We start from the raw sequence: 72,089 nt of genomic DNA on the forward strand, positions 1-72,089 counted from the left end.
AAGTAAAATATATATTTTTTTCAAAATGTTCGGTCTTTTTTCATTTGTATAATAAAAAATAAAAAACTCAGTGGTGATCAAATACCACCAAAAGCAACTCTATTTGTGTGAAAAAAAATATTTTTATGAATTTCTCTTGGGTAGAGTGTGGCATGACCACACAATTATAAGTTAAAGTAGTGCAGTGCTAACCAGCAAAAATTGGCCTGATCATGAAGAGGGTAAAACCTTCATGAGCTGGTTAAACAAATGATTCCCAGAGCCTAATAGGTTTACTAAATAGAATGCACAGTAGTAGTATGCCCTTTTAGACACCCAGTCTCTCAATATATATCTAAATGTGGCCTTTACAGAAGGAATAAAAATAAGAAAAAAGATGTGTTCTGTGATCTGACTCTTTCCCTTAGCTACAAAATACGAAAAGCTACATGCCTATATACCATGATGTAAGGGAAAAAAACATACTGTACATTGTTTAAAACAAGTGCTAATTCATTTTGTCTGCCTGGGGCACTATTTTTTGCATTGGATTCAATTTTCCTATGAAACCAAGCAACAGTGTATTATTGTTTGCAGGCCCTAAAATGTGTTTCTCAGTAAAATATTTACAGGGATAACACACTGAAAAAAACACACATTGCAAATTTAATCTCTAACAGTTTTCCATAGGAGGAAAAAAATGAATTCCCAAGGCAGGTGTGAAAAATTTTGCCTTAAAGGGGTGAACAGAGTTTATTCCTGACCCCACAAAGACAACAGAATAAATTGAACCCTATTGAATGAATAATATAAGCCTAGTAGTCTCAGGTCATATTACTAAATACTCCATATTCCATCTTTATTTTCATTGAAAAGAAAAAAGCTTAATATATGCTTTTGACATATGATTTTGACTTGATATTTATTGTAATAGCCACAGAAAGTAAACTATAGAGGTGAGACACAAGCATCAATTTAACTGTGTTTTCTTTTTTCTTTTTTTTTTTACTAAGAGAAAGATTTTTTTTTTTTTTTTTTTTGTAGCTAGGACATGCACAAGATTACATAAGCTCTAGTAACACATTCATTAAAACAATTTTCAAAGTCAATGATAAGCACCACTACTTAATTATAAAGTCACTGAATTAACTTACAAGCAAACAACCATATGATTTTGACTTAATATTTAATGTAATAGCCACAGAAAGTAAACTATGGAGGCATCAATTTAACTGTCTTTTCTTTTTTTTTTTTTTTACTAAGAGAAAGAATACATTTTTTTTTTTTTTTAGCTAGGACATGCACAAGATTATATAAGCTCTAGTAAGTAACACATTCATGAAAACAATTTTTCAAAGTCAATGATAAGCACCACTGCTTCATTATAAAGTCACTGAATTAACTTACAAGCAAACAACCATTCCAATACATTAATGATTTTTGGTTTGTTTATACACCAGGTCAGGAGGGTAATTAGGAATGACTCATCTCTATAGGGAAAAAAAAAAACAGCACTGGGGTATCATAAGATAAAGTTATCGGATAAAACAATAGCTAATTTTCCAATAGGTCACCAGGGACTGGGTGAAAAATGTTCACAAAGTCATAAGAGACAGTATTCTGTTTAAAGCTTCTATTTGAATTCAAAGGAGTTGTATATACTGTAAATTTTCCTAAATGGGGCTCAGTTGGAGAACAAAAGCCTGGCAGGGGTTTTTTATGTTTAATAAGTTTTTATTAAAGAATTTTTTTTTTTTTTTTTTTTTAGGAATAAACAAAGAATACATGTTACAATTATGGTCAAACATGACTACAATGAACTAGTAAATATTGAGCATACTAGGTAGGGATGATCGAACCTTTGAAAAGTTTGGTTCGACCAGAACATCCGAACTTCCCGAAAGTTTGGGTCTGGATTTCAGAACCCCATTGAAATCATTGGGACCCGAACTTCGGTAATCAAAAAACACCATTTTGAAGCCCTAAAACCCAATAAATGCCCCTAAAAAGTGCCTAGGGTTCTGGGTCATGCCCCAGGGACTATTAATCACACAAAAAAATTCTTAAAAATTGTCGTTTTTGATAGAGAGCCAATTATTTAAAAAATAATTGGAAAAAAAAAGAGATTTCTTTGGATTTAGTGTCTGGGGGGTCTAAAAAGTGTACCTGTGAAGTTTCAGCTCTGTAGCATGTCCAGAACCAGAAAAAAAGATAATTTTTCTTAGAATTTTTATTAGCACAGGGATGGGGTTCCGCTACTTTCACACCTGGGCGTTTTTGTTTCAGGCGTTTATTGGGCATTTTTTGGGCGTCTTTGGAGGCAGGCATGACATCTGAACTTCTGTATAGGGGTATATACACACACACATATATAAATATATATATATATATACAGTGGGTACGGAAAGTATTCAGACCCTCTTAAATTTTTCACTCTTTGTTATATTGCAGCCATTTGCTAAAATCATTTAAGTTCATTCTTCTTCCTCATGAATGTACACATAGCTCCCCATACTGACAGAAAAACACAGAATTGTTGACATTGTTGCAGATTTATTAAAAAAGAAAAACTGAAATATCACATGGTCCTAAGTATTCAGACCCTTTGCTCAGTATTTAGTAGAAGCCCCCTTTTGATCTAATACAGCCAGGAGTCTTTTTGGGAAAGATGCAACAAGTCTTTCACACCTGGATTTGGGGATCCTCTGCCATTCCTCCTTGCAGATCCTCTCCAGTTCTGTCAGGTTGGATGGTAAACGTTGGTGGACAGCTATTTTTAGGTCTCTCCAGAGATGCTCAATTGGGTTTAAGTCAGGGCTCTGGCTGGGCCATTCAAGAACAGTCACAGAGTTGTTGTGAAGCCACTCCTTCGTTATTTTAGCTGTGTGCTTAGGGTCATTGTCTTGTTGGAAGGTAAACCTTCGGCCCAGTCTGAGGTCCAGAGCACTCTGGAGAAGGTTTTTGTCCAGGATATCCCTGTACTTGGCCGCATTCATCTTTCCCTCGATTGCAACCAGTCGTCCTGTCCCTGCAGCTGAAAAACACCCCCACAGCATGATGCTGCCACCACCATGCTTCACTGTTGGGACTGTATTGGACAGGTGATGAGCAGTGCCTGGTTTTCTCCACACATACCGCTTAGAATTAAGGCCAAAAAGTTCTATTTTGGTCTCATCAGACCAGAGAATCTTATTTCCCACCATCTTGGAGTCCTTCAGGTGTTTTTTAGCAAACTCCATGCGGGCTTTCATGTGTCTTACACTGAGGAGAGGCTTCTGTCGGCCCCTCTGCCATAAAGCCCCGACTGGTGGAGGGCTGCAGTGATGGTTGACTTTCTACAACTTTCTCCCATCTCCTGACTGCATCTCTGGAGCTCAGCCACAGTGATCTTTGGGTTCTTCTTTACCTCTCTCACCAAGGCTCTTCTCCCCCGATAGCTCAGTTTGGCCGGACGGCCAGCTCTAGGAAGGGTTCTGGTCGTCCCAAACATCTTCCATTTGAGGATTATGGAGGCCACTGTGCTCTTAGGAACCTTAAGTGCAGCAGAAATCTTTTTGTAACCTTGGCCAGATCTGTGCCTTGCCACAATTCTGTCTCTGAGCTCTTCAGGCAGTTCCTTTGACCTCATGATTCTCATTTGCTCTGACATGCATTGTGATCTGGAAGGTCTTATATAGACAGGTGTGTGGCTTTCCTAATCAAGTCCAATCAGTATAATCAAACACAGCTGGACTCAAATGAAGGTGTAGAACCATCTCAAGGATGATCAGAAGAAATGGAAAGCACCTGAGTTAAATGTATGAGTGTCACAGCAAAGGGTCTGAATACTTAGGACCATGTGATATTTCAGTTTTTCTTTTTTAATAAATCTGCAACAATGTCAACAATTCTGTGTTTTTCTGTCAGTGTGGGGTGCTATGTGTACATTCATGAGGAAGAAGAATGAACCTAAATGATTTTAGCAAATGGCTGCACTATAACAAAGAGTGAAAAATTTAAGGGGGTCTGAATACTTTCCGTACCCACTGTATATATATATATATATATATACACATACACACATATAGGTGTGAAGGTAGCGGAAACCCCATCCCTGCGCTAATGAAATTATTTGCAGGGATGGGGTTCTGCTCCTATCACACCTATATGTGTGTATGTGTATATATACATATATGTGTGTGTGTATATATACCCCTATACCGAAGTTCAGATGTTATGCCTGCCTCCAAAGACACCCAAAAAATGCCCAATAAACGCCTGCAACAACACACCTGGGCGTTTTTGTTGCAGGCTTTTATTGGGCATTTTTTGGGCGTCTTTGGAGGCAGGCATGACATCTGAACTTCTGTATAGGGGTATATATACACACACACATATATGTATATATACATACACACATATAGGTGTGAAAGTAGCGGAACCCCATCCCTGCGCTAATGAAATTATTTGCAGGGATGGGGTTCCGCTCCTATCACACCTATATGTGTGTATGTGTATATATACATATATGTGTGTGTGTGTATATATACCCCTTTACAGAAGTTCAGATGTTATGCCTGCCTCCAAAGACGCCCAAAAAATGCCCAATAAACGCCTGCAACAACACACCTGGGCGTTTTTGTCATGCCTACCTCCAAAGACGTCCACAAAAAAGCCCAATAAACGCCTGAAACAAAAACGGCCAGGTGTGAAAGCAGCAGAGCCCTATCCCTGCTCTACTGCAATTCTAAGACAAACGATCTTTTTTCTCTGGCGGTCACCCTGACATGGAAGAGTTCTGTCACCCTGGCATAGCAGTCAGAGTCAGTTCACCCTAAACTACACTACGGTCACCCTGACACTTAACACTTTCCCTACAGAAACTAGATTATTGAATCTAACTATAGTGGTATATAGTACCCTAACTACATTAGATATCCCTTTCCTCACACTAATAATTGCTAAATGACACTTTTGAAGCAGGAGTAACAGAATTGCTTCCACTCTCTTCCACAGCCCCCTGTATTACAGTGCTAGAGATTTGGCGGGGCTATGTTATATACTGGGGGGGCGTATTCACTACTGATTGGCCTCTGGACCCCCTAGTCACTCCAATCACATTCCTAGCATCCTCCTGCCCCCTCAATTGGCTTTTACTGATGTTTCTGGCCCAATCACAGGCTTTTAAAGCCCAGTTCCTGTCCCATTGCATTTTGGTTGGTTCTGGTTGCCGAATTCCGAACTTTTTCTGCAAAAAGTTCGGAATTCGGCCGAATTTCGAACAGTCAATGTTCGGGTCGAACCGATGGTCGACCCGAACCGTTCGATCATCCCTAATACTAGGCAGCAATTAAGACACCAGCAACAAGAAGGTTCTAGAGACCTTGGTTTGTATGGCTCAACTGCAGGAGATAGGGGACCACACCCAATGCAATTCTACATGGGCAAGGGCATAGTCTAACACTCATGGGGCATTGCCATATCTTCACATGTATAATGAACGTATTCATATTCAACGCATTTCAAAAGAGGAGGCTAGCTCATAGAATAGGAGAGCTTGATATTCAGAGAAAAGAGCAGTGTAGAGAAGAAGGAAGTGGAAAAAGGAAATTCAAAGAGTAAGTAGATGTGAGGAACATAGAAAGGGGAGGGAGGAAGGAGGGGGGGAGGGAACCGCGGCTGCTGCAAGCATAGGCGTATGGACAACAACAGTTAGATGTAGTCTTCCTGAAATATTGTCATAAGTACAAGTTACATTCTAATGATACAATGTTAGAAATATTGTTAAATAGTACCGAGGTAGAGACCTATGAAGCTTTGATTGCAGAATAATCCGCTGTGAATGGGAAGGAGAGCCAGCAGGCCCACATTTTGTGTGATAAGGAGGAAAGGCCTCTTTGTGAATAAGTTAGATCTTCCATTTGGTATATTCTGTCAATTTGTTTGAACCATTGTTGGATGGTAGGCGTATCTGGCTGGGCCCAGTGGCGGGGAATGAGGGATTTGGCAGTGTTCAAAAGATGAGGAGTGATAGAGCGCTTATAGGAGCCCAGAGGTTCTTTTGCACAATGAAAGAGTATTGCCCACGGGTCATTTGGGACCGGTGAACCTTGAATTATGGGGATCCAGTTCAAGATTTCTGCCCAGAAGATTTGAATTTTAGGACAAAACCACCATAAATGAGCATGTGAAGCAACAGCCCCGCAAACCCCTCCAGCATTTAGGGGAGACGGTGGGATACATGCAATTTAATTTCGTATTTTTGTATTGCATTTCAGCTGTCGCTGTGGAGGTAGAAGTGGAGTGAGTAAGGCTGAATATCTGTGAGCGTTGAGAGTCATTCAGGGGGGATGACAGGTCTTTCTCCCATGATAGAAGGAACGATGGAGTGGAATCCAGTAACATAGATTGAAGGGCTTTGTAGAAGAGCAAAAGAGTACCCAACGTAGGTTTAGGGGATGCAAAAATTTGTTCCAGCGGGTTAAGATCTTATAAGGACCGAATGAGTTTTGGGAGCTGAGATATAAAATGTTGCAGTTGGGCATATCGCCAGCGATCTATGTATGTCGGTGGGTTGGCGGCGCAAATTGAGTGTAGAGGCGCTATGTTGGTTTTTTGAATCACTTGGTGCAAAAGCGAGATCCCTGGGAGGAAGGTGGAAGAAAAGGTCTGGTCCAACTTCCCAGGAAGAAAGAATGGATAGTTGAACAATGGCATGATGGGAGAGTTGTGCTGCCAATCGTGAGGTTTGCGTAGGGAGTCCCAAATCCTTAAGGTGTTTGCTGTGAGAGGGGACATGTTGTCAGCGTTCGTTCTTTGGACCTTGGGGATCCAAAGTAGCGAATATGGGTCTGAATCACATAAGTCTCTTTCAAGTTGGACCCAAAGCTTGGTGGAGTGATACTGTAGGTTGTTGGACGAAGAATAGGATGTGATCCACGTATTTGTGTTTTCTAGAGGGAGTCTGGATGCCGTGAATGTTAGGGTTTTGTCTAATTAGCGCTAGGAAAGGTTCCAGAGTGAGGGCGAAGAGAATAGGGGAGACGGGGCAACCCTGTCGAGTGCCATTGAAGAGAGTAAATTTGTCACTAAGGGTACCGTTAACGCGTATCTGAGCGGAGGGGGAATCGTACAGTGCCATAATCACATTCAGCATATGGGGGCCTATACCTAGGGCAAAGAGAGTTTCATGCAAGTACTCCCAATCCACCCTATCAAACGCTTTTTCAGCATCTGTGGACAGTAGAAGGGTGGGTTGGGAGCGGTTGCGGACGAAGGATATCAGAGAGAGAGTGCGAAGGGAGTTGTCCCTGGCTTCCTGTCCTGGAATAAAACCGGTTTGGTCATTCGTGACCCATTGAGGGACAAGAGGGAGTAACCTATTTACTAGAGCTTTGGCGTATATTTTGGCGTCTATATTCAGTAGGGATATCGGTCGATAGCTACCGCAAACCGTGGATTCCTTACCAGGTTTGGGGAGAATGGTGATGTGGGCATGGAGGGTTTCTGATCTAATGGGATTACCGTTTTGTAAGGAGTTGGCATAGGAGGTCCAGTGGGGAAGGAGTATGTCTTGAAAGGTGCGATAGTATGAGGTTGTGAAACCGTCAGGCCGAGGGGCCTTGCCGAAGGCCATACAGCAAAGGGCAGAGGACAATTCTTGCGTCGAGAGGGGCTGCTCCAGTGCCAGGAGAGCTTCTTGGGGGAGTTGGGGAAGTTTGTCTCTTTTCAGGTATTCTCTAATTGTTACCGTTCTGTTGGGGTCGCTGGCTGAATGGTGGTTCACATTATATAAATCTTGGTAGAAAGAATGGAAAATGCTAGCTATAGCATTTGTGTTGTGGGTTATGGCAGCTTGATCATTTTTGATCTTAGAGATGAAGGAGGTAAACTTCTTTTGCTGAAGGGATCTCGCCAAGAGTCGGCTCGGTTTGTCTCCCCACTCGTACCATTGCTGGGATAGCAAACAGAGCTTATTTTTGTGATCAATGTGGTACAGGTGCTTGAGAGCCTCACGCTTTTGAGACAACTGCAGCAAAAGGGATTCAGAGGAGGATAGTTTATGAGAGCTTTCTAATGTGCGAATATCCCGAAGTAAGGTATGCTGTTCGAGTAGTCTTTCTTTTTTCCGTCTGGACCCCAGCTCAATAAGTTTGCCTCTGATATGGGCCTTGTGGGATTCCCATACAACTCGGGCTGTGTTGTCAGAAATGTTTTCAGAGAAGTGGAGACGTAAGTCCTCCTCTATGTACACTTTATCATGCAAAGCTGTCAGCAAGGAGTCGTTGAATCAATCTCCAGTTTGCCTGCCTAACGGGAATTGAGGGTGATAGAATGGTAGCGCATTATATCGGCGTATGGTCAGATATTATTTTCTGGGCAATAGAGGTAGATTTGAGCAAGTGAAGGTGACGATGATCAATAAACAGGTAATCAATCCTAGCATAAATATGGTGTAGGGAGGATAAGTGGGTGAAATCTTTAACATTGGGGTGTTGAATGCGCCAGGTATCTATGAGTTGGGAGTCATGTAGCTTTCTTCTGATGTGTGCTAGATGTCTGTGGGGGATAGAGGATGACCCTTTTGATGCATCTAGGGAGGGTTATAGACGAATCTTAAAATCACCAGTCAATAAGGTAACACCGTTAGCAAAGAGGGTCAATTTCTCCAATGCGGAGGATATGAAAGTTTTTTGAGCGCTGTTAGGGGCATACAAAGTGGCTAGGGTACACACGTCGTTGCCCAAGGTCCCTTTAAGAAACAGATACCTACCAACCGGGTCTGCCTCCATAGCTTGAAGTTGAAATGGGGTATTTTTGTGGAAACCAATAGCGACCCCTTTGGCTTTGTAAGACATCTGATAAACTGTAATACCAGTTGGGGTATTCAGGGGAAGAAATTCTGGTATTAGTGAAATATGTAAGGTACTGTATGTTTCTTGGAGAAAGATTACATCCCCCTTTAGGCGTTTGAGCTCTCTGTAAAGAGAATGACATTTACTGGGTGTGAGTAAGCCCCTGACATTCAGGGACACCAAGTTAAGGGTCGCCATGGATCACCACACATTGATTCACAGTACCATATATAATTACCAGCAGCAGCCCGGTTCCATATATTGAGGAGGAGGGAAGGGAGGAAAGGAAAGGTGAGTGAAGGCAGAGCAGGAAAGAGAAAAAGCAAATAAAAAACAAAGGAGCAAAAAACCAAAGGCCACCATCCTGGAGTCCCAACCGAGAGATGTGGGAGGGGGGCGATAGTTTTTCAGGTCTGCCCGAATCCCCGGCATCTGCCGCACCATTCCCTAAAGGGGTCAGGAGCCGCCGACCCGCGGGACCAGACGTTTCCTCGGAAGGGAATACACAACCCATTCAGTGCACTTGCAGCAGACAGGAAGTGGGGAGAGGCTGTGAGCCGTGAGCCCCGCCAGAGGCAAGGCAGTAAGGATAGTAATAAACACCCTTCTGTGGGAAGTAAGTAACCAAAGAACTCGTAAACAGCATAAACCAAAAGGCAATGACAGTAATACAATAACAGTACAAGAAAATCATACCCATGATGACTCTGGACCAGATAAGTGTAAATGTAAGGTCAGGCCTAGGTGCTGGCAGTGGGGCCGGAGTATGACAGACCCGATGGTAAGGTGCACAAGCATGTTACCTAAGAGAGACTGAAAAAATAAAAAGTAAAAACTCGCAAACAAAAGTCAGAGAAAAACAGTGTCATTGCGAACTGGAGGCATGGTAATGAGAAACAGTCCCATTGCGGGGACGGAATAGCAGTGAGGAAACACTCAACTTAGCTTGGGGGAGGAACCCCCTGCAGAAGACCTATGCTTGCGGGAGGCAGTTTTCCATTGAGGAGACATGGTGGGTTCCAGGATCGGGACCTCTTCTTGCCATCCAGGTAGCTCAGGTGGGGAGATGTTAACATCCAGGCAAAATTTTTCAAGTTCCTCAGGGAACTGGAGTGTGGCCTTGCGGCCATCCCTGCGAGCAATGAGGCCGACGGGGAATCCCCATCGGTATGGTATGCCATTCTGTCGGAGCTTTTCTGTCAGGAGTTTAAGAGCCCTGCGGCGGTCAAGAGTTTCTCTAGCTAGGTCTGGGAAAAAGGCAAGTGTAACCCCATCAAAATCTAGAGTGGAAGCTTCCCGCGCCCTGCGCATAATCAGCTCCTTCTCCTCATAGTATTGCACGCGGCAGATGACATCTCGCGGCTTGTCTGAGGTTAGATTGTGCAGGCGGAGAGCACGGTGAACCCTGTCCAGGCGTAGGGGATGATCAGCCGAATTTCTTAGTAAGGTGTTGAATATGCCCTTAATGGTGGCAGGGAGGTCTTCATCTTTGGTGGCTTCAGCCAGGCTGCGCACGTGGATATTATTGCGGCGGATGCGGTTTTCCTGGTCCTCTATTTTGTACATGGCCATCCTGTGGGCTATAGCAGATAGTTTTTGATTAATTTCCAATTCTCTGATGGCGGCGGCGTGTACCTCTAGACGATGTTTAGTGTCCTCAACCCTGGTTAGAACTTGGGAGAGGTCTGTGCGCACTGCCGATACCTCTTTCTTAATAGCCCGCTATGGAGCATGGAGGCTAATCCGTGTTTCATCAGTAGGCCACTCACCAGAGCTGCAACCTCCAGCCGTCGGGGAGATGGACTTCTTCTGTCCGATCCGCAGATAGAGGCAGGTGAACTATGGCATGAGGGGAGAAGAAGGGGGGCTGAGCCCCCGCCATGCGAAGAGCGGCCTATGTCCGAGGCATCCATAGAGTCTTCTGGTTCGGCAGGCAGAAATCATTTGATTGAGCCTGCCGCTGAGTTCTTCGTGGGTATAGAGCGTCCCGTTCTCTTTCCTATTACAATGGATTGAAGTTTGGGGGATATAATTGAAGCAATCGTCACTTTACAGGAGCGGAGCTCACCCAAGACACATCCTCACAGATCCATGCAGAAGTCACGCCCCCGCCTGGCAAGAGTTTAACCATTCCCTTCTCCTTCATTAACAAAAACATTTGTAAATATACTTTAAACCCCGGTTCACACCGGAACAGCTTTGAAATCACGCTACTTCAGCGCAATTTCAAAATCACAGATTGGTGCGATTTAGATGTGCAATTTCATTGTGGCTTGCAACTTCATTTAACAGAAGTCAATGCAAAATAGCAATAACATTTGTATAGTTTGTTTCTTGAATATGTACAGTACACACATTGCAACGTCTGTACTGTGAACCTTTTCTAAAAATGTATTAAAAACTTAAAACATTAAAAATAGCATTAAAATTACAGAAAAGTAGTGCAAGAACTTTTTTCAAATTCGCTGCAACTTGAGTCATAACGATTTAAACTATTCCATTGCCTCAAACAGGGTGCCACATGTCATGCAATTCTAAACTATTAAATCACATGACAAATTGCATTGGTGTGAACGAGGGCAAATTTAAAAACTGAATCACATATTTAAAAGTGTATAAACTTAAAAACTTAAAATGATACTAAAGTCTTGTTTTTTTTTTTAGTTAAAAATAACAAACATGTTATACTTACCTCCTCTGTGCAGTTGGTTTTGTACATGGCAGCCCAGATCCTTCTCTTCTTGGGTTCCTCTTTGGCTCTTCTGGCCCCTCTCTCCTGTTGAGTGCCCCCACAGCAAGCAGCTTGCTGTGGGGGCACCCAAGCTGAGCTGCAACTCCCTGTGTCCATTCAGACATGGAGCTGCGGCCCTGCCCCAACCCCTTTCTTCCTCATTGGCTGAATTATTTTGATTGACAGCAGTGGGAGCCAATGGCACCGCTCTGCTGTCTCAGCCAGTGAGGAGGGGAGTTTCAGGCAGCTGAGACACTCCTGCAACATCGCTGGATCTAGATGGACCTCATGTAAGTATTAGGGGGGCTGAGGGGAGCTGCTGCACACGGAAGGCTTTTTATCCTAATGTATAGAATGCATTAAGATAAAAAAACCTTCTGCCTTTACAACTCCTTTAAGATACAATGGACCAAAACTATTGTAAATGTAACGCCTTATACCTTTGTAAGATAACATTTAAAGTACCAGAGATTTTTATCTGTTTTACTTTTTATTGACCACTGTATTGCCTACTTGCCTACCAGACACTGGACAATGCAGTTTTCATTCTTTTTTTTTTTTTTTTCTGGGGAGCAAGGAAAGTGTAAAGTACAAGATTATATCAAGAATTCAGGATATTCCTATGACAAGTAAACAATGACAATAATGAAAAAGTGTACCAACAACTGGGCACATATCATGTGTTGTTATACTTCAGTATTTTATAAGCATATTTATTAGCATATTTATATTTTCTTTATACCAACTAATCTCCATTTATATACACATGTGGTAAGAGGATTTGTTAGAACATAAAGATTATTTTTACAGTTTAGCTATAGCCAAAATGTTATTTTTATAGTTTAGAGTAGAGAAGGATTAGTTCCCCTGTCCCGATATCCTGTGACTATTGTAACCGAAAAAGAAAGTAGTGAAACATTCAAACTACTCTATCCAACAGGATATTTCATATGTATCAGTCAAGAAATGGTAATATTTCTTCTGCAAACAAAAATATGCTTTTGTAAAGAATTCCGAGTTTAAATATGCAATGGTTTAACCTCTTGCTACCCCTACAACAGGGTGGACTTTAATACCCACATGCTGCACATATGCCTCGCTTAGTGGCTGATGTTTCTGCTAAGAGTTCGTTGAGTACTCCCTAGATAGAGAGCAAGCTGATGAAAGACAATTTATGGTCCCCACTAATGATCGATAGCCAGCAGAACCAGCTCCTGATCACGTGACCACTGTGACAGCCATTTACATTGCTCACATGATCATCTGATCTTTTTCAAACCCTGATGTTCAGAACTTTTTAGAGAGATACTTGGCAGGCAGAAAAGGGTTAAATCCATCAATGATTGCATTGCAAATGCCTAATTTATAGCCAGAACAAGAATATCATACCATTATTAGCGAAAATGAAATATGCAAAATGGGGTGGTGGGACATTTAAGGTGCTGAAACCCCCCCCCCCCCCCCCTCAGAATAAATATAATATGAAACTATCTACCAAGAAGACGTCACATGCAGCTATTTTGCTAATAAAGCCTTACCAACTACCTTCTTCAGTATATTTTTATTTATCCCTATTAACAATAATATTGTACATAATAGCTTTTTTGTGTAATAGCTGAGGAGAGGATGCTAGATGTGACTTTTGAAGCATATCCCACTTTAAAGATGTTATTTTGACTAACAAAAAAATGTTAATTTTCCCTTTATTCAGGACTTACAAATAACCCAGGATTAATACATACACAATATATATTTATATACAGTTCACTGTATGATAGATATAGCCTTTAGCTGTGTTGAATATGACTCAGTGTAGTTTGAGGATGACTGCCTCAAAGTCAGAGCTCTGGGATTGCAATGATGCTCCGGTAAAATCTTTTTTTTCCCCTCTATCTTAGGTTTACCGCCGAGTGATTGCGAATACATCAGATGTGTGTGTTTGTCAGCCGTTTTCATATTTCATTTCGGTTATGAGCAAATGTGTTCAAATTACCATTAGCTGCAATCGCATCTCTTGGTTCACTGGGCAGGGAGGCAATAAAAGTAGCTGGCTTTCCAAAGCCCCCAGTCCCACATACTAATGTATATTGAATTTTCAATAAATTGAAAGCGCTCAGGCATGCAACATGGAGGCTAATACTTTTAATGCCTGTTTTGTAGTTTAAAGATATGATTAATAGCTTTCTAAGCAGAGATGGCTTTAGGTATGCAACAATGTCTTAACTAAAAGATACATAAATTGAAATATTGAATAATAATTTTTTTATGCTAAATTATATTGAATTCCAATTACTAAAAATTTACTGATGTGATAAACATTATGTGCACTATGAGTAAAATGCTACTGCAGTCTGTTGACAGTAATGTTTTGGTTTATCTGTCAAATTTATTGTCTCTAGGTAGTTTTGGAGGAGTAACCCATGCCCATTTGTGTATTGTGTACACAACCGTGTGTGTGTATAAAGGGCCCCTCTATAATTCTTCTCTCCATGTACTCTTACACACAGGGCTTGACTTATCAAAGCTTCCAAGGGTCGGTGTTGACTTTAGTAAATAATAATTTCCTTTGCTTTTTCTCTTTGTAGCTTGGGTTAACAAAGAAAGGATTTAATTTACCCAACTAAAGTCCTACACTTTTTAGGTCCTTATAGTTCTCTATCTACAAATGTTATACTTCATGACAGGGCAGTTTACTCCTGTTTTGTGGCCCTTTATTACAGTACCACAGCAGATACCTTTCACTTGTTCTACAGCAGGCCCCCTTCCTGCCATCTTGGGGTCCCCCCTTGGAGGTGGAACACTAGGGCCCGATCACGTTTCGACCTTGAGACCTTGCTAGTTACATCAATGGTGGCAGTAGGACTGTGAATGGTGTCAGTCAGTACATGAGTGGACAATGTCAATTTGGCGGTGGACATTTTCAGTAATGCATTGGATGTGGTCAGTAGGGCAGTGTACGAGGTTAGTAGTTTTTAATTTTTGCTATTTATTATTTTATTTTTTTTAATCATTTTATTAATTAATTAATTTATTTTAATTGTATTTTTTTAATTATTAAACTCAATTTTTTAGGAGCCCCATTGGGGGGCTTTGGTGAGATATCAGGGGTGTGAAAGGAAGGGGGCAGTATGACAGGTAGGGCAGGCAGTGTGACAGATGGGGGGAGCAATGTGACAGGTGGGGGGGCAGTGTGACTGTTGGGGGCAGTGTTACAGGTAAGGGACAGTGTGACAGATTGGGGGGCAATGTGACAGGTGAGGGCAGTGTGACAGGTGGGGGCAGTGTGACAGGTGGGAGGCAATGTGACAGGTGGGCAGCAGTGTGACAGTAGGACACACCATATGCCATAGCAGAGAATATGCTGTTTATACTTTCTTGTGGGAGCAGCCTAAGGAAACTAAAGCTCCTAACTTACGGCAGGAGAAGCCTGCAACCAAAAAGTGGGCACCAGAGTCGGGGGTGGGACTGGATTTCCCAACAACAGATGACTGCCAGAAACACCCAGCACCAGGCTGGACAGAAGGGGTAGCAGGGCTGCATATAGAGCAACCAATGCTCGGCATTCTCCCCCCTGCAGCCACTGAATGCCTGTTTCTCCTCCTCTCCTGCAGGCATTCAGCGGCTGCAGGGGGGAGAATGCAGAGCATCAATTGTTCTATATTATGCCCTGCTGCCCCTCTCATACAGGTGTAGTAAATGTGACAAGAAAGCCGCACAGGCCCCCTACAGCATGGGGCCAGGACGCAATTGCGACCTCTGTGACCCCTATAGTTAGGCCAATGCATGCCACTATAAAGTTTCTGTTGAATGCAAGTTTTCATCCAGCTACATGTCTCTCTAGTTAGAGACATTTGCAGTAAAAAACAGAAGAGCAGCTCTGTTGTCAGCTTTAGATATGTTTCTTTTGTAGGGAGAACAGTTATTTAAACCCACTCTTTTTAGTACCACTGATTTGGCATGTCTCTTTCTTTTCCTATGTGAAAACATTGCTATTTTTAGCAGCACTGGTCAGTTCCCTTTGTGTTTTACATTTCACACTTTAAAAATCCCTGTTCCCACACTAGTGTGTGTGTGTGTGTGTGTGTATATGTGTGTGTGTATGGGTGTGTGTAAATATGTGTGTGTGTTTCTCATATATTACTGTACTTGCTCTCTCTCTTCCTTTTTCTTTCTTTTATTCTCTTTTTTCTCTCTTCTCTTTCTTGCTTTTTCTCTCTCTCTCTCTTTTTCTCTTTTTCTCTCTTTCTGTTTCTCTTTCACTCTCTCCCCATTTCTCTTGATTTCTCTCTCTCTCTCTCCCTCTTATATGATTTTTTTGTGCATAACACTGTACCACCTTGGCATTTTTTTTGCATGCTGCTATAGGCGTGCATGTGTGAAAACTTGCATATGTGTTTCTCGTGTATGTTAACACACAGCTTTAGCTGGATGGTACTGCTTTTACAATGTAATTGCCAATGTATGCAATTAATATGTATTAGCTCTAAATATCTCAGTTGGTGTCTTTAACAGCCTGGTAATAATATCACATACCTATCTGTAAATATTGTATCCAGATGGGCCAAAAAGTAAACAGATGGGGGCAGAGGGCTACAGTGTAGCCCACCGACTGTTCATAAGTTAGAAGCAGCACAGAACTCTAGTGGATTAGCTAAGGTCACCCCTGCAGGGGAGCTCAAATAGTAGGCTCAAATGAGACATAATCCTTTGCCTGTTCATCTTTTCACCCAAGGAGGAGATCAGTGGAATGGAGAGAAGAGTCAAAAAAATAAACAGCATGCAGACATAAAATATATACTTGCTGAAGCCTGAAATTCTCGTTTGCAGCTTTTCCAAGCAAAGCAGATTTCACAGGACAGCTCAAATGAAATATGTTTCCCTCCTTTACAAATGACTTTCTTTTCTTCTCTCTAAAGCCAGACTGTTCTAGCGATTTAAAAAAAAAAAAAAAAAAAAAAAAACATTAGCATGAGCTAATCTTAGGGGACCAAAAATAAGTGGATGCCTTTTTTTGATTGTGGCTTTCTGTTTGCAGATTTAGCCAGGTTTTTAAATATTATTTAAATTAGCAAGGTCATGACCAAAGTCTATTTAATATAAAATGTATTTGATACATAAAACCACAATAGTGCTTTATGGAGACACAAAAAAAGTTTGTATAATGAAAACCCACAACAGACTTAAATATGGTATAGACTATATTGCGTATGGATGGATACACAGTGCCTACACAATATATATAGACATTGCCCAACAGGTGGTCCAAGGGCCACATGTCTGCCTTCTGACTTACATGGCATTCCTCCCAGGCTTGGAAAAAAATTATTTGTAAGTGATTTTTGCATCATAAAAAAAAAATTGTATCATATTGTGGTACAAGGATTTGTTTATGATACAAGAAAAAGCATGTGAACCCTTTGGAATGATATGGAGTTCTGCACAAATTGGTCATAAAATGTGATCTGATCATTATCATCTAAGTCACAACAATAGACAATCACAGTCCGCTTAAACTAATAACACACAAAGAATGAAATGTTGCCATGTTTTTATTGAACACACCATGTAAACATTCACAGTGCAGGTGGAAAAAATAGGTGAACCCCTAGACTAATGACATCTCCAAGAGCCAATTGGAGTGAGATGTCAGCCAACGGAGTCCAATCAATGAGATGAGATTGGAAGTGTTGGTTACAGCTGCCCTGCCCTATAAAAAAACACACACCAGTTCTAGGTTTGCTTTTCACAAGAAGCATTGCCTGATGTGAATGATGCCTCGCAGAAAAGAGCTCTCAGAAGACCTACGATTAAGAATTGTTGACTTGCATAAAGCTGGAAAGGGTTATAAAAGTAACTCCAAAAGCCTTGCTGTTCATCAGTCCACGGTAAGACAAATTGTCTATAAATGGAGAAAGTTCAGCAGTGCTGCTACTCTCCCTAAGAGTGGCCATCCTGTAAAGATGACAGGATGGCCACTCTTAGGGAGAGTAGCAGCACTGCTGAACTTTCTCCATTTATAGACAATTTGTCTTACCGTGGACTGATGAACAGCAAGGCTTTTGGAGTTACTTTTATAACCCTTTCCAGCTTTATGCAAGTCAACAATTCTTAATCGTAGGTCTTCTGAGAGCTCTTTTCTGCGAGGCATCATTCACATCAGGCAATGCTTCTTGTGAAAAGCAAACCTAGAACTGGTGTGTGTTTATTATAGGGCAGGGCAGCTGTAACCAACACTTCCAATCTCATCTCATTGATTGGACTCCGTTGGCTGACATCTCACTCCAATTGGCTCTTGGAGATGTCATTAGTCTAGGGGTTCACCTATTTTTTCCACCTGCACTGTGAATGTTTACATGGTGTGTTCAATAAAAACATGGCAACATTTCATTCTTTGTGTGTTATTAGTTTAAGCGGACTGTGATTGTCTATTGTTGTGACTTAGATGATGATTAGGGATGATCGAACGGTTCGGGTAGATCATCGGTTCGACCCGAACATTGACTGTTCGAGGTTCGGCCGAATTCCGAACTTTTTGCTGAAAAAGTTCGGAATTCGGCAACCAGAACCGACCAAAATGCAATGAGACAGGAAATGGGCTTTAAAAGCCTGTGATTGGACCAGAACCATCAGTAAAAGCCAATTGAGGGGGCAGGAGAATGCTAGGAATGTGATTGGAGTGACTAGGGGGTCCAGAGGCCAATCATTAGTGAATACGCCCCCCAGTATATAAGATAGCCCTGCCAAATTCCTAGCATTGTAATACAGGGACGTGGAAGAGAGTGGAAGCAGTTCTGTTACTTCTGCTTCAAAGTGTCATTTAGCAATTATTAGTGTGAGGAAAGGGATATCTAGTGTAGTTAGGGTACGATTTTCCACTATAGTTAGCTTTAATAATTTAGTTTCTGTAGGGGAAGTGTTAAGTGAAAATGCCTGCTGGGCACACCTGGGCGTTTTTGTAGCTGGCGTTTTTTTGGGCATTTTTTGGGGGTCTTTGGAGGCAGGCAAAACATCTGAACTTCTGTATAGGGGTATATATACACACACACACTTATATGTATTTATACACATACACACATATAGGTGTGATAGGAGCGGAGACATATGCCTGTTAATTATTTCATTAGCGCAAGCATACTGTTCTGCTACTTTCACACCTATATATGTGTATATATACATACATGTGTGTGTGTATATATACCCATACACAGAGGTTCTGATGTTATGCCTGCCTCCAAAGACGCCCAAAAAATGCCCAAAAAAACGCCAGCTACAAAAACGCCCAGGTGTGTTTTTGCAGCAGGCGTTTTTTTGGGCATTTTTTGGGGGTCTTTGGAGGCAGGCAAAACATCTGAACTTCTGTATAGGGGTATATATACACACACAATTATATGTATTTATACATATACACACATATAGGTGTGATAGGAGCGGAGACATATGCCTGTTAATTATTTCATTAGCGCAAGCATACTGTTCTGCTACTTTCACACCTATATATGTGTATATATACATACATGTGTGTGTGTATATATACCCATACACAGAAGTTCTGATGTTATGACTGCCTCCAAAGACGCCCAAAAAATGCCCAAAAAAACGCCAGCTACAAAAACACCCAGGTGTGTTTTTGTAGCAGGCATTTTTTTGGGCATTTTTTGGGGGTCTTTGGAGGCAGGCAAAACATCTGAACTTCTGTATAGGGGTATATATACACACACACACTTATATGTATTTATACACATACACATATAGGTGTGATAGGAGCGGAGACATATGCCTGTTAATTATTTCATTAGCGCAAGCATAGTGTTCTGCTACTTTCACACCTATATATATGTGTATGTGTATATATACAGACATGTGTTTGTGTATATATACCCCTACACAGAAGTTCTGAAGTTATGCCTGCCTCCAAAGATGCCCAAAAAATGCCCAAAAAACCGCCAGCTACAAAAACGCCCAGGTGTGTTTTTGCAGCAGGAGTTTTTTTTTGGGGCATTTTTTGGGGGTCTTTGGAGGCAGGCAAAACATCTGAACTGCTGTATAGGGGTATATATACACACACGCTTATATGTATTTATACACATACACACGTATAGGTGTTATAGCAGAGAAGCCATATGGGTGTTAATTATTTCATTAGCGCAAGCATAGTGTTCTGCTACTTTCACACCTATATGTGTGTATGTGTATATATACATACATGTGTGTGTTTATATAAAAGCAAAACTGTGGCGCTAGAAACCCTTGGTCATGACAGTCCCACTTAAAGATGTGAATAAAGCAATAAGATGACAGTCCATATGTGTCCGTCTTCACATTCAAAAAGTGACTTCTCAAGCAGAAAACCCCCACCAGACAGCACTCCAACACCAATAGTTCTTACTTCTTACCAGAAGTTGTTGATCCCCGTGACAGAGATCAAAAATTGCGCATAACCAGTAGTGGGTGAAGGCTTCTCCAGTATATTCCAATTAGTACCAGCAGGAATGCAGAGGATGCCCCCATGATCTCCAAAACTTTTATGAGTTTCCTGTGTGGTGTAGCAGTCAGCAGGTTCTGTATCAGGTATGGCCGGGTTCAGGAGGTGAATCCTCCTGAACCCAGCCACACCTGATACAGAACCTGCTGACTGCTACACCACACAGAAAACTCATAAAAGTTTTGGAGATCATGGGGCCATCCTCTGCATTCCTGCTGGTACTAATTGGAATATACTGGAGAAGCCTTCACCCACTACTGGTTATGCGCAATTTTTGATCTCTGTCACGGGGATCAACAACTTCTGGTAAGAAGTAAGAACTATTGGTGTTGGAGTGCTGTCTGGTGGCGGTTTTCTGCTTGAGAAGTCACGTTTTGAATGTGAAGACGGACACATATGGACTGTCATCTTATTGCTTTATTCACATCTTTAAGTTGGACTGTCATGACCAAGGGTTTCTAGCACCACAGTTTTGCTTTTATCCATTTTAATCTGCTAGAATTCGGATTAGTGTGGCTGCTGGACCCATATTTGCTGTTTTTACAGTTATTTTACCTTAGCGCAGCAATCTTTGTATAGTGTGTTTATATATACCCCTACACAGAAGTTCTGATGTTATGCCTGCCTCCAAAGACCCCCAAAAAATGCCCAAAAACACGCTTGCTACAAAACCGGCAAGATGTGAAAATAGCGGAGCCATATCCCTGTTCTATATTAATTCTAAGACAAACAATCTTTTTTTTTTTCTGGTTCTGGACATGCTACAGAGCTGAAACTTCACAGGTACACTTTTTAGACCCCCCAGACACTAAATCCAAAGAAATCTCCTTTTTTTCAATAATTGGCTCTCTATCAGAAATGACAATTTTTAAGAACTTTTTTTGTGTGATTAATAGTCCCTGGGGCATGACCCAGAACCCTATGCACTTTTTAGGGGCATTTATTGGGTTTTAGGGCTTCAAAATTGTGTTTTTTGATTCCAGAAGTTCGGGTCCCATTGATTTCAATGGGGTTCTGAAATCCGAACCAAACTTTCAGGAAATTCGGGTGTTCTTGTCGAACCGAACTTTTCAAAAGTTCAATCATCCCTAAAGATGATCAGATCACATTTTTTTATAGGGCAGGGCAGTTGTAACCAACACCTCCAATCTCTTCTTATTGATTGGACTCCAGTTGGCTGACATCTCACTCCAATTGGCTCTTGGAGATGTCATTAGTCTAGGGGTTCACATACTTTTTTCCACCTGCACTGTGAATGTTTACATGGTGTGTTCAATAAAAACATGGCAACATTTCATTCTTTGTGTGTTATTAGTTTAAATATACTGTGATTGTCTATTGTTGTGACTTAGATGATGATCAGATCACATTTTATGTCCAATTTGTGCAGAAATCCATATCATTCTAAAGGGTTCACATACTTGTTCTTGCAGCTGTAAGTATAGAATCTATTTTATAACAGTGTTGGTTGGTTACTATCAAAAAGTGAAGTAAAGCTTGATCTAATGGTAGAGTGCTTCAGAAGCCTCAAAATCTGGAGTGCAACTACTACCAGGCCTTTGACTTCCATCTCCTAGTTTCTCACAAATCTTAAGCCACAGACATCAAAATTCCTTAGCCCCAACATTTTTGGGCAAAGCTAAGTGCTGATATAATCACACATGCCCACTCAGCTAAGGGGCACTGCTTCTACTTTGTAAAAAATATATAGTAGAAAGCACCTGCAAATCCCTGAGGTGGTGAGCAGTTGGTGCAGTGGCTTGTAGTGTCCACCCAGCACTCAAGCAAACATGTAGATAAAGGAAATCCAGCAGCTAGCTCTTCCGCGATGAATACATTTATTAATCCAGATGTGGTACAAAATAATACAGGACTTATGCCTTTTGGCATGTAGCCTTAGTCATAGCCATTAAATTCAAAGAAGAACAAAATATTTATATACATACATATGCAAATACATGTGTTTTGCTTCTTACCTATGATTTTTGCTGGCTGTTTTTTAATGGTTTTGCTTTTGGATTGACATTGTCATAAATAAATAATCGAACATATACTTAACAAATTTTAGTTCATCATGTTTGAACCTGCCTTATTGTACATTAATCTCTATCGTGCATAGAAGCTATATCCTGCTGACAAAGAACCCACTTACGCTTGTAATGCATTGAGTATATAAACTAAATTATCAAAAGTATTTGGACGCCTGCCTTTGCACGCACATGAACTTTAATGGCATCCCAGTCTTAGTCCATAGGGTTCGATATTGAGTTGGCCCACCCTTTGCAGCTATAACAGCTTCAGCTCTTCTGGGAAGTCTGTCCACAAGGTTTAGAAGCATGTCTATGGGAATGTTTGACCATTCTTCCAGAAGCGCATTTGTGAGATCAGGCACTGGTGTTGGACAAGATGACCTTGCTCACAGTCTCCGCTCTAAATTATCCAAAAGGTGCTCTATTGGGTTGAGGTAAGGACTCTGTGCAGGCCAGTCAAGTTCCTCCACTTAAGGCGTCAGCACACCAAGACATTTTGGAAACTTGCATGCTCCCAACTTTGTGGGAACAGTTTTGGGATGGTCCCTGCCTGTTCCAACATGACTGCACACCAGTGCACAAAGCAAGGTCCAAAAGACGTTGATGAGTGAATTTTGGGTAAAGGAAGTTGGCTGGCCTGCACAGAGTCCTGGCCTCAACCCAATAGAACAACTCGCTCATCCATGTCTTTATGAACCTTGCTTTGTGCACTGGTCCAAATCATTTGGTGGAGAGATTATGGTGCGGGGTTGTTTTTCAGGGTTTGGGCTTGGCCCCTTAGTTCCAGTGAAGGGAACTCTTAAGGTGTCAGCATACCAAGACATTTTGGACACTTGCATGCTCCCAACTTTGTGGGATAAGTTTGGAGATGGCCTCTTCCTGTCCGAACATGACTGCACACCAGTGCATAAGGCAAGGTCCATAAAGACATGGATGAGTGAGCTTTGGGTGGAGGAACTTGACTGGCCTGCAGACAGTTGTTTATAAAAGGGCATTACTCAATGGCCTGAGAAAGAAAAGCATTTCTTTACACAAGAAAGGTGAAGGCTACAAGAAAATGAGCAAAGCTTTACTTATCAGTCAGAATTCTGTAGCAAAAGTGCTACAATAATCTAACAAAGATGGAACTGCAACCATCTCACAGAGATGTCTAGCCTTCTACAGATGTTAACACCTTCACAGGGGCATCTTCGGATGAGAAGGGATGAAAAAATCGCCATGCAAGTTCACTGCAGTTAGCTAAGGAAGTAGAAAGCCAAACTGGGGTGATTGTTTCCCGTGGCACAATACAACGTGCACTGCAGAGGAATGGCATGCATGGGTGTAGTCCACAAAGTAAGCCTCTCCTAAAGCCCATGCACAAAAAATCCCACCTAGAATTTGTCAGGGCCCGTGTTGACAAAGAAGACTACTGGGACTTTGTACTCTGGAGTGATGAGACCAAGATAAATGTTTTTGGAACTGATGGTTTCAAAACTGTATGGAGTTGCAAAGGTAGGGTGTACAAAGAAACATGCATGGTGCCTAAAGTGAAACAGTGTGGGGACAGTGTCCTTCTGTGGGGCTGAATGAGTGCTTTTGGTGTCAGGGAGCTGCATTTCTTTGATGGTTGATTAATTGATTCACAGACGTACTGCTCTATATTTAAAGAGAAGATGCTACCATAACTCCATGCTCTTGGTTTGTAGTGCACTTTTCCAACTTGACAATTATCCGAATCACAAACCTAAGGCCACTGTTGCACTTCTGAAGAAGAACAGGGTGAAAGTGATTGACTGTATGTCTTCTGATCTCAACTCAATCGAACACCTATGAGGAATTCTGAAGAGACAAGTTGAGCAATACTTTCCATCCAGCATCCAGGATCAAAAAGAGGTTGTCTTTGAAGAATGGAAAAAGATAGATGTTGCAATAGGTCTCCAACTTGTTCATTCTGTGCCTAGAAGACTTGGTGTTATCCTTACAAATCATGGAGGTCATACAAAATACTGGTTGTAGTAGTTTTGTTGTGGGGCGTATTCATTTTTGCATCAACTAATTTGAGTAAAACTGAACATTTTGCAATCTAAGTTATATTATGAACTTTACTTTCATGTAATAAGTTAAACAAATGTTCTATAAAACTTAGTTTTGTCAAAATTCTGGAAATTGTTCTTGTGTTCACTGAGATATTGATTAAAATCATCTTTTTCAAAAGGGATGTACTCATTTATGCTGAGCACTGTATAAAAATATGTTGTTCTTCTGAGGATTTTAATGGCTATGACTAAGGCTTTGTGCCGAAACGCGTAAGCCCTGTATTCTTATGTACCACAGCTTGATTAATAAATTGATTCATTGCAGAAGATTGAGCTTCTGGCTTACCTTTATCTAATGTTTCAACATGCTTCTCTTTTTATTCTGAAATGTAAGTACCTTTCTTTTTAATAAATGATGTGAACAAAATATGGTGTTTACTATGTTTTCTCATTCATACTGGATGTGATTTGATCCAAATTGGATGAGATTGATTTGGCTTTGAACAGCAGCGATTTATCCTAGCTAACAGTGGAAGTACCCTTGGAACACTGTGAAACCTCCTAAATTGTGAGGTTTAAGCATCTGGAAAGGATTTGATATGGTTGATGGTGGTGGAACACTGAAACAATCACACTGAAGAGAAACATTGCATTTCTGTGTTCATTCATGTTTTCTTGGACTACGTATTTTTTGTTTTGCTATTGAAGATGTTTTCACTTATAATTGTTCACATTATTGTGAATTAACTTGAGGAAGGTTTCTCACTTCACAGGATTTCTCACATGAAATGTTGATTTGTGTTATGCAGTTACTGCACTAAAATTAAATAATTGTATTAAAGGGGACTGTGCAACTTTTTTTTAATTTAACATAGTTTGTGCAATGTTTTGTTTTTAAATATCATGGAGTGTGTCTGTCTACTTTATATTACATTAATGCGTGTTTCCCCTTATGAGTATTATAAGCAGCTTTTTATTTTAACCGCTTGCCGACTGCTCACAGTATATTTACTGCGGCAGTCAGCCCCTCACAGGCAGAGTGACGTAGGTCTACGTCGCTCGCCTGTGAGGCTCTGGGGAGCGAGCGCGCGCCCGCGGAGGCGCGCTCCCGCGCGGTCACAGACCCCCCCGCGCGTGTGACCAGCGGACCCGATGTCCGCCGGTCACTCGGCGATCGGCGGGGGAGAGGGAGAATGTCAGGCAGCTTGTGTAAACAAGCCACCTGTCATTCTCCTCGCTGTAAAGACACTGATCACACGGATCTAGTATGTAGATCCGTTGATCAGTGTCCTTACAGCTCAAGCCACAGCCAATCACAGTAGAAAGCACGCCCCTAGGGATACACACAGCCCCTCCCTCCCAAATAAAGTTAACCCCTTCACTACCAGTGTATTTTTACAGTAACAGTGCATATGTATAGCACTGATTACTGTAGAAATGTCACTGGTAACCCCAAAAGTGTCAAAAATGTCAGTCAAGGGTCCGATCTGTCCGCCGCAATGTCGCAGTACCGCAAAAAAAATCGCAGATCGCCGCCATTACACGTTAAAAAAAAAAACAACAAAAATGACAAAAATCTTTCCCTTTGTTAGTAAACGCGATAACTTTTGCGCAAACCAATCAAAATACGCTTTTTGTGATTTTTTTTACCAAACATAGGTATCATAAAACAAATTGGCTGAAAATGTTAAAAAATTTTGATTTTTACATTTTTTTGGGGGGGAATTTCATATAAAAAAATTTGAAAAATATTGTTATTTTTGCAAAATGTACGCCCTTTTTTTGTTTATAGCGCAAAAAGTAAAAATCGCACGGGTGATCAAATACCACCAAAAGAAAGCTCTGTTTGTGGGAAAAAAAGGACGTCAAATTCGTTTAGGTACAGCGTCGCACGACCGCGCAATTGTCCGTTAAAGTCACGCAGTGCCGAATCGCAAAATACCCCCTGGTCGTTTAGCAGGAAAATCCTCCGGGGCTTAAGTGGTTAATTAAAGATTTATTAGGCATGCAACAGATTCACAAAAAAAAGATTTGCTTAAAAAAACTGTATACAGTGAGAGACAATGCCAACCATACTGCATATTAGATTTTTGGTTTGACCTATATTTAATGTTTTAATATATTTATTAAACTGGTGCCTTTCATATTTTAGTTTGTAGGGCATTTCAGAATTCGTAATTGACCTAAACATCTGACTGGCAAATCCTGTGAATGGGTACCTTAAAAGCTCATGCACACAGACTTGGAAAACACTGCATTCAGATCTGTAATGAATATAGTTTTATACAGATCTGAACGCAAAAATAATGTAGACTGTAAAGCCCATGCACACACCTTCATTTATCAGTATTTCTTTGTAGCATTGAGATGTGTAAATTTAAAGTAGAAAAATCTGTTTCCGCAGTCTGATTTTGACCCTGGTTATTCCGTACGCATGTAAATGTTTGTGATATCGTTTACATGAGTAATGCATAAATGTACATTAGCCTGCATCACTGCCACTTTCTAGTAGATGTTGATTTTTAAATCTCCCTCTGGTCCTGAATGAGTCAATCACTGGGCAGCAGCAACAGCGCAGGTGCAGAATGACCCAGGCCGTAGTCATTTAGTATGAGTGAAGGTTGAGATCATTCTGTGCCTATGCTGCCATCATTGCCTAATAAATGACTCATTCAGGACCAGGGGAAAGATGTAAACATCAACAAAGAGCTAATAGGCAGTGGCATTGGGCAATGTCCAATTAAGTGTTACACACATAAACATTTGCCCAAACGTTTAAATGACCTCAAGTGAATAACCATAGTAGTTACTAAATAACTAAATAACCATTTAATAATTCTAAATACATTATTTTGTTATATGCATCACAGCTCTTTATGGATACAGACATTGTGCATATATACATTTGCACAATAGACCATTTTTTAGGTAGGATCTTTCTGCCTGCAAAATCGTTGTTAAATTTCAGTATCATGTTTATAAGCGCTAAAATACTAAAAAGGACATTGCTGCTGGAAATATAAGGGACCGGAAATTTGGAATGTTCACTTATCCACTAAAGCCTTAAAACTAGTTTATATCAGTGCTTTTCTCAGACAATAATGTCTGATTTCATGCAGGTCACTTTAGAAAAAAAAAAGATATTAGCTATGCTTTCATTTAACTAATTGGCTATTGATTCTTTGAACAATATATCTCTGTCTTTGTGAATTGTAGCAAATCCCTTATGACTCTTTAATAGGAGGAAGCAAACACATTCATATGCAAATGAGAAACAAGTCTGTACTGTAAGGCTCTGACCTCTGATCTGAAAGGAGAGGGCTACTGTAATTGCATAAAGAGCTGGACTGTAATAGGCTAGAATAGATTTGATTGATTAAGTTTAGAAAGAAAAACAGACACTGAATTCTGATTCCCACAGATTTTGTATATCATTCTTTGCCAGTCTCCACTCACAACCAAGACCTCAAAAAAAGGCTGCATTTAGATCACAACTGTTTCATTGACTACTTGGGGATATTTAGCTAAGCAAGCATAAGAGCTTCTGATTTGTTTAAGAATTATCAGCCCCTCTGAAGATCTTGTTTTCATCATGTACCGTTCAGTGTAACACAATTATTTTAATAGCAAAATTATAAGGCTAGTATAATTAGACCTTTAATTGTATCTAAACCCGAAAACAAAAATGTAACCTAATTCAGCATGGCAGTCCTTAGATATAAATTAATTAAATAGTGTCGCGCAATATGAAGTGCTCCAAGCCTATATATAAATGTGCAATATACAGTCGGTATTAAATGTAAATAATAAATGATCAAATTAATATATAAAAAAATGACAGTCAATCATATGATATAAAGCGCAAAACGTGCCACAACACATAAATAAGTGAATGAATAAATAAATATTATAGAATGGTGAATAAATAGATATTGGATGTGTAGATGTATTTCAAATAATAATGTCTTCTTAAAACGTGATAAAAATGCTGGTGATAATCTTCCGTGATAAAAAATGCACTTCCCAAAAATTTATATATAATGTGTATTTTATAGTGACAAAATATTGTATCCAGTGGTAGCCTCCGTAGTGAAACGCGCCTTCACCGCAACACCCTATGTGAGTGGGTCCTCCCCTCCACTCCTGCGACCTAGCAATTAAGCATAGGTCTCACAGCGCAGTTTACCCTTTAACCACTTTAGCCCCGGAAGGATTTGCCCTCTTAATGACCAGGCCCTATTTTGTGATTCGGCACTTTGTTACTTTAACGGACAATTGCGCAGTCGTGCGACACTGTACCCAAACAAAATTTATGTCCTTTTTTCCCACAAATAGAGCTTTCTTTTGGTGGTATTTGATAACATGTGCGATTTTTTTTTGCGCTATAAACAAAAAAAGAGCAACAATTTTGAAAAAAAAAAAAAAACAATATTTTCACATTCTTTTATATGACATTCTCAAAAAAAAAAAAGTCAAAATCCAAATTTTTTAACATTTTAGGCCAATTTGTTTTCTGCTACATATTTTTGGTAAAAAAAATAGCAATAAGCATATTTTGATTGCATATAGCAGGAACACATAGTCTCTGTGATCATCCCAGGGAGAAGGACGGATGGCTGTGTTTACATCAGCCGACCGTCCTTCTCTGTCAGTGGGAAGAGATCGCCGGTGTCAGGCGGCAAATGGAGCTGCCTGACACACGCAATGGCTTCCCAGCTGACGAGCAGGGGCAGGAGCGTGCCGCCGGCAGCGCACGCTCACCCCCTAGCCTCCCCAGAGCGAGCGCCGTACATGTACGGTGATTTGCCTGTGGAAGCCAGCCTGCCGCAGTATATATGCGGCGGCTGGTCGGAAAGAGGTTAAGGGTCGCCTTTCCTGGAGTTACAGATGGTATACCAGCCCTTCAGGATAACGTCTCACTCTGTATAACTTCCCTCATAGTAACCAATCGGTGAAACATGGAAAAAAAGGGGGACACCAATAGTGCTTATATCTTATTTAAAATCATTTTTATTAAGAAAAGTAAAGTACTCACATTTAATGGGTGCTATAGTACACAAGCATAAACAACCTTTAGTAATGGTCTCTGGTGACCGTATGTGATGGCAACCGGGTGGGGATGGAGTATCTGTACATGCTGCTCCTTCACTTCCTGGTCTAAGCAGAACGCCGTCTAGGCCCCTCCCCTATGCGTACAACACAGGGACACGTGTCTTCCAAGGGGGAAATATAATTTGATCATTTATTATTTACATTTAATACCGACTGTATATTGCACATATATATATAAGCTTGGAGCACTTTATATTGCGCAACACTATTTAATTTATTTAGTTATATACACCCATGAGAGAGTGCTGTGTTCACTGCAATCCCCAAAGAAAAGTGCTAGACCTGTTTAGCTCACAGGAACAACATTTACACAGTCCTTAGATATGGTGGGTTTCTGGGTTTCTTTTTTTATTCTTTCTTTTCTTTATATTATTATTTTTTTCCTTTTCTGCCAGTAACACTCTTGCACTCAGAAATTTGCTATCTTTACAGAACTCCTCCAGCCGCCTGCATTCTGATGTCCATAATATAGAGGGACATGGTGTAATTGATAAGAATCAATACAGGCAGAGCACATAGAATGTTATTGTGTCACAAAGTTTCTGGAAAGATCAAACATTCCCTTAGACACACTTTTAATATACAGTATATATATATATATATATATATATATATATATATATATATATATATATATATATTTATTTATTAGACCAAAATGGACCAAACAAAGGAGGTTCAATGGCTTTAATACACTTTAAAGCCAAAAATGCCCATCAAACTTACTATTCACTATCAAAGTATAACTCAGGGAAAAACTTTTAGTTTTGGATATAGTGGAGAGGGATAAGAACATCTGTTCCTTTTTTTTTGTTTTGTTTCCCCTTTCCTGGTGGCTGCCCTTAGATCTCAACTATTGGTGACCAAGCCCTTTGTTGACAGTGATTCCAAGTTAGGAAACTGGGATATATAACCACTTAAGGACCAGAAGGTTTTACCTCCTTAATGACCAGGCCATTTATTTGCGATACGGCACTGTGTTATTTTAACTTAAAATTGCACGGTCATGTGACATTATACCCAAATAAATATGATGTCCTTTTTTCCCATGAATAGAGCTTTCTCTTGGTGGTATATGATCAACTCTGCGGTATTTATTTTTTGCGCTATAAACAAAAAAAGAGCGACAGTTCTGAAAAACAAACAATATTTTTTGCTTTCTGCTATAAAACATTCCCAATAAAAAAAAAATAAAATAAAATAAATTAAAATTAAATTTTTTTCATAATTTTAGGCCAATATATTTTCTGCCACATATTTTTGGTAAAAAAAAATCCCCCAAAAAATATATGCACTGTTACTGTAATAATGACACTGGCAGAGAAGTTAACACCAGGGGAGATTAAATAGTTAAATGTGTGCCAAGGGGATGCTTTCTAACTGTGTGGAGGATTTACTTACTGGATGAACACAGAGACCTGTGTTCCCAAATAGGCAGACCGCTGTTCTGTCTCCATGTGTAGCGATCGCGGGTGCCCCCACCAACTGCTACACAAAACGACATACAGGTATGTCATTTTGCGTAACAGAGCCGATCCGACACAGTATAACTGCGATGGCTGGTGGTTAAAAAGACACCTAAAATGCTGTGCAACACCTGAGTTTCCACTATATTTTATATTGTGTATGCCCAATTAAGCAATATAGAAATAAACTGTTATTTGTGAATGTCTTTCACTGGTAGAAAAATAATTTGCTTTGGAACAAATCTGGATGTAAGACTACATATTTTTCTGAAAAAAAAGTGAAATAGTCATTCATAATGAATTAATTCAAAAGAAAATAAACTACAAGATGTTCTAAAAATTTAATGCACATAGAGTGTAAAATACAATTTTTAAACACTCAGCATTACTCTATTAGCAGAAAAGAAACTTGGATTGTAAATAAATGTCGAGAAACTGGCATTTTTTAAGCAAATTACTTGTTTCTAATTCACTGCATGATCCACCGTACATAATTTTAAATATTTGTCAGAGGAAAATGGACTTACTAGTCAGGCCTGACAATTTATTTACATTTTATGAAATATAATCTAACAACCAACAATTTAAAGTATTTCCATAAATGGATTGTGAAACAATTCATTGTCAAAGCTCATAACAAAGGCACTGTTGTTAGGTTATTTATTTATTTATTATATTTATTACAGGTAGTTACACAGTGCCAAAAAATGCAGACAACACTTTACTTACTGTACATTCACATCTGTCCCCCAAGGAGCTTACAATCTAAGGCACTGGGCAGGTGCTTTGTGTTTTAAATAAACTATGGAAGGACCTGGCTACATTATGGTAGCATTCAAGCTTTATTCAATGTAGGTACAGAGGTGAAGACCTGATTTACTGCTTATTTACAGCTTATTTACTGCTTCTTTAAATTATATTAATGCATGTATTATATAATAATAATAATAAAAAAACTTTATTTTATGTATCACCTTTAAAGGTAGCTTCTCAAAGCGCTTTACAAAGAAACTACAAGAAATACACAGAATAAATCAAGGTAAAAAAGGAGTAATTATGTAAAAGCTTGTCTAAAGAAAAAAGTTTTTATATTTCATTTGAAAGAGTTTAGAAAAGATGAATCTCCTATTTTCTTTGGAAGTGAATTCCAGGGTTCTTGAGCTTAGCAGGAGAAGACTCTGTCTCCCATCGAGTGTAGGTGAGTGGGGGGACACACAGAAGACCAGCATTTGAGGAGCGGAGGTTACAAGGGGGGTACATTTTTTTCAAAGTTCAGGGAGATAATGGGGTGCTAAGCCATGAACAGCCTTAGGCCTCTTTCACGCGGCCGCTCCGGTTTTTTGCTCCGCTGCGGGACTTTTTTTTTTCACGGAGCAGATGACACTTGTGTCATCCGCTCCGTATGTCCGCATATCATCCCATCCGTTTGCAGATGATATACGGACATAATGTAAGTATATGGGCATTGTGGATGTCAGCGGATGACACCGCTGACATCCGATTTTGCTTCCTTTCTGTTTTTTGAACGGAGGAAAAATAGGGTTCTGTTCCGTTTCAAAAAACGGAACAGAACTGAAAGGAAGAAAATCGGATGTCAGCGGATGGTATTCCGCTGACATCCGCAATGCCATTGACTTACATTATGTCCGTAAATCATCCGCAAAAAATAGGATGATTTGCGGACATACAAAGCGCCCGTGTGAAAGGACCCTTAGAGGTAAGCAAGAGGATCTTAAAGTCTATGCGAAACCTGACAGGTAGCCAGTACAGGGACTCCAGAATAGAGGTAATATGATGTCACTTGTACCACACTTATTCAGGATTCTGGCTGCAGAGTTTTTAACATATTGAAGTTGATTGTTAGTGGATTTAGGTACACCAGCAAATAGAGCATTGCGGTAGTCAAGTCGGGAGAGCACAAATGTATGGATCAGCTTTTCAGCTACAGTGTATGATAGCATAGGACGCAGCCATGCAATGTTTCTCAAGTGGAAAAAAAGATGTTCTGACAACATTTTGTACATGTAGATCAAAGGTTAAATTAGCATTAAACAAGTACAGTGCCATCTATAAATACGTTTTTAGGACTGGCCTTACATAATTGTTAGGGGTGCCAATAAGCATGACTTCAGCCTTGCCACAGTTTAATTAAAGGAAATTGTGGGACATCAAATTTTTATTTCAGATACAGTTAGATAAGAAAGAAGCAGCTAAAGTAGTATATGGTTTAATGTGGATGTATATCTGAGTGTCATCAGCATAGAAGAAATAATTGAGCCCATGGGCTCAGCCAATGATCTAAGCAGTTGGCTAAGTGGATACATGTGAATGCTAAAAAGTAAAGAACCCAAGACTGAGCCCTAAGGAACACCGTTCTTGACATGACCATAGGGATGGGCTCTGTGTATGAGTTGAACATTAGCTGTTTGTGTGTTGGCTAATAAGAGCCCCTTAATTCACTGTGCTGTTGCAGTGCATTGATTGCTGATGATTGACAAAAGCATACACCTGACCTGTATGCTTTGGCCAGTCACAGCACAATGTCCTGTCAGAGCCATGATTGGCCAAAGGTAGGGTGCCTTTAGCCAATCATGGCTCAGGGACTAAGTCCATGCCTCACACTATATAAGGCTGATGCTTACACAGCAGCCGTATATAGTGTGTTACAATAGAGATTAGGCAGGTAGTTAGGGGATAGTGTGTTGAGTCAGTTTAGTGCAGTCAGTGTAGTGTACAGGCATACTCTATTTTTAAAATGAATAGATATGTTATAGTCCTGGGTCCCCTCTCAGTGCTCTCCAAGTTGGGTGCCCCTGTCACTTATGGTTCGGGAGCAGTGCCGTGTCAAACTGACCAATATTTCCCATAGAAGCCAATGTTATAGACAGGGAGCAGTGTCATGCCAAGCTGACCAAGATTTCCCATAGGCACCAATGTTAAAGACTGGGAGCTGTGTCATGTCAGCAGTGTTAATTTAGTCGACAAAAATGTTTTCGTCGACTAAATTAACACAATTTTAATCAACTAAAATACGACTAAAATTAAAACAATTCAGATGACAAAAATACGACTAAAACTAAAATGGCATTTTAGTCATAAGACTAAAATACGACTAAAACTAAAATGGCATTTTAGTCATAAGACTATAACTAAAACTAAATTGAAAATTGACAATCAAAATTAACAATACTCTGCTGGCCATTTCTAAATCGGCAACACAATTCCATCCAGAGCCTGTAATAATCGCACATTAAAGTTTAAACATGTATTGGAGTATATAATTAGTTTGGAAATTCTAGAAAAATGTTTAAATAATGCATTACAATTAACCTAAACCTATTCGATATGTAGTGGACTAAAATGCATGACATTTTAGTCGACTAAAATGTACTGGAGATTTTAGTTGACTAAAATATGATTAAAACTAAAACAATTCATATTCATATGACTAAATTATGACTAAAACTAAAATAGCATCTTAGTCAAAAGACTAAAATACGACTAAAACTAAAATGGCATTTTAGTCATAAGACTATAACCAAAACGTAATTGAAATGTGCTGCAAAAATTAACACTGCATGTCAGGCTGACCAATATTTCCCATAGATGCCAATGAGCACTGAAAGCTGGTCTAGGCAGGAAGGAGGTGAAAGTGTCCTGCATTTAAGTGGCTAAGGGGAATCCTATGACATAATTTAAAAAAAATGGCATAGGGTTCCCCCCCCCCCCCCAAATCGATACCAGGCCATTTTGGTCTGGTATCAATTTTAAGGGGAACTCCACCCCAAAATTAAAAAAAAAAAACGGCAGGGGATTCCCCTCCAAAATCCACTGCGGGCCCTTTAGGTCTGATACAGATTTTAAGTGGAGCTCCACGCAAAGCCCCCCAAAGCACCTTGTCCCCATGTTGATGGGGACAAGGGCCTCTACCTGACAACCCCGGGCTGTGGTTGTGGGGGTTGGGGGTCTTATCGGAATCTTGAAGCCCCCTTTAACAAGGGGGCCCCCAGATCCCGGCTTCCCCTATGTGAATGGGTATCGGGTACATAGTACCCCTACCCATTCCCCAAAAAAGTGTAAAAACCACAGAACATAGTTTTTGACAAGTCCTTTATTAAAAAGAAAAAGAAAAAAAAATAGTGCCCCTCAATGTAAATCCATCGTCAATCACGACGCCCGCCGGACCCGAAAAATTGAAAAAAAAAAATGAAAAACTTCTACCATATGCCGTTCTTCAGCTTTGACAGCTTTGACATCATCCTGGGACTTAAAATATGGCTTTAAGGTGAGAAAGAGTAAAGGATTGTGGTTTACAGTATCAAAAGCATAACTAAGATCCAGTCGAATAGGAATAGTTATTAAGCCAGAATCAGAAGCTAACAGAAGGTCGTTTGTGATTTTGACCAAGGTGGTTTCTGCGCTGTGCAGTCACTTAAAATCAGATTTGAGGGGTTCAAATAGGTTATTTAAAGTTAGGTGATGCAACTTTTATCGCAGCAGTTATTTTTATCAACTGTATTGTGTGTAACATAAATCTAATTTGCAGTCTGGGGTTTACTCTGCTATTGGAGGACTTGTTTTGCAACTGGAACTTTAGCAAGCAGAGGTTCTGGCTTTCAATGATCTAAGGATATTGGTGGCTATAGACAAACAGCTGAGGAACTTCCATGAAGCTGGTGAAAGGGTTGGAGTAAAACTAGGTAAAGTGGAAATAATTGCTTGTAAAGCCCGGAGTATGAAGGAAGTGAGCCGCCCATCAGGATTCCATTAGGCTTGGTTTCCTCCAGCTGTGCGGGGAGCTGCTCGCGGTACGCACAGCCATTCTATGTTCTGACCATCTCAAGCTGCTCTTTGCTATGAGGATATGAATCATTCACGGCTCTATCAGTGGGAGGCATTATGAAAAGCTGAAGGAATATATACGGTTTTGTTTTTAACATTGAGACCAGCAGCAGACTAGAAGCTCCTCCTGCCACAGTTTCCCTACAGACAGACTGGAAAGGAACTGGGTCATGTGACAACTCTGTATCAATTATTAAAGAAGCCCTAGAATTTTCTCCTGGTGACACCTGTTCCAAGGATTGGCTTCTGGGGAGAGTGGCTTAACCCATTATATTCTGGGAGAACTTGTCATTATTTGGAGGGACCATTAGAGCTATTGGCTCCGGAGACGGGACGACAGATTGTGTGGCTCTCACTTATTCAAAATCTGGTAAGAGGCAGTGGTGTCGGGAGAGGTCTCTGTGTGTCACTTCCATTTCCAATTATCACCTTTAATTACTTATTATCTGGTAAGGACTTGGGACTTAAGGTTACTGGTGCTTTCTACTATCAGCCATCTGGTGACGGTGTGCACTCCTCTGGGTGATGAAATAGTATTCAACAGTATTACGCTATGGACTGTCTATTTTTTCTTTGCATATGATCACCATCTGTGGATGTGAGGACTATCTGATCACATCGATCGAAGGCTGAGTGTTTAGATCTGATTTGAGTTTTTGGGCGAACTCCATTCTGCTTTCTGGTAAGGAGATTTGAATGTTGGTTTAATCATCTGCCACTGGAATCGTTTATTTTGGACTGTGCCTTTCATTTGGATACGGACTTGTCACCATTGTGGACTATCATTAGTGTGCTTCATCTTACATTTATCTGTGGATTTAGTACCCATTTGCGCAACTTAGCCCTTACATATGTAACTGAGATATCACAGCCCACTCAAAGATCTTGGTAAATTAGATATTGGGGGAAATTTGTTTAAACTGTCCAGAGTTTTTTTGGTACTGGGGTGATAGCAGCATGGGTGGGTGTAGACAAATTGAGTTAGGTCAAGGCATTCCAGTAAAGCCAAAAAGTCTTTAGCTAAACTGGAATACTCTAATTCAGTGTATATATTAAAATCCCCAAGAATAAGGATTCTCTTAAAACGAAGACATAAAAATGAAAGCAAATCAGCAAAGTCACCTAAGAAATCTCTTCAAGACTTAGATGGTTGAAAAACAGTAGCAATAATAGATTAGTGGGGAACATAGACCCTGAGAAGAAGGCATTCAAAGGAAGAGAAAAAGGGTACATTAACAGGAGATAAAGTATACAGCAAGCTGTAAGTAACAATTGTACCTCCACCTTTGCCCGAGAGGTGTGGGCTGAGTTTGGCAGGGGGAGTTGGTTGAAAAGGATGCCATCATTTTGTTTGTCTACAGTATAGCCTGGCCACAAGTTCATTTAAAGTATTGTCTACACTACAGGATCAGACTTGGGAAATGCCCCCTTTTTTACATAATTTTATATTTCAAGCATCAAAGGTTCCTACTACAGTTACTGACACTTGGAGCTACCTTTACCTTATATAATGCTATCACAGGACACCATCATATATACTGATATAAGAGGTTGCCACACTATTTTTCAAACATATAATATATTGTATTTTAGCATTATAAGAAGGGTTTATGCTTTTTAAAGACTCAAAGGCTGTCTTTTCATTTACGATATTTGTATTTATATAATATATTGCCAGACTGCCTTACACTGCATCTGTGCTTTGCCTGTATAGTGCAAAACAACATGTTTTTTTTTTAACCACTTCGTATGTCACAGTACGGCGGCAGGCTGGCGCTCCCAGGCAAAGTGCCGTAAATGTACGATGCTCACCTGGGTGGAACCGGAGGGGATCGTGCGCCGCTCTTCAGCTGGGGAGCCATCGCGCGTGGCCAGTGGCTCCGATGGCCGCCGGCCACTTGCAATCTCCCGCAGCTGTGAGAGAAGGACAGACGGCTGATGTAAACACAACCGCCTGTCATCCTGCTATATAGGATCGCATGTCTCTGTGATCACTTCACAAGCCACACCCCCTGACAGCTAGAATCACTCCCCTAGGGACACATTTAACCCCTTGATCACCAGTACAGTTAACCCATTCCCTGCCAGTGTCATTTTTACAGTAACAGTGCATATTTTTAGCACTGATTACTGTAGTAATGTCACTATCCCCAAAAGTGTCCAAAATATCAGTTAGGGGTCCGATCTGTCCGCCGCAATGTCGCAAACCTGCAAAAAAAATCACAGATCTCCGCCATTACTAGTAAAAAAACAAAACAATAAAAATGACATAAATCTTTCCCGTAGTAAACGCAATAACTTTTGCGCAAACCAATCAAAATATGCTTATTGTGATTTTTTTACCAAAAATATGTAGCAGAAAACAAATTGGCAAAAAAATATTAAAAATTTTTGATTTTTACTTTTTTTTTGAGAATTTCATATAAAAAATGTGAAAAATATTGTTATTTTTTCAAAATTGTTGCTCTTTTTTTGTTTATAGCGCAAACAATAAAAGTCGCACAGGTAATCAAATACCACCAAAAGAAAGCTCTGTTTGTAGGAAAAAAAAAGATGCCAATTTCGTTTGTGTACAGCATCAAACGACCACACAATAGTCAGTTAAAATCATGCAGTGCTGAATCGCAAAATAGGGCCTGGTCATTGAGCAGCCAAATCCTCTGGTCTGAAAGTGGTAATGCCCTTGTTCCAAGGACTACATATTGACCTTTAGTTTAGCCTCCTCAAGCAAGAAAAGAAGCCATGTATAAGTCATCCTTGCTAAAGCTTACACAGGTCAGTAACCTTTCTCCCCATCCCCATATGGCAATACTGTGCCAATTATCAAGCAAGAGCACTGTCACATGAGAGAAGAGGAGTGGGGAAATAGAGTATTTTATTTTTCTTCCAGGCAGCTAAGCAAAGCTGCTGTGAAATTAAAGAAATATCAGTACTCACTGTTGGAAATGAGGGCATTGAGAAAAACCTGTTGTTTTGCATGGGAAAAGGACATAATTACAGTTGTGTTCAAAATTATTCAACCCCCACTGAAATTGATTGTTTTGGCCAGTTTGACATTGATTTTGATCATTCAGTTATCCTGCTTACAATTAAATCAAAGAAGCACGTGTAGGTCAGACAAATGTAACATAACATTTATAATGAAATAACCACAAATGTCTTTTCTGTGCTCACATCATTATCAGTTTTATTCAACCCCCAAGTGACATTCAATCTTAGTACTTAGTACAACATCCTTTTACAGTTATAACAGCTTTTAAACGTGAAGCATAGCTTGACACAAGTGTCTTGCAGCGATCTACGGGTATCTTCGCCCATTCGTCATGGGCAAATGCCTCCAGTTCAGTCACATTCTTAGGCTTGTGCACTGCAACTGCTTTCTTTAAGTCCCACCAGAGGTTCTAAATCGGATTTAAGTCTGGTGACTGTGATGGCCACTCCAAAATGTTCCAGCCTTTAATCTGCAACCATCCTCTAGTGGACTTGGAGGTATGCTTGGGATCATTGTCCTGTTGAAAGGTCCAACGTCTCCCAAGCCTCAGGTTTGTGACGGACTGCATCACATTGTCATCCAATATCTCCTGGTACTGAAGAGAATTCATGGTACCTTGCACACGCTGAAGCTTCCCTGTACCTGCAGAAGCAAAACAGCCCCAAAGCATGATTGACCCCCCGCCATGCTTCACAGTAGGCAAGGTGTTCTTTTCTTCATAGGCCTTGTTCTACCTCCTCCAAACATAGCGTTGATCCATGGGCCCAAACCGTTCTAATTTTTTTTCATCAGTCCAAAGAACACTATCCCAAAACTTCTGTGGTTTGTCCACATGACTTTTGGCATACTGCAGTCGACTCTTCTTATTCTTTGGAGACAGCAAGGGGGTGCGCCTGGGAGTTCTGGCATGGAGGCCTTCATTACGCAGTGTGCGCCGTATTGTCTGAGCAGAAACTTCAGTACCCACATCTGACAAATCTTTTCTCAGTTCCTCAGCAGTCACACGGGGACTTTTCTCCACTCTACGCTTCAGGTAGCACACAGCAGTCGTAGTCAGCATCTTCTTTCTGCCAGGTAGCGTTTAAACAGTGCCCTTTGCCTTGAATTTGCGAATGATGCTTCCTATGGTGTCTCTTGGTATGTTTAACATCTTTGCAATCTTCTTATAGCCATTGCCCTTCCTGTGAAGAGTAATCACCTCTTCTCTTGTCTTCCTGGACCATTCTCTTGACTTCACCATGTTTGTAACCACATCAGTAAATGTCTAGAAGGAGCTGAGTATCACAGTCATTTTAAAGCTGCCTAATTGGTGCTTATTAGGCTTTATTGCTGCTCCCTGACATCCACAGGTGTTTTCAATACCTGATTGAAAACACTTCAATGAACCTCTGTTCTTCAGAGTGGTAGTCTTTAAGGGGTTGAATAATTGTGTCAATGAAGAATTCACAAAAGAAACATTTACTACTGTATTACAAAAACAATTGATGTCATTTTAGTTGCATATGGTTCTTTAAGAAGTCCTTGTAGGATTTCATTCTAAATACAATTACAAATGTACACTAAATTCCCTAAAACCCTTTACAGCATTGGAGGTTGAATAATTTTGAACACAACTATATCTTAGGACATAATTTATAGTTTTGGCAGTTTTATTCTGTATAGAGGAGGTATCTACACCAACTATTTTCCCATTAGGAATATTAAGTCCCTGGAAGATCTGTTTTGTCAGTGTAACTTGGGCAAGATTAACATGGGGTTGTATATGTGACACTAACTTATTTTGGCTTAATCAGAGAGATTTTATACAGTAGATGTTCAGATCTGATTGAGTTTTTCTTGGCATTGGTTTCATTGAGATGGTTGTGTGAAACAATAATAATTTGCAACAGTTCAACATCACATAGGTAGCATGCAAACAAATTGATCACAACAAATATATACAGTATCTCTCAAAAGTGAGTACACCCCTCACATTTTTGTGAATATTTTATTATATCTTTTCATGTGACAACACTGAAGAAATGACACTTTGCTACAATGTAAAGTAGTCAGTGTACAGCTTGCATAACAGTGCACATTTGCTGCCCCTCAAAATAACTTAACACACAGCCATTAATGTCTAAAACACTGGCAACAAAAGTGAGTACACCCCTAAGTGAAAATGTCCAAATTTGGTCCAATTAGCCATTTTTGGTTCAGATGGTGTCAAGCATGTGTGGCGGCAATTAGGTGAGGAGTACAAAGACAAGCGTGTCTTGCCTACAGTCAAGCATGGTGGTGGGAGTGTCATGGTCTGGGGCTGCATGAGTGCTGCCGGAATTAGGGAGCTACAGTTCATTGAGGGAACCATTAATACCAACATGTACTGTGACATACTGAAGTAGAGCATGATTCCCTTCAGAGACTGTACCGCAGGGTAGTATTCCAACATGATTACGACCCCAAACACACCTACAAGATGACCACTACTAAAGAAGCTGAGGCTAAAGGTGATGGACTGGCCAAGCATGTCTCCAGACCTAAACCCTATTGAGCAATGGAAGATGGAGGAGCGCAAGGTCTCTAACATCCACCAGCTCTGTGATGTCATCATGGAGGAGTGGAAGAAGACTCAAGTGGCAATCTGTGAAGCTCTGGTGAACTCAATGCCCAAGAGGATTAAGGCAATGCTGGAAAAAAATGGTGGCCACACAAAATATTGACACTTTGGGCCCAATTAGGACATTTTCACTCAGGGGTGTACTCACTTTTATTAGCAGCGGTTTAGACATTAATGGCTGTGTGTCGAGTTATTTTGAGGGGACAGCAAATTTACACTGTTATACAAGCTGTACACTCACTATTTTACATTGTAGCAAAGTGTAATTTCTTCAGTGTTGTCACATGAAAAGATATAATAAAATATTTCCAAAAAATGTGAGGGGTGTCCTCACTTTGTGAGATACTGTATGAGAGTGTGGTGTAAGTCATGTTGTGGTTCTATGATGTTATTGTGTGAAGCAGAATGAGATAATAATAAGTAAAAGCCAACCATAAGCTGAGGTTATGTTGGTTAGTGAGATTTATTTTGTTTCAAAAACACATGCAAATGATAAAGGTAATTTTTAGAACATAACTTCTAGGTTTATTAAAGAACAAAAGAAAGCTGTTAAGTTAAATTTTGACAGGACTGAAAGCTGTCCTGCTGTTAGGAGCTGAACAGAAAGGCAAGCAGGATCAGCAGATATTAATTTGGTTTGTAGTAGCACAAAGTTGGATTTAATTACAGCTTAGAGCACCAATAAAATATAATCATATGTAACAGAGAGAAAGATTTCCAGCACAGTGAAATTGCAAAGAATTTTAACCTGGGTTGTGTCTATTCTTTGTAAGTTGACTGCCTCCATTAAAGTAGTATCAAAGTACACTGTACTCTGAATGACAATGGTAAATGAACATTCTTGATAACATCATTCTGATCACACATGGTGACTGCAAATTATTTTAGTACAAATGTCCTCAATCTGTGTGTGTATACAGAACAATCATAACAAAGACGTATGTCAAAGAAATGCTGCAGACAAGATTAGATGCTTTCTTTACTTTCCCCATGGGGATGTGAAGAAAGGTTACTGACCTGTGTAAGCTGTAGCTAGGGTGACTTATACAGGGCCACTCTTAAAAACTTGTAAAGTGCATGACTAAGTGCAAAGCAACCATTTCAAAGCCATGCTTCATTGTTTGAAAAATAGTATATTGGCTAAAAAATCTAATTCAGGCATTATATTATGTAATAGTATGTTGACTCAGGATATCTGCTAAGGTTTTACAGTTCCTATCGCCCAACTATGGCAGGGTTGTACATATTAGTTTATCATCAAATGTCTAGCTTTACACATATAACCATCATTAACTTTTTTTTATTTATTTTATTTTTTTATTTATAAGACAGCAATTTCCAACAATGTAAAACATTGCAGTAAAACAGATATAGTATATCCAGAGAACAATGGAAAGTAGTAAACCACCCTGGTGGGTGCACCCAACTACAGGCTTATGTCAAAAATCCCTGAGGACATTAGATATCCCTGATGGCCGGGGGCTTTGGGAAGCAACACCAGACTAAGAGCATCATAGTGATTGTGGACAGTGAAGGACACCGCTGTACAATTTTTCTCTTTTTGTAGACTAAACTAGAAAGAAAAAGAAGGGAGGAAGCAAGAAGAGAAGGAATAGAGGAGATAAAAAAAAAAAACTCATCGGCTTACAAATTCCTAAAGATGTCTACATCCTACATTTTGGGGAATTACGCACATTCACGTCTCAACTGCCAATACCCCAAAAACGAATTCTACTACAGCACAGACCTTGGTTGATGAACTGCCTCATGATTGCCAGGAGAGCCATTCTAAAACATTGGATCGCCAACTCCCCACCCACCCTATCCGATGTTAACTCTGAACTTCAGCTCTTATGCAGTAGAGATTGGATGGACCTACACCAAACCAAACTACCACGTCCTGCTTAACCGAGCCTAGGCTCTTCCTATCCTTCCCCCTTTTTCTGACAGGGCCCTGCTCTACTAACCTACTCCCCTAGCATCCTGGACTTACTCTCCAACCCTCTCTCCTCCTCTCACCACCTTTTGTGTTCCCCCCAATCACCTCTACCCAACCCCTTATATTATAAAGGTAAATCTGTTTGGTTGTTGTATACCATCTTGGAAATGTTACGAAGCTCAGATGTATGCCTCTTGGTTTAACTCAGGAATTCTTCGTATACTGAACTGTGTTTTTCACTACAGTTTCTGTTCCGTACAAAGTTATTGTACCATGTTTTATTGTCTGAACTTCAATAAAAAGTTATATAAAAAAAAAAGAAAGGGAAGGGGAAGAGGGAAAAAGGAGGGGGTTGTGAAAGGTGGGGGGGGGGGGGGATTATGGATTACAAATGCATCCAATACGAAAGGGAACACCTGTGTCTAACAACCAGTGGGACTCACAGCGAGAAGAGATTTTCCTTCCTCAGAATATACAAACATGTTCCATAGAGTCCACACATACACCTCACGTTTATGTTGGTTTGTCAGTATGAGATCCTCCATTAAATTAAATTTCTCAACCTTGTGTAGCCAGAACCCAATTGACGGAGGATGCGTTTCCCTCCACCTAAGGGAGATACATGATTGGCAGCATTCAGAAGGTGTCGCAAAATTTACCTTTTGTAGATTTTGGGTGGTATGTTAGTGACATGAAGAAAAATAAATGCTGGTTCATCCGCAACAGAGTAATCTGTAAATTTTTGAACAATCTGGTAGACCTCCTTCTAGTTGTGATTGACCTTAGAGCAGGACCAAAAGACATGCAGGATTGTCCCATGCACCTCCTGGCAGTGCCAGCCCCTATCTGAAGTAGTCGAGAAGAACTTATGTAGAATTGATGGGGTTTTATACCATCGCATCAAAATCTTGAAACTATTCACCCTAATCTTTGTGCAAAGTGAAGATTTTTGCAAAGTGAAAACTTTGTGGAAATCAAACCATGGTAGTTCTTTGGGACTCTGTAAATGTCCTCCCCAGCTTCCAATTTCTCAAAATAGCGCAGTGTAAAATCCCCTGGAGCTAGAACTTAAAGCGAATAGAGCTTAGATAGGGCATGAGGTAGGGCACTGCTGTCTGAGCAGTATTCTTCTAGTGAGGGAGTGAAGAAAATGAAGAATTTGCAGTGCTCTCCAAAAATCCAACTTGTCAGGGCCCGTCAGATTTAAAAGGGTCTACAATGAAGGCAAAGAGCCTGCCTCCACGAAGTAAAATGCTTGAAAACTACCTGATTGGAGAACCATCATAAACTTTGAGGTAGGGCACTGCTGTCTGAGCAGTATTCTTCTAGTGAGGGAGTGAAGAAAATGAAGAATTTGCAGTGCTCTCCAAAAATCCAACTTGTAGGGGCCCGTCAGATTTAAAAGGGTCTATAATGAAGGCAAAGAGCCTGCCTCCACGAAGTAAAATGCTTGAAAACTACCTGATTGGAGAACCATCATAAACTTTTATATAAAGTTGAAAATTAGACTTACTGTCATTTAACATAATTTGAATTGAAATCTACTATCATTGTGTTCTCTTTTAACTATACCCATGGTAACGTGTTTTCTGGTTTAGTAGCTGATGATTATGAAAAATAAGTTGGAAATCATGTGCTGTTCAACCCTTCAAGGTTTGTACCCTAAGAGCCGGTACACATATTTGCAATGATAGACATCGCATGTGATTCGCAGCGCACTGCACTGTAAATCACATGCAATGTCTGTGCGATGCAAATTCAGCCATTCCGATTATATGGCTGAATTTGCATCGCATTTGGACATAACTCGCACAGGACCCTTTTTTGGGTCCGCACCAGAATCAGATCACATGGTTGTTCACACCTATGTGATCCAATTCATGTCCAAACTGACAGTTCACACTGCGATATGCAAACTGATTTGGGGGTGTCGATAACTTTGTATTGAAACCCTCAGCGATTTGCATATGACAGTGTGAACTGCCTGCAAATTGAATGTGATGCGGAACCCACAGTGGATTTGCAGGGTTCCTGCATCGCATATGTGTGAACTGGGACTAAATGAGGTAATGATGTTGTTGTTTATGTGTACATCTAACAGCTTGTAGAGTCCAATTATACCAAAGGAACATGACAAAGAAGTGTTGCAGACTAAGCCATTAGATTTTTTATTTTTTTTTGCTGTTGCCTTGCCCTCTTGTACAGTGCATGACTACATACAAAGCAGAAACTCCAAAGCTACACTTTATTGGTTGAACAATAGTTTATTACATAAAAATCCAATTCAGCCATTATACGTAATATAATACGAGGTCTGTTGGCTAAGGATATCTGCTAAGGTATGAGAGTTTCCATCATCAAATTGTGGCTAAAATGTCCAGGTTAGTGTAACTATCATCTAATGTTTCCTTCACACATATAACCATCATCACCTTTTCTATAAAATTGAAAATTAGGCTTACCAGTCATTTAACAGAATTGAAATTGAGATCTACTACAATTTTCTCTTTTAACTATATCCATGGGGACATGCTTTCAGGTGTTGAAGCTGATGAATATGAAAAATAAGGGTTGAATCGTGCACTGTTCAGCCCTCCAAGGTTTGCACCCTAAATGAGGTAATTGAAGATGTTGTTGTTTATGTGTACACATTAATAGCCTAATATTTTTTACCTTTGTTGCTAAATAGGTTCACAGCAGGAATTACTCTGCTTGGCTGAAGACTTCATCAAGTTGGCTCATTACCAACACATTGTTGCTTAATCAGAAATAGTGATAAACAGTTTTTGATGTCTCAGTTTATAAAACATTGTAATGACAAAGAAAACAAAACAAAAATGCACATCAAAATAATAATTTCAAGTGCATGAAAACTCAAAATCTGTTTTTAGTATGTATGGAATTATGACTTACTGCAAACAGTTTTCCTAAGGATATCCTTTTCGTGAATCTTTTGCAAAGATTTGTACATGGAGACCCCACCAGTGACATTACTTTCTGTTGTAGGCTGACAGTGCTAAGCCACTTGCTTGCCTCTTCAGGTTGCCATGCCTGATTCTTCAGTTGTATGTAGAGATGACTCTCTGTTAGACCTGATAAGCAGCCGAATATCCAATTGAAGTGAGGCAGTGGCTTACCATTGTGACCATGTGACATGTGCTGGTACTGAATCACCATAAATCACAATAAATAATGAATAATTTTAAAGAGTCCTTAAATCTTGGTGTAATATAAATATAAGGTGCTCAAGTGCAAAAAAACGTCCGATCAAGCAGTGCTCAGGTGAGTGGCCCGTCCCTCCAGGTCCCCTACTCACCACAGATATATATCATATGCGCTTGATAGGATCATGTATGGCTTGGGTGATCAGGCTTCAATATAGATGGTCCCAGAAAACAGGAATGCCTTAGTTAGGATTGCTCCAGAAAGGGTTCCGTTGTTCCCAGATGAAAAGAAAAGAAGGGGGCCGATAGTGTAATACGTTTTTTAAAAATGTTTTATTCCCCCAAAGTATAAATTATACTTACAAAATAAACGAACCGAACTCGCATTGAGTGTATACAGAGAATGAGGAGCGCCGCTATCAGCGTGTTTTCCACTGAATCCAGGAAGTAAAACCGGATGTGACGATGAGTACTCGTATGCCGGAAATTACGTCAACACGTTTCACCCGTAAAGTGGGCGTCTTTGAAAACACTCACTGCACTTTTAATATTTTACTACATTCACCAGCCACTCCTTATGTGTTGCTAGCGCTGTCTTAATTTTATCTTTTACACATTTCTCCAAGAATTACTTGGATGTACAGCAGCTGCATCAATTTTTACACAATTTTGAATATACAATTTTGAATATCTTTGCACCTGGAGTATCCTCTCCAAAAATTATTTGGATGCACAGCAGCTGCATCAAATTTGCACATAAATTTGGACACTTTGCACTTTATTATATAGAAGTTAATTGCCACCTACACCAATTTATTTAGTATGTTAGCGCTGTTTTAATTTGGTTCACACATGTGCTGGTACTGGCAGGATTTACAGGAAAGGTAATCTGCAGCACATTCACAAAATTAATTTTCTTAAAAAAACTTGGCAAAGCGAGTTGCAATGCCAAGCATACTAAAAATAGAATTTGGGCCTACATATACTTTAGAGAAAAAATTTTTTTTTTAAATGAGGAGCCATTGGGTGGCGATGTGGGCACTGGTTTGTCCTAATGTAGGAAACCACCAAAAACACCATTACATTAGGAGCATGAATACAACTCTATCTGTACAAATCTCGATCACGGACTGGGTGGGGGACCCCATGTGAGATTTCTACAGATGGAGTTGTATTTGTGATCCTAATGTAAAGATGTTTTCGGTTTTCCCCTACATTGGTACATTTGTTTATAGTGCTTTAGACCCCTGTGGTGCTGGATGTATTATATCATGGATTGTGATCTGTATTGGACCAAATAGATTTACAATGACGGGTACCTGCAATGCCTATGAATGGATTCAGTAACATACCCATTTGATGCTTGATGTTATGCCAGGTTCCAGTGTTTGTTTACTACTTATTGGGATATATCCTCCAGCCGACAGTGTTTGTAGCTTTTTAACCTTTTGCTCTTGAAGAAGCAGAACTACACAAAACATGTTGATCTTTATATAAATGAATGGCGGCATCCCCTTTTATCCATACTATACATGATTATGACTGTTTGTCTTTAGTAATTTTTTGTCTTTTGTCTTTCTTGTTATTAGTAATTACACTGTGATGTATGATCAAGGTTACCCCCAATCGACATAGGGTGCAAGATGTTACTTTTTCAATTTTAAGTTTTATGATTTTAATTGTGCAATAATGAAGTTTGTATTTTTATACATAAGAATGTGTTGTGGTGGCCATAAAGTCCATAGACTGTGGTTCAATACATTTTGTCTGCATTTATTGACTAGTACTACTACATATTTTTTTTTTTTTCAAGAAAAGTTTATTTAATCTTTGACATAGAAAATCAGGGCATAAACAGGTAAAGTGAACATCTTATACATATAGTGTTGATCTCAGTGCCACTGTTAACATTTGTAACAAGCGTTAGTTATAATAGTATAAGTATAAATACATAAACATTTTAAACAAACATAATACAAATAATGTGGGATTTATGTTAAGCGCCGGTTCACACTACCGCGACGCTACTTCCAGGGGCGACCTTCGAGGTCGCGGTGCGAGCAGCGCGCCGTGACCTCGGAGTGGCCGCCACGGACTTCATAACATTGAAGTCTATGGCGGTTGCCTCCTGGTCGCCCCAAAGAAGCTCCGGACCCTTTTTCTAGGTCGGAGCGACTTGTGTCGCTCCTATTAGAACGGGTCCGCAGCTTCCCTATGGGAGGCGACCTGCGGCGACCTGTGAGGCGACCAGGTCGCCTCACAGGTCGCCCTAGTGTGAACCGAGGCTTACTGTGTTGGTCACCCCTTCCAAACAACCCTTTTGGGAGCAAACTGTGTCCAGAGCAGAGGGGCCTACTACATATACTTTAACCACTTAAGGACCGGAAGGTTTTACCCCCTTAATAACCAGGCCATTTTTTGCAAAACGTGTAACTGTGTTAATTTAACAGACAATTGCGCCGTCGTGCGACGCTGTACTGAAATAAAATTGATGTCCTTTTTTCCCACAAATAGAGCTTTCTTTTGGTGGTATTTTATCACCTCTGCGTTTTTTTTTTTTTTTATAAACAAAAAAAAGAGCGACAATTCTGAAAAAAAAAAAACAATATTTTTTACTTTCTACTATAAAACATTCCCAATGAAAAAAATTTAAAAATCTAATTTTTTCATTAATTTAGGCTAATATGTATTCTGCCACATATTTTTGGAAACAAAAAATCCCAATAAGTGTACAGTATATTGTTTGGTTTGCTCAAAAGTTATCGCGTTTACAAACTAGGGGATATATTTATGTCATTTTTATTTATTTATTTATTTATTACTAATAATGGTGGCAATAAGCGATTTTTAGCGGGACTGCGACATTGCGGCAGACAGATCGGACACCTAACTGACACTTTTGACACTTTTGAGGGGACCAGAAACATGAATACAGTAATCAGTGGTACAAATATACACTCTTTTTTTTTTTTTTTTTTAATCTTTTTATTGGTATATAACAACATAATACAACAACAAAAGTGGTGCATAAGATACAATTGCAAGGCACATGAAGGATGAGCAGAGCGCCGTCACCCACAAGACAGACGTGGAGACTCATGATGTTCACATCAGGCACACACAGAAGAGGTAAAATGGTCACATCTGGCACGGAATAGACAATACAACTCAGGGAGGCAGGGCGACAGGCCTAGACCCCACCAGTCACTCTAAGCATGCAAGCAGTGCAGTCGAGGAGCCCTCTAGCCATCGTAGCCATACACGGTCGTATTTTTTTGGGCAGCCTCTGTGGACGTATGTGTCTCGGTACAGGGGAATGACCCCGTCCACCAGGTCCCTCCACTGCTGAAGCGTGGGGGGAGCCTGCTGGCGCCAGTGCAGAGCTATATTTTTCCAGGGATAGAAAAGCAGAAGGCCCAGGAGAGTGTGGTCCGCCACCCTGGGCACCAAATCATCCAACAAGTCGGGGGGAGAGGTCCAGGTCCATCTGCAAAAGAGCAGAGGACACCGAAAAAATCTGGGACCAGTAGACGGTTAGCTTCGGGCACGTCCAAAAAACATGGAAAAAATCCCCAGGAACATGCCCACAATGCCAGCACTCCGTGGACTGCTAGATTCGGTGCAGACGGTGTGGAGTAAGATAAGCCCTGTGCACAATTTTAAATTGGATCAAGCGGTCACGCATGGAGACCAGAATCTTGAAGGGGGATTCCCATATATGCAACCAGTCCACCGAGTCCATGTCTGGGACATCCCGGGCCCAGCGAGAGTGGAGACCCAGGAGTTCCGGAGAGGATACCCGGAGAAGATGCCGGTGCAGCACCGAGACCGCCCGGTTAGAGCAGTCATATCTCAGGACCTGTTCCAGATCCGGCTGCACCAGCTGGGAAACCTCAGGGGGAAATTGGGCTCTGAAGGCGTGGGACAACTGTAGGTAATGGAAGAAGTGCGAGGGTGGGACATTACGGTCAGCGACCAGGTGCGTGAAGGACGGAAGGGTCAGGTCCGACGTAAGGTCCGAGACCTTTTTAATATTATATTTGGTCCACAACACTGGATCAAGTAGACTATACAGGTGGGGCAGGGAGGGATTCTTCCACAGGGGGGTGCTCGGGGAGGACGCGGTGTTCGGGTAGGCCTCCAGGAGCAGCCCCTGGCGCCACGCCCGGAGTGTCGCCCGCATGGAGGCAGTCAAGTCATAAGGAGCTCGAGGCCCCCGAAACAGGAGGAAGGACAATGCCTCCATCAACCCCAACACCGCGGCCTCCACCACCACAGCGGAATTAGAGGCCTCCGGAGCCAACCACCAGACAGCCGTAACCAACTGAGAGGCCAAGAAATATTTATGGCAGTCAGGGAAAGCCAACCCCCCCTGAGAGAGGGGGCGCATGAGGGTGGCGAGTTTGTATCTAGAAGGGTGGGGAATAAATATAATATACAAATACAAATATACACTTTTACTGTACTAATGACACTGGCAGGGAAGGGGTTAACACCAGGGGCGATCAAAGGTATAAGTGTGTCCCTAGGGGATGCTTTCTAACTGTGTGGGGGATTAGCTCGCTGGATGAACACAGAGACCTGTGTTCCTAAATAGAAGGAACACAGAATCCCTGTGTTCATCTCTGACAGAACAGCGGTCTGCCTTGTTTACATCGACAGACCTCTGTTGTGTCTCCAAGGAGAGCGATCGCAGGTGGTCGGCAGACATAGCATCCGCAGGACCTGCGGATTGGCTCCCCTCTGGCCAATCAGCGCATGTGCGTGCCCCCACTATCTGTTACACAATGCGATGTACAGATACGCCGTTTTACATAATAGAGCCTACCTGCCGCAGTAAAATTGCGGCAGCTGGTCGGCAAGTGGTTAATTGCTTACATATCCCTTAAATCAAATAATACCCATTTTTGTGTTTTTTTGTGGATTCCTTTTCCTGTGTGCTCATTCAATTTCTGCACCCCAGACAATCAGACAATGTTTATTTTTCTCATGAATTTTTAAAATACATACTGTATTCCATATTCACCAGTGCCCCTGTATTAGGTCAGAGATTTGGATATTTTTTACTTATTCTCCCATGTCCTGAGAACTCCAGCAGATCTCCTTCTTACTGATGAAGTGGGCAAAGTAACTTCATGTCTGGCATGAAACAAACATCACAAGTAAGACATTTATTTTTCATGTGTGATAAATAGCAAACACCATTAAGTTGCAACATTTGGGTGACAAACACCCCTTAGCTTACAGGGGCAATTCTGTCACTGGCAATAGTACACTAGGGTCAGGATCGCTAACTTACCTGTTTAACTGAATTTGTTTCTTTGCTAGACAGACCTGTGAGTTGCCACTCATTTGCTGCTCAATGAAAGGCAAAGAAAATTTGCAGAGATCTAGACAAGAGATGAAGTGATTTTATGGAGGTAATTGGAAGCCTCTTCCGGGTAATTCTGTCACTGGCATTTTGTCACCAGTAGGAGAATCATCAGCAGGATATCAGCCTTAGGCTGGCCATACATTATACAATTTTCTTGTCCAATTTCCTTTAGCTTTACCAAAACCCTAAAATATGAGGTCAAACCTAAACACTTTCAATTTGTATGCAATCAGGCACACCCTTGCACTAAATAATTGAAGGTATATGCAAATGCCAGGAGCCTAGCTAATAAAATGGATGAGTTGGAAATGTTAGTACATGAGGAGGACATAGACCTTGTGGGAATAACCCTCACATGACTGGCTGGCCAATATCCAAGGGTATTCGGTGTACCGGAAGGACAGGGTAGGAAAAAGAGGGGAAGAGTGATATTATGGAAGGGATGAGTATGGATGAGTATGGAGTTAGAATCCTTGTGGGTAGAACTCCGTAGGGAAGAAGTAAAGGGAAAAGTAATTGTGGGGGTTTGCTATAGGCCACCCAGCCAAAGGGAGGAGGTAGAGCTGGAATGTATATCACTGTTGGGTAAAGTGGCGAAACTGGGATCAGTCATCATATTAGAGGACTTCAATTATCCCGACATTGACTGGGAAGAGGGGACTACACACTCACAGAAGGCCCGTCTCTTCATGGAAACCTTATAGAACAACTACATGTCTCAGTTGGTGGATTCTCCTACTAGAGAAAATGCAGTGCTGGATCTATTGATCACTAATGACCTAGACCTAATCTCGGAGGTAGGAGTCCAGGACAACCTGGGCTCTAGCGATCACAGTATGATCACATTTAGCTGAAATAACAATATAACAAGGCAAGAGGGGAACATTAGAAACCTAAACTTCAGAAGGGCAAACTTTCCCAAATTGTGCTCAATGATGGAAAGGGTAAACTGGGACCAAACCCTAGGAACACTGACCATGGAGGAAAAATGGGAATGCTTTAGGAACATATTAAACAAAATGCATCTCGCAGTGCATTCCTATGGGAAATAAATTTAGAAGAGACAAAGCCAAACCTGGCTGGCTAAACCGTAATGTTAAAAAACTTATTAGGGGTAAAAAAATGGCCTTCAAGAAATATAAATCAGAGGGCACAGTATCGGCTTTCGAGCAATACAAGGAGGCAAATAAGAAAAGTAAATATGAAATCAAAATGGCTAAAATCAACTTTGAGAGACAAATAGCGGAGGATAGTAAAAAGAATCCAAAGAAATTCTTTAAATATATCAACAGCAAAAAAACTAGGGCAGAGCATATTGCACACATAATTAACGATGATGGGAGGATGGTTACAGAGGACACTGAAAAAGAAACCGTGCTGAACACTTTTTTCTCCTCAGTCTTTACACAGGAAAAGGAGGGGTACATTGACCATGACTGTATGGTTAGTATTAATACACAGGACTTGCCGCTATGGCTAACAGAGGGTGGAATCAAGGAAAGGCTGGCTAAAATTAACACAAATAAATCACAAGGCCCGGATGGAATACATCCGAGAGTACTCAAAGAACTTAGTAAAACTATATCTAGACCACTGTTCCTGATCTTTGCTGACAGCATTATGACAGGAATGTACCAGGGGATTGGAGGAAAGCTAACATGATACCGATATTCAAAAAAGGGCAGAGGCATGTCCCGGGAAATTATAGGCCTGTCAGTGTGACATTGATAGTATGTAAACTTCTGGTTTGCTAAAGACAACAACATCATCAGCAGTAATCCGCACGGGTTTACTAAAGGGCATTCTTGTCAAACCAATCTCTTAACATTCTATGAGGAGGTGAGCTGTGAGCTAAATAGGGGGAGACCAGTGGATGTGGTGTACCTGGATTTTGCTAAGGCGTTTGATACAGTTCCCCACAAGCGCTTAATTTATAAAATAAGGTCTGCAGGCATCGACCTCAAGGTTTGCTCTTGGATACGGAACTGGCTAAAAGGGCGTGTCTAAAGGGTGGTAATAAATAGCGCATACTCAGACTGGTCTGGGGTGGTAAGTGGGGTCCCCCAAGGCTCCAGTCCTGGGACCAACCTTGTTCAATTTATTCATAAACAGCATTGAGGACAGAATCAGTAGTTCTATATCAGTTTTTGCAGATGACACAAAATTGGGCAGGGCAATAACTGCACAGCATAAAGCAGATATCCGACAGAATGACCTGACCTGAACAGAGTGGGCAACGACATGGCAAATGAGGTTTAATGTAGAGAAGTGTAAGGTTTTGCACTTGGGGACTAAAAAGCACAATACACTTTATGGGGGGAACCTTTGGGGGAATCAAAAATGGAGAAAGATCTGGGAGTCTAGGTAGAGGATAGACTAAGCAATAGCATGCAATGTCAAGTGGCAGCTGCCAAAGCCGGCAGAATATTAGCATGCATAAAGAAAGGGATGTATTCCAGAGATAAAACTATAATCCTACCACTTTATGAAACTCTGGTCCGACCGCATCTGGAGTATTCTGTTCAGTTCTGGTCGCCAGTCCTCAGCAGGGATGTGTTGGAGCTAAAGAGAGTCCAGAGAAGGGAAACTAAACTAATTAGGGGATTGAAGGACCTTAATTATGAAGAGCGTCTGCAATCGCTTGATGTATTCTCCCTGGAGAAGAGACGCCTGAGAGGGGACATGATAGTAATTTATAAATACCTCAATGGTGATCTCAGCATAGAAAAAAAAGGTATTCAGTCGAAATGATTGCATGAGGACTCGAGGGCATACAATGCGATTAGAGGAGAAGCGTTTTAACCTCAGGCAACGCAGGGGGTTCTTTACTGTTAGGGCTACAAGATTGTGGAATTCTCTACCACAAGAGGTAGTTTCTGTGGGAAGTATGGCTACTTTCAAAAGACTCTTGGACGTACATCTCAAGGATCAGAACATTCAGGGGTATGAGAGATGATTACGGCCACACACACCTACACAGGTTGAACTGGATGGACTATTGTCTTTATTCAACCTCAACTACTATATGACTATGTAACTATGTAAATCTAAAGGAAATTGAATAAGAAAAATCTATAATGAATGGTAAGCTCTTGTCAATCTTAGAGAAATACTTGGCAATTGGACTCTCTCCACATTGCAATACCTTTCTTTTGCCATGCAACATGCTTTGGTAACAACATGTCTGATGATCACTGGTGCAATGCTTTAGAGGCTCCAGAAACAAAAAATAATAAATGCACATTTGTTTACCTGCATAAAAATGTGAATTTATTATTTTTTTGTTAAAGGGTTATCTTATCCTTTTATCAAATGCAGTTAACCTAAAAACTCACAATCACAACTTTTTTTTTATGCAAGTCTGTTCATGATCTACATACCTATGTGGCAAATCACATAAGTCACATGTTTCTACATACATAATACACACACAATTTGTTGCCATCATACATGTGACAGGGAATAGAGGTGCTGAATTACACAAACACCATTTTAGAATATGATTTACTTGTTTAATTGTTAGCTTTTGTTATTAACAAATATTAGTGTATAACCTTTTTTTTTTTTCAGTACACAACAAATGCTATATTTTTACAAACTCAGATGTAAGGGCGCTTAAAGTGTTACTAAACCCACAACAGTAAAATCAGTCTTTATATGCCGTAAAGCATGCTTGTTATGTTCACTGTGGAACCTAAGGGGTTAATCCTTTGCAATGTGTATAAAGGCTGTTTGATCCACTGTCCCCAAAAAATAACCAGATAATTACAGAGCCCGGGGACAGGCTGCACATGCTCAGTTTGGTGTGTATTGCTAGAGAGGTTTTTTTTTTTTTCTTGGGAGAGTGCATGTGATCAGCACAGGGCGAATAAGCACCATCCAGATATGTCCTATAAGCTTTACTAGGAACTGATAGAAGTCACAAGACTGCTATATACTGCTGATGGGAAAAGATATTTATCTGTTTATATTTACTAAAATAATTGCATTTCTGTGTACTGTGGGAGACCAGATATAGTGAATGCAGGTTCTGGGTTTAGTAACACTTTAACCTTATACAAACCAGCAAGTCAGTTGTAGCTGTAGTTTTTTTTTATTTGTCTCAAAATACAGTATATCTTTTATTCCACACAATTGAGGATTTAGGATAGAAATAAGAGGTATATCGGGTATTTCAGCATTAAAGCTGAATGTCCCTTTACTTAATCAGTAACATTTGTAGTGTATTTTTTGGCCATATATTTTTTCTTCACTTTTACAATTAGCTTTGCTTACAGGCAGCAGCAGCACCCCAGTTTACCTTTAGCAGTGGTACATGTTTTTTTTTTTTTAAGCAGTACAATGACTTGTAGACAGGCTATGGCTTGTATAACCACAACAGATTTAACTGCAGATGGAAGTGACATGGAGGTGGATATGGATGGGTAAAAATTAGACAGTGGCATCACTGTATGGTGGCACATTTTGTGAATTTCCTTTTTTTTTCCAGAGTACTGTGCTGTATCTTCACCCCACATTCCTTACACTTCCCCTAGCCTCCTATCCACAATGCTTCTAAAAAAATTGTGTGGTAAGGAATAAATTGGCAAACAGCTGAACAGCTTTGCAGTACAAGGACAGGCCAAAATGCAGAAAAAAATGTTAACTTTTCTATAGAAGGAAGAGCTGCTTTTTCCCATGTGGTCCCTAGAGTCACAATCCTACTGGAGCCTATTAATATCATGAGTGGAACTTTGCAGGTAGGACAAATTGTACTGCCTATGCCTGGAAAAATTGGGCAAAGCACTCTTTGTTGTGGCATGCCCAACATCATGCCCTTACTCACAGTCTCCTGAGATTGTATTTCATATTTGACAGCTTTGCATTGGCTACCTAGACATGAAAATACGTAGCTACATTTGATAACCATGCTATTACAAGATTTAATATTCAGCAGATGAGAATAATTTCTGGAAAGATTAAAATCCACTGGACGGCTGATTAAGCATCTTTAGCCAAATTTAAATCAATTGTGTGCAGAGCCTTTGTGGCAGTGAGAGGGTGAATTGCGGTCTCAAACGTGATCAGCGTAACTCTCATCCAATACTGATTATTAGCCGACAAGACAGAGATAGAATCTAAGCAGGGAACACAGAATGATTTATTAACACACCCCAGCTTCCAATTCTGCCTGACATTTTACTTCATCAAACTAATTAAATGCTGGTGACACTGTTTGTAGAGAAATGAGAAGCGTTTCCGATGATTTCACATGGACTGTCTAAAATGAGCAGGTATCATTTCCTTGCCTTTGCCCACTGCTTTTTCCTGTGGTTATTGGCACTCAGAAAATATGACCAGATGGTCATGTTGGCATCCAATGTCCAATGCTCACTTTTTTCTAAAAAAAAAAAAAAAGAGCACAACTCATAAATAGTCTGCTTATGTCTTTATAAGTTACACTGCTTTTGTATTAAATTACATAATGAATAAAGCAAATCTAGATGCACAAGTACAGCTAGAGCTGCAACATCGCAGCTTTTTACAGAATGCATTAGAAGTTACAGCAACTCAAAGAGAATCAAACTAACTTCTGGGCTGGAAGACATCCAATGTCTTGTATTATTTACTGCACATTCTTCCAATCATTGTACCACCCCTTTAATTGATTGGATTTAGGATCCAATGATCATGGAGGCACAGGGTCACATGTGGATTAGTGATGTACCGAACTGTTCGCCGGCGGACAGTTCCCGGCGAACTTAGCGAACATATGCGATGTTCGGTCCGCCTCCTATACATCATCATTGAGGCAAACTTTGACCCTGAACCTCACAGTCAGCAGACACATTCCAGGCCAATCAGCATACCTCCCTCCCACACCCTCCCACCTCCTATAAATAAGCAAGGGCAGCATCTATCTTAGATCATTTCTGAAGCAGTATGTTACTGAGAGCAGGGAAAGTTCTGCTGCTGCTGCTGCTGTTATAGCTAGGGACAGTTAGTCAGTGTTCCCGGTCTTGTTGTTAGCCAGTGTTCTTGGTACACTCCTGCTGTAAGGACAGCACCCCAAAAAGCCCTTCCTAGGGCTGGTATTTGAGGGTTTTTTTGGATATATATATATATATATATATATATATCTATTGTCCCCAAAAAGCCCTGTTTAGGGCTGGTATTTGTGTATTTTTTTTGTTCTGTGATATATATATATATATATATATATATATTGTCCCCAAAAGCCCTTTTGAGGGCTGGTATTTGTGTAATTTTTTTGTTCTGTGATATATATATATATATATATATATATATATATATATATATATTGTCCCCAAAAGCCCTTTTGAGGGCTGGTATTTGAGTATATATATATATATATATATATATATATATATATATATATATATATATATATTGTGCACTGCAGTTACCTGCCCGCTGTGTGTGAGAGGCCACAGACCCACCACAGACTGTACTGTGTGCACACCACACTCATTTTGGGTGGCACAGGCACAGTACCTTGCATTTTAAAAAATATTTTTTTTTCCTCTGTCATAATTGCAGTGAGTGCTGTGTCCGGTCCACAGAGTGTACTGTACCCACTGCAGTGCACTGCCCACCACTGATATATATACGGTGGCACAGCATCTTGTTGCAAATTTTTTTTAAAAAAAATATTTTTTATTATTGCAGTTGCCTGGGCTGCCAGTGACTGTCAGGTCCACAGAGTGTACTGTGCCCACTGCAGTGCCACTGCCCGCCCACCCACCACTGATATATACGGTGCCAGGCATGACTTTTTTTGGATTAGTGTCTATAAAAAGGAGGGTTCCCACCATCCCTGCTCTACTGAAAAATTATCTTTTTTTCTGGTTCTGGACATGCTACAGAGCTGAAAATTCACAGGTACACTTTTTAGACCCCCCCCCCAGACACTAAATCTCACACAAAAAAAAAGTTCTTACAAATTGTCATTTTTGATAGAGAGCCAATTATTGAAAAAAAAAAAATAAAAAAAAAACGTAAAAAAAAAAAATTCTTTGGATTTATTGTCTGGGGGGTCTAAAAAGTGTACCTGTGAAGTTTCAGCTCTGTAGCATGTCCAGAACCAGAAAAAAAAATTGAACTAGGGCTAGGGTTAGGGTTAGGGCTAGGGTTAGGGTTAGGGCTAGGGTTAGGGTCAGGGCTAAGGTTAGGGTAATTTTTAGTGCTTAGGGTTAGAGGGTTAGGGTTAGAGGGGTAGGGTTACTAACTCTAACCCTAAGTATCTCACCGTAACCCTAACCCTATCGACCTAACACTAAACCTAACCCTAACCCTCTAACCATAACCCTAACCCTTTAACCTTAACCCTAACCCTCTAAGCCTAGCCATAAAAATAACCCTAACCCTAAACCTAACCCTAACCCTAACCCTAGCCCTAACCCTAACCCTAGCCCTAACCCTAATTCGTAATTTGTTTCTGGTTCTGGACATGCTACAGAGCTGAAACTTCACAGGTACACTTTTTAGACCCCCCAGACGCTAAATCCAAAGAAATTTTTTATTTTTTTATTTTTCCATTAATTGGCTCTCTATCAAAAAGGACAAATTTTAAGAACTTTTTTGTGTGATTTATTGTCTGGGGGGTCTAAAAAGTGTACCTGTGAAGTTTCAGCTCTGTAGCATGTCCAGAACCAGAAAAAAAATTAGAATTAGGGTTAGGGCTAGGGTTAGGGTTAGGGCTAGGGTTAGGGTTATTTTTAGTGCTTAGGGTTAGAGGCGTAGGGGTAGGGTTACTAACTCTAACCCTAAGTATTTCACCCTAACCCTAACACTAAACCTAACCCTAACCCTTAAAGCCCAGTTCCTGTCCCATTTTGGTCGGTTCTGGTCTGTTTGCGGTTGTTTGCGGTGCGTTAAACGGGGAGTTTGGTCTGTCTCTGTGAAGCGGGCGTAACCCTTACACTACCTGATCGATACAACATCATACCTGATCGTATACACACACTGGATGTTTTAAAGCACGTTATTCCAAACAATTTAGGAATGTTAGGTGATTTATGCCCTTTATGGAATAAAACCCGACTCTGCGTCAACTACGTAATTTTCCATGGGAGTTTTGCCATGGATCCCCCTCCGGCATGCCACAGTCCAGGTGTTAGTCCCCTTGAAACAACTTTTCCATCACTATTGTGGCCAGAAAGAGTCCCTGTGGGTTTTAAAATTCGCCTGCCTATTGAAGTCTATGGCGGTTCGCGAACATTTGCCGATGTTCCCGTTCGCCGTTCGCGACATCACTAATGTGGATGCTACCTAGAGAGGTCTGCATGCAAATATAGTCTGCCCAGGAATGGCCATGACTCTTTTCCATCAAAGCATTTTGATACTTGCATAACTTCCAAATTGCAAAGTCACTACTGTTCTCAGGGCTGAGGGCTCTTGAGATGAGTACTGACTCTGAGGCCAGGTGCTGTGACATTTTCAGAAAGTTACTTTCTGGGAACTCTGATAGCCAATTCAACATTCTAAAATCTACCTAAATTAGCAGACCTTCCAACCTGACTATTTTTGTGGGTCCTCGCCCCTACCCCAAAGTCTAGGAAGAGGAGACCTTCCCTAAACTGGGTGGTCTGTCTTCGGGATAGCCCCTCACCTAGTACTCAGTGGTCGGCTTCAGCTGACCATGGGGAGAGGGGTCCACCAACCCTTTGGATAGGTGGACCAAGTTGTGCCTTGCCCCTCTTAGGAGTCTCACTCCCCAGGGGTATAATGTGGAGCCCCACTTCTTCAGGAGGTGGACTAGAGACATCCTTACGTGCAATTTATTGTGTATATTTTTCACATGCACTTTTTTTGTTCACTTAGGTTTTTTGTTTTTGTGCAGCACTGCGGGTTAAAAAAAATAGTTTCTGGGGCATGTAGCAGTCTGTTCCAGGTTTTACTGCACAGCCAGGTCTAAATAAATATGCCACCCTCAACCCCACTGTCAATCAGTCATCATCCCCATCTCTATAGGATAGCTACTGGGTGCATAAGCTGCTTCCCTAAAGATAGGAGAGCTGAACAGATAAAAGTAAATAGATCAGAAAACTTGGCAGAGAGAGGCTTTTCTGACCACTTAGCAATTATAACATGCAGACAATGAGAGATCCGCACACTGTATTTTTTCAGACCTTCCTAATCAACAGTATGTTACAACTGTACATTAGGCTTTATGGACCTTGCATTGTGCACTGATGCACAGTCATATCGGAACAGAAAAGGTCAACCCCAAACTGTTCCCACAAAGTTGGGAGCATGAAATTGTCTAAAATGTCTTTGCATGCTGACACCTTAAGAGTCCCCTTCACTGGAACTAAGGGCCCAAGCCCAACACCTGAAAAACAACCCTACACCATATTTCCCCCTCCACCAAATGATTTGGACCAGTGCACAAAGCAAGGTCCATAAAGACATGGATGAGCGAGTTTGGGGTGGAGGAACTTGACTGGCCTTCACAGTGTCCTGGCCTCAGCCAGATAGAACACCTTTGGGATGAATTAGTGCGGAGACTGTGAGCAAGGCCTTCTCTGCAACATCAGTGGCTGACCTCACAAATGCACTTCTGGAAGAATGGTCAAACATTCCCATACACACAATCCTAAACCTTGTGGACAGCCTTCCTCGAAGAGTTGAAGCTAGTATGGCTACAAAGGGTAGGCCAACTCAATAGTGAACCCTACAGACTAAGACTGGGATGCCTATAAAGTTTATGTGTGCGTAAGGGCAGGCCTCCCAATATTTTTTAGCAATATAGTGTATTATTGAATTGGCTAACCCAGTAAGAGAAATGGCATGAGCTGATTGGACAATATTAACTGGATTTTAATTAAAAATTTTAATTTGCACCCAACTACTATCACATCATGTGACATCATCCAAATAAAACCAATGCATTAGTTAACTTTGTGATAATTCTTTGGAGGGTTCATTGACTTTTATTATTATGTCCAAAATTCCGAAAATTACATTTTCTCAAAAAAAAAAAAAAAAGATTCAAAACTAAATCAAACACATGTCTACTAATGACTGACTACGTTTTCAACCTGTGGTATCAGTTGGCAGCTTCCTTCCTCTCTTTACATATCAGACAGCAGAACAAAGCTTTTTGCATTTCAAACACAGGCTATGGCCTAAGAGTGGCATATTAGCGAGGTGTAAAAACAGCCACCCATTCATTATGTTGCTGACTAGCAGTAACACTTTTCTATGTATAATAAGATTCCAGACTGATGTTTTCTTACTCTGCTTTCCAGCAACATCTGGTTAGACCTTTATTGCTGATGCTCCTTTTTGTTTGTTGAATGTTGTTCTGTGTACTTACAGTTTACCCTCCCAGGCGTACAGTCCATGCACCTGGAACCAGACTACTAGCAGGGTAGTGTGGCAATTTGCCTGCTTTTCTAGTCAGTTCTACATTTACTGATGCAGAGGTAAACTGTCTCTCTTATCCACTCAATCCTAAGCCTGGTGTGCTTCATGCTAATATGTTGTTTTGCCTTGTTAGTATGATACTAAAGCTAGCTAGATGACTAAATATTGAAATGTTTAAAAGACTATAGGGTACAAGGGCAGGTGTAGGGGTTGAGTGGCAGCCACAGCTGTCATGCAGTGTCTTCTCCCTCTTTTTATCCAATTAACTCTCCCCTCCTTTGGGCTTAAAATATCAGCTATGTGTAGTGCTGTCCATTTGCCTTCAATTACCCCAGGATCCATACATGTGAGCCATTTGCTGATCTTTTGCCATCAGGTATATCGGTTAGGCTTGTGCATACCCATATTTTGGGGTCTCGCCCATACTCCCGGCTACTTCTTTGTGGCTTGGGGGCTGGGATTGATGACGCAGGGCATGCCCACCGGGTTCGTTCATGCCCAGTAGTGTGGACCGCTCCGCCCGGTGCCTGTGCTTATGGTGACAAACTACACTAGCCCAGTGACGCTGGTCGTGCCCTCGGCACTGCTGCGTCACATGCCTATTCAGAACTGGGATGATGATGCTGGGCGGTGGTATGACATTATATACAACTTCCCAACAACAAGCATATAAATGTCCATCTGCTGTTACAGTAGATACAACCTACTGAGGGAACATTTAGCTAATATGTTACTTTTTGTTTCTCCCTCCTCTTACTAGATATTAATGATAATTGTCCACCTCTTAAATGAAAAATGAGATGTTTCTATAGATACTCATGAGGTGTGGCATGCATATGCCCCAATATAGGTATATCTCATAAGTGTGCGCAGCCTTATGCATTAGGGTGTGCGCCCCAAAGCTTAAACATATGCCTTTCTCTGCAGCCTCAGCTGCAATGCACACTGAATGGGAAATTCTCGGTGTTGTTCATTCACAAACGTAAGCGTAGTAAACACAGTTTACTATGCTTCAGTTATGAATGAACAAAGTGAGTGAGTGCGTTTACTGTGTTCATTTAGAAAAGGAAGGGGCCAGTTAATTACATATTTCCTGGCCCCTTCCCCCACTCTCCATTCTGGGAGAACAAAACAGGGGGAAGCCCAGGCAATAGGGGGGGATCGCCATTGTACACAGTGATTAGGGTGTGCCCAGGCACACCTGACATACCCCCTGCGCACGCTTATGGTGTGTGTGTGTGTGTGTGTGTATATATATATATATATATATATATATATATATACAGTATCTCCCAAAAGTGAGTATACACCCCTCACATTTTGTAAATATTTTATTATATCTTTTTTTTATGTGACAACACTGAAGAAATTACACTTTGCTATAAAGTAAAGTAGTGAGTGTACAGCTTGTATAACAGTGTAAATTAGCTGTCCCCTCAAAATATCTCAACACACAGCCATTATTGTCTAAACCGCAGGCAACAAAAGTGAGTACACCCCTAAGTCAAAATGTCCAAATTACGCCCAGAGTGTCAATAAGGCCACCATTATTTTCCAGCACTGACCTAACCCTCTTGGGCATAAGGTTCACCAGAACTTCAAAGGTTGCCACTGGAGTCCTCTTCCACTCCTCTATGACGACATCACAGAGCTGGTGGATGTTAGAGACCTTGATCTCCTATACCTTCCATTTGAGGATGCCCCACAGATGCTCGATAGGGTTTAAATCTGGAGACATGCTTGGCCAGTCCATCACCTTTACCCTCAGCTTCTTTAGCAGGGCAGTGGTCGTCTTGGAGGTGTGTTTGGGGTCTTTATCATGTTGGAATACTTCCCTGTGATCGTGTCTCAGAAGGGAGGGGATCATGATTTGCTTCAGTATGTCACAGTACATGTTGGCACTCATGGTTCCCTCAATGAACTGTAGCTCCCCAGTGCCAGCAGCACTCATGCAGCCCCAGACCATGACACTCTCACCGCCATGCTTGACTGTAGGCAAGACACACTTATCTTTGTACTCCTCACCTAATTTGCACCACACACGCTTAACACCTTCTGAACCAAATAAGTTTATCTTGGTCTCAGCAGACCACAGGACATGGTTCCAGTAATCCAAGTTCTTAGTCTGCTTGTCTTCAGCAAACTGTTTTCAGGCTTTCTTGTGCATCATCTTTAGAAGAGGCTTCCTTCTGGGACAACAGCTATGCAGACCAATTTGATGCAGTGTGTGGTGTATGGTCTGAGCACTGACAGGCTGACCTCCCACCCCTTCAACCTCTGTAGCAATGCTGGCAGCACTCATACATCTATTTCCCAAAGACAACCTCTGGATACGACGCTGAGCATTGTGCACTCAACTGATTTGGTCGACCATAGCGAGGCCTGTCCTGTTAAACCGCTGTACGGTCTTGGCCACCATGCTGCAGCTCAGTTTTAGGGTCTTGTCAATCTTCTTATAGCCTAGGTCATCTTTTTGTAGAGCAAAAATGTTTTTTTTCAGATCCTCAGAGAGTTCCTTGCCATGAGGTGCCATGTTGATCTTCCAGTGACCAGTATGAGAGAGTGAGAGCGATAACACTAAATTTAACACACCTGAGACTTTGAAACACTAACAAGTCACATGACACCAGAGAGGGAAAATTACTAATTGGGCCCAATTTGGACATTTTCACCTAGGGGTGTACTCACTTTTGTTGCCAGTAGTTTGGAAATTAATGGCTATGCATTGAGTAATTTTGAGGGGACAGCAAATTTACACTGTTGTACAAGCTGTACACTCCCGACTTTACATTGTAGCAAAGTGTCGTTTCTCCAGTGTTGTCACATGAAAAGACATAATAAAATATTGAAAAATATTGTGAGGGGTGTACTCACTTTTGTGATATACTCTATATAAATAATAATAATTAAAATAAAATAAAAAAAAAAAAGTAAAAAAAATAAATAAATAAATATAAAGTGCAATTAGTGCTGTGAACTTTGCACAGGCCTGCTGCGCCCAAAAAAAAAAAAAAAAATATATGGATAGGATGGGAGTCATATGTATCTTTCCTTATAATAATTGACCTTTTGCCGTTGATTCCACATGTTGATAAGGGCTTCCCTTGATGTTCCAGTGCCCGTCCAAGGAGCTACTGTATTGCGCTGGTGCTATTGTGTGCTGAGGTGGGTCCCACACAGTGAACGCATGGTTATAATTAGTTGTTGTTGTAGATGTACAATATGTAAACCTATAGACAGTATGTAAATGTTATTGTTCTTCCCTAAATAAGTGCTGTATGATTTTCATGAGCCCTGGTGAAGCAAAATCTGGCGAAACACGTCGGTGCATGAAGGCCTATTTCACCAGCATGCATTCCTGGTGTAAAAAAAATATACAGCAAATTCTATAAGCACTACTATTGTTTTTAAGTATCTTGTGACATATTTATTTATGTACCCTTTAATTGCTATCAAATAAACTGTATGATTTTATAGTACAAAGTGTTTTCTCCTTGTATGGCCTATACAGTCTGAAATCTTTTTGTCCTTTTTTCTATGAAATGTATAAAAGATGGACTTTAAAAAAAAAAAAGATGGACTTTGAGGTACAAGGGCAGGTGTATGGGGTTTAATACTGGCCGCATCTGTCATGTGGCGTCTTTTCCCTAACCTCTTTCTATCAAATTATCTCTCCTCTCCGGACTTTAAATATCAGTATCCATTTGCCTTCAATAACCCCAGGATCCATATGTGTGAGCCATTTGCCTACACTGGTTAGGCTTGTTCATGTCCATAGCTCCCAACTCTTCTGGATTTCGAACAAAGTCCCTCTGTCCCTGTTACCTCATCATTTGCCCCTCATTTGCACTTTTCATCTTTCAAAAAGTGTTTTCCAGTGCTAAACCTTTCATTCAATTTCTAAATGGCTGCATTTGTAAATTTGAAAAGGCAGCATAAGGGAATAATAGCTGTGGTAAAAGAGCACTTGTGGGTTTAATTAATCTTTTTTTGTATAGTTCTCTTTTAAGTGGGCATGTTAGGAAGTGTGTCCTATGCCTACATACTTTTGCTAATAGGTGTCCCTCGTTCCCATCTCAAAAAGAGATGCATACCTACCCTGCACAAGTGCATCTATTTAGTCCAGGTTCACATTTGTGCGATGCGGGAACGCTGCGAATATACAGCGTGTCCCTACATCGCAACCCCTGGCAGTTCACACTGCCATATGCGATACGCAGGGGATGTCAATTAAAATTTAACAACACCCCCAGATCAGATCTCATATCGCAGTGCGATCTGCAAGTTTGCACAGAATCAGATCGCACTAGTGTGAACCACCATGCAATCCAATTCTGCTGCAGATTAAAAAAAGGGTCATGTGCGTGTTTAGTGTGATTATGGTGCGAATTCAGCCATACAAACTGTATGGCTGAAATTTGCACCGCACAGAGACCGCATGTAATTAAGGAGCAGTGCGCTCCGAATTACATTCTATCTCTGTGATATCTAGTAATGTGAACCGGAACTTACTGACTAGCTTGATAGTCCACCATTTGTAGTTATTTTTTGTTATTTATCTTTATAGACTATTGAGCTTTTATTTTCAAGATACTGTATCTACTTACCCATCTACTGTGTGAGTGACCCACACAGCCATATACCTGCTGGCAGTCCACGAATATTATAGAGTATATATATATATATATATATATATATATATATATATATATATATATAGTTCCTAATGAACTTCTTGAGTCTCATCTGTATACACCCATTTACATCTAATACTCTTTTAATACCATCTTTTTAAAATTTTTATGGCTTCTTTAAGTCAATATTTAATACTCAAAGCTATGCAGCAATAGTATTTAATTGGTGGCTCTTTCTTTGACAGTTTATACACCTGCTGTCATCTACGCAGTCCTAGGTGACCCCAGTGGCCCACAGGTTGATGGCCATGTTCCACTGCTCCCTGGTGCCAATTTGAGGATATAAACTTTTGGATTTTATGTGTTTTTAACCATGGCTATTACCAAAAATGTTAGACTACATCCAAACAGGTAATGTTTCACCAATACAAAAGACAAATAAGGTGATTGAAAAACATTCTTAGACTTATCTAATTGTTTGTTTTATTGTAGAATAGTATCTCCCATTTGGTTTAAATACATCCCTGAAGAAGAATAAGAGAAAAAACCTAGAAAAGCATTGGGCGTCCACCATCTTAAGTTCATCTAACTGGTGACCAACAATCATGGTAATATTGTAATCTTTTGTGTTGCATTATATTCATATATATGAAAAGTCACTATAAAATTGTATTTACTGTATACTGTTTTTATACCTCATATATTTTGTTATAAAAGACTTTGTATATTTTTACTCTACCACATGGTTCAAGAAGTAATGCATTGCTTCCCCATAGTTGCCATTAAGGCCTCATGCACAATGGATGTTTTTACAGCTGCTTTTTTTGGCGTCAGGCGTTTTTCTCTGCAGCCAGTAAACTCCCCAACAGGTTATCCTATGTGTCCATGCACACATAGACTGTTATCAGCAGTTTTTGGCAGGGTTTTTTTCTGGCTGGAACCCCCCCCCCCCCAAAACTAGTGGGTTTTAAAAGGATTTTTTTTAGCTGTAAAAATGCTCTAACTCTGACAAAAGCTTAACCACTTAAGCCCCGGAAGATTTTACCCCCTTCCTGACCAGGGCCTATTTTGCGATTCAGCACTGCGTGACTTTAACGGACTATTGCGCGGTCGTGCGACGATGTACCCAAATGAAATTGATGTCCTTTTTTTCCCACAAACAGAGATTTCTGTTGGTGGTATTTGATCACCTGTGCGATTTTTTGATCATGCGTTATAAACAAAAAAAGAGCGACAATTTTGCAAAAATAACAATATTTTTCAAATTTTTTATATGAAATTCCCCCCCAAAAAAATGTAAAAATCAAATTTCTTTAACATTTTAGGCCAATTTATTTTCTGCTACATATGTTTGGTGAAAAAAATCGCAAAAAGCGTATTTTGATTGGTTTGAGCAAAAGTTATTGCGTTTACTAACTAAGGGAAAGATTTTTGTAATTTTTATTGTTTTTTTTAACGAGTAATGGCGGCGATCTGCAATATTTTTCTGCAGGACTGCGACATTGTGGCGGACAGATCGGACCCTTGACTGACATTTTTGACACTTTTGGGGGTACCAGTGACATTACTACAGTAATCAGTGCTATACATATGCACTGTTACTGTAAAAATGACACTGGTAGGGAAGGGGTTAACTTTATTGGAGAGGGAGGGGTTAAGTGTGTCCCTAGGGGCGTGCTTCTAACTGTGATTGGATGTGGCTGTGTGTGTACATAGCAGGACCGTATGATCTGTGCTTTTACACAGGGGAGAATGACAGGCGGCTTTGTTTACATTAGCCGCTTGCCTTTCTCCCTCTCCACCCGACGATCGCGAGTGACTGGCGGACATCGTGTCTGCCGGTTACACGCCCGGGCTTCTTAGGGAACGAGCCGGGGCAGGAGCGCGCCTCGGGGGGCGCGCGCTCGCCCCCTATTGGCTCCCAGGCTAGTGACGTACCGGTATGTCACTTTGCCTGGGAGGGGCTTACCGCCACCGTATATAGTTGGGCGGCGGTCGGCAAGTGGTTAAAAACACTGAAAAACGCCAAAAAAATGCTATTCTGCATTTATTAATGTTTTTGAGCCATATATGCTTTTGTGGGAGTAGAACTAAAGCTAAAAAAAAAGCTAAAAAATGCTACAGCTGAAAAAAAGCTAAAAAAAAACCGCTGAAAAACGCTATTGCAAAAAAGCTGAAAAACTCCTTCTACAGCTACAGCTTTCTACTGATGTTTTGATAAGCCCAGTGTGCATTAGGCCTCAAAGTCTCACTTATGAGTGTTTCCTTTCTATGCCTCAAAAAGTGGGACAGTCATGTGTTACAGAGCTATGAGATTTTAGTTGTTAATAGTAATAGGTCCTTTAGATTACACAGTTGCACTGAATTAGAGCAGTATTAAACCCAAAACCAAAAAATGTAATATAATGTAGCTTACCAGTCATGAGATGCATGGCGGGTCAAGGTACCTGCCATGCATGTATGGGGCCGTGGCATGATAAAAAAAAAAAAAAAAAGATTTGGTATTCAAACAATAGGAGTAGTTTTTTATATAAGGGTCAAGATTGGTCAATTAAGTGACAAGCTAATTGGCTAAAACATACAGTCCAAGGATTGGACAGTTTTCAAACCTTTTTTTAAAAAAAAAAAAAAAAATGTTGCCTATATAAACTGCTGCAGCAACTGTCAAAAATCAGTTGCCGGGAGCGGAGCAAGAGAATTCGTGGAGTTATGGAGTCCCTTCTGCGTGACCTGCTGGAGAGGGCTCGAGGTGCCAACGGAGAAGAATGGGTGAGGAAGTGTCTATCCATTCCGGTTGATGCCTCTGTTGATGCTGGTCCTCCGCCATCGTTGTCTCCGGATTTTGACGTGTTTCCAGTTCCGGTTGACCCCGGGGTTGACGCCACTTCCGCTCGTCCAGCCTCGCGAATGGCAACGTCCGCCTCCGGTGACCTGTATGACGTATCCGGTGATCGTCATTCCCAGGCGACGACTTCCTCCGTGTATCCAGATAGGAGATCGCGGCGGAACGTGAAGAGACCTGGTAGATTCGGTCCGTCTTCGGTGTCCGCTGTCTCTACTAAGAAGAAAAGCAAGGTTAATAAAGGTACTTGTGGTACCCGTTTGTCGCCTGCCCCTCGGGGTAAAAATGTTGTTTTTTTACAGGATGGCCTTTCTTCTGCTGTGGACCAGTCGACCAGTGTGGCTATGCCCGGTTCGGTGTCGGCGGCGGTGTCCTCGGCCTCTGCTAGTTCTGCTGCTGCAGGTTCTTCTGGCCAAGCTCCTGTTCAACTGCCATCAACTGTCAGTACTGCGGTCATTGGTGACGCAGTTGTTGCAGGTGAGCGCCCTGCTAATGTTCTGTTGTCTGAAATTTTTAATGTAATGTCTACATTATGTGCCAAGTTTTCTGATAATATTTCAGCGCCTGTAGTGTTGGACAATTCTACGGTAAGTCAATGTGTTATGGAACCGATTGTTCCTACATCTGTAAGTAATGTTTGGAGGGATAGTATGCTTTGTGCTGAGTCTACTTCTCCTCTGGGTGTTAGTGATCCTATGCATAATGCTAGGGAATCTACTTTGTCTACTCAATTGCAGCATGTTCCTGAAATTTCTTTAAAAGAAGCTTTGCCGTGTCCCATTTCTCCTTTGGGGTTTCACCTTAAGGACTCAGTTAAGGAGAAAATATTTAGAGGCGATTATGTGGACATCTTGTCTCTGCTTCCTGGCAATAAACCATCTAAATTTGAAAGCAAAACGTCTACTGAGGATAGATCCAGGGTTGCTCCTAGGTCTTTTTCGAATTGGTTACAGGGATTCTGTATATATTCCTGTGTACTGGGTGAAAGAAAGCCTGAACTATGTACTGGTCTGTTCCAGCATTTAGACATAGTGTTGGAGGCTTACAGGAGTTTCCCTGGTTTTGGTTGGCTGAATTATGACGAATCATTTAGGCAAAAGCTTTCAGTCCATAAGTCTTTGCAATGGGGAGTTAAAGATGTGGGTTTATGGCTCAATTTGTTGTTGCCTCAAAAGAATTCTTTTGTTTCAAAACCATCTACTTCTGTTCAACATCGGAAGGGAGTTTGTTTTGGATTTAATGACGGCCTATGTAAATGGCCTCATTCTTGTAGATTTAAGCACGAGTGCTCACACTGTGCTGGGGCCCACCCAGTTTCTAAGTGCTTTAAAAAGCAATCTTCGCTTAGTGGCCATTCAAACAGGGAGCAGATTTTTCTTAAAGGCAGAAACTACGGTGAGCTTGGAAAGAATGCTCCCGTGGCTACTAGCTTACCCAAACCGTAGATCCGCTAACATTTTGATTGATGGTTTTGGTTTTGGATTTCCGATTTTCCTGGTTGTGTGTTGCGTGATAATCTGCCTTCTGTGGCTATGCATCCTGAGGTGGTTAGGTTGAAAATTGCTAAGGAGGTTGCTGGGGGGTAGGGTGGCTGGTCCTTTTTCGGCTCCTCCTTTCCCTAATTTTAGAATTTCGCCTTTGGGGGTCATAGCAAAGAAGGAACCAGGTGAATTTCGTCTGATACACCATCTATCGTTTCCTGTTGGGGAATCTTTGAATGACGAAATTGACACTAATCTGTGTTCTGTTTCTTACGCTACATTTGATGACGCTTTGTCTAAGATTAGGAAAGCAGGTTGCTCTGCTTTGCTCGCTAAGGCTGACGTCAAATCGGCATTTAGATTATTGCCCATTCATCCTCGGGCATTCACTTCCCTAGGTTTTTGTTTTGATAATGAATTTTATTTTGATAAGTGTTTACCGATGGGATGTTCCATCTCTTGTTTTTACTTCGAATTGTTTTCAACTTTTCTGGAATGGGTGGTTGTTTGCAAGTCCAGTTATGACAACATATTACATTATTTGGACGATTTCTTATTTATTGGTAAGGCAGGTTCTTTTGATTGTATATCTACTCTTAGTATTTTTGAATCTATTTGCAGTGATTTTGGCATTCCGCTAGCAGCGGAAAAAAAAAACTGTGTATCCTACTTCTTGCCTGGAATTTTTGGGCATTCAAATTGATTCTGTGGAAATGGTTTTTCGTTTGCCCGATGCTAAAATTTCTAAACTTCGTTGGCTGTTGAATTTTGTTTTGAGTAGAGACAAAGTCAAATTGAAATTGGTTCAATCTCTTTTGGGATTGCTCAACTTTGCTTCTAGGGTCATGCCTATGGGCAGGGCATTTACTAAGAGATTGTATAGAGCTATCTCGGGTGTATCTTCTCCTGGCCACTTTATCGTTGTGTCACCTGAGATTAAGGCGGATTTGTTAATTTGGTTACGGTTTTTGGATTCATTTAATGGATTTACTGTTTGGCAGGAATGTTTCTGCACCTCTGTCGCATTGGATTTGTTTGCTGATGCGTCTGGCGCACACGGTTATGGCGTTTATTGGAATGGCCATTGGTCTGCGGCCACTTGGCATCCTGTGTGGGTCTTTAAAGGTTTGACGAATTGCATTGTTCTGCTGGAATTGTTTCCGGTATTGGTTGCATTAGAGATTTGGGGCGTTGAGTTT

The sequence above is a fragment of the Pelophylax lessonae genome (assembly GCF_965119305.1).
Source record: "Pelophylax lessonae genome assembly, chromosome: 2".
Taxonomy (NCBI): domain Eukaryota; kingdom Metazoa; phylum Chordata; class Amphibia; order Anura; family Ranidae; genus Pelophylax; species Pelophylax lessonae.